The following is a 72089-nucleotide window of genomic DNA, read 5'->3' on the forward strand; positions in this document are numbered from 1 at the left end:
GATGGGTCTGTCAGGCTCTTCTCTTTCCCCATTGCAACACTAGCCTTGGAACAACAGGAAGAAGCACATTTGCTTCTTTACCTAGCTTGAATAACATCAGTACTCTTCTATTTTCATACTTTCTCTCTCTTTTTTCCATCTTATTTTTTTGAAGTATTAGACCTCTTAGGAAGAACATTTATGTTTGATTTAATTTTTACAACCCCAGGAACAAGCAAATTACACTTTTTTTTTTACCCATTCCCTACAAGAAGCTTTCTTTTTGTGTGTTTGGAAGAGGACAAAATATTGGTATTTTGGAGATCTCAGATTTCTGAAGAATAGGAAAGCCCCTACCCTTTCTGACTCTCCAATCTGGAATTTCCTTGGAAGCAAAGTGAACACAGAACGTTAGATTTAATCTCTGATGTTTCAGCTTGATTTTTCTTTATACACAAGCACACACGCATGTCTTCCTTTCCCCCTCCCCTTCAGAGCAGTTCCTGCCTTCTCTACCATGCCCAGCCCTTAGCAGCTCATGGCTGTGACCACACAAGCCAGTGGTCAGATGCAACGTCCTGCTCATAACTGTGCCCGTTGTTGCCGAAAGTGGAGTGAAACTCAGGAGCTGAAAAACAGGGTCACAGTGAGAAAATGGGGAATTCTCTACTGAGAGAACTCAAGTAAGTCTGGCTCTGGGCAAGGCTGTTTCTTGGAAGAAGAGGGAAAAGGAGACTGGGTGTATGCATTTTGAATGATGAGACAGTTTGCTTTAAGAGGTGTGTACCTGAAGACAGCATTCTTTAAGAACTCACAGTGACCTCTCACTGCCTCAGTTTACTCACTCCTTTTGCTTTACTTTGGAAAGGTTGTAAGGTTACCATATTTAGAAAATAAAAACACAGGATGCCAATTCAAGTTTGAATTCAGATAAACTATTTTTTTAGTGTATATATGCCTTATGTAATATTTGGAGCATTATTGCTTGGTCATACTTATACTAAACAAATTATTTGTTCTTTATCTGAAATTCAAATTTAACTGTGCATTTTGCATTTTATTCAGGAACCTTGGTCTGTAGTCACTTGAATCTTTCTGCACCTTTCTATTCTCATCTGGGTATGGGATTTATCTTCCCACTCTTCAACTTTATGGGGTCTCTCTGTATGAGAATAAACAGTCAAGTTCTTGAAAGTCATGGATACAAAATAATGTACACCAATCCTTTTGATCTAAGTAGTGCCTTTTTGTGGTGACTTTATCCTTCCTTATCTTCTTTGAGTGCTTTTGAAGTTGTAGAATACATATGGATAATAGGCATCACTCTGCTTAATCTTAGAGGATTGTTTTTCAGCACCTCACTCTCCCATCCACTTACCTTAACTCCTTCCACACAATCTTATTATCTTGTGTTATATAGCACGAGTAGATCTTTAAAATTAAGATATAGGGGCGCCTGGGTGGCTCAGTCGGTTGAGCGACCGACTTCAGCTCAGGTCATGATCTCACGGTTTGTGAGTTCAAGCCCCGCGTCGGGCTCTGTGCTGACAGCTCAGAGCCTGGAGCCTGCTTCCGATTCTCTGTCTCCCTCTCTCTCTCTGCCCCTCCCCCACTCATGCTCTGTCTCTCTCTGTCTCAGAAATAAATAAACATTAAAAAATTTTTTTTAAAGTAAAAATAAAATTAAGACATAATTTACATGTAACATTGTACACATTTAAAGCGCACCACTTGCTACTTTGATACATATATATGTTGTACTGTGTTACTGCCATAGTGTTAACAAACACCTCTATCACAACACATAAATTATCATTTCTTTTTTTTTGTGATTGGAACAATTAAGATCTAGTCCCTTAGCAAGTTTGAAATTTACAATATAATCTTATTGATTATAATCACTATACTGTGAGTTACATCTCCAGACATATTTATGTATTCATTGCAAGTTTGGGCCCTTAAATAATATCTCCCTAATTCCCCACCCCCGGCCCTGGTAACCACCATTCTACTCTTGGTTTCTACTAATTTAGCTTTTTAAAATTGCACAGATACGGGATATTTGTCTTTCTCTGTCTGGCTTATTTCACTTAGCATAATGCCCTCAAGGTCATGCCTTATATTATATAATACATAACATATATTATCTATCTATCTATCTATCTATCTATCTATCTATCTATCCATCCATCCATCATCTGTCACATCTTCTCTATATACTTGTCTATTGATAGTCACTTAGATTGTTTCCACATCCTGAGTAGTGTAAGTCATTTTGCAATAAACATTGCAGTGCAGATATCTCTTTGATACCCTGTTTTCATTTCCTTTGGCTATATGATACAGAAGCGGGATTGTTGAATTATATGGTAGTTCAATTTTTAATTCAAAAATTGCTTTCCATAGTGGTTAGGTCAACTTACATTTCTACCAACAGTGTAAAAGGGTTCCATTTTCTCTACATCCTTGCCAACACTTGATTTTTTCTTCTTGATGGTAGCTATTCTAACAGGTGTGAGGTGATATCTCATTGTGGTTTTGATTTGCATTCCCCCACTAATTAGTGACATGGAACATATTTTCATGGACCTATTGGCCATCTGTATGTCTTATTTGGAACAAAGTCTATTTAGATCCTCTGCCCACTTTTTTTTTAAGTTTATTTATTTTGAGGGAGAAATATTGGTTTTGGGAAAGTGGTTTTGATATGTGTTTCCCTAGTGATTAGTAATGTTGAGCACTATTTAATGTAACTTTTGGCCACTTGGTTGTGTTCTTTGACACAACTGCGTTAATCTGCCCATGGCAAAACTCTAATCATCTTACTCCTGTGTTTCAGTTGGGCACATCCATTTCCCACTACCTAACATGTAAATTATATACCACTTGTTTTGCAATTTGAGGTCTTATATATTCTGTTTTACTAAGTCCCTCCTTCTTGTTCTCTTATCACTTTGGGCATTGCCTCCATCACTTGACTTAGCAACCAAACTCTAATCAACTTTTTTCTATTTACTAGGGAATCTCTCAAGGGTAATTGTTGCCTTGTCTCTGTGTCTCTCTAGAACTTAGCACAAAGCAAGGATTTAAAGAAAGTATAATTAATTTTGTTAAATATACTTTTTTGCCCTTTCTACCATAAATATGTTTTATGGACCTTATATCCTTATCAATCTGACCACTGGTTACTCTTTTAATTTTAAGCTTGTGTGCACTGGCTATCAGAACTCTTAGTCAAAAGTACATTTTCAACCATCTTTCCTTATCAAAATATTCATTCTGCAATGCCCTGGCCAAATTCTACATCTTTCTTATCTCTGCCAGAAATTATCCTTTCACTTTTTTGTGACTTGTAAATGGTTTATGTGCATTTATGACGCTAACCACATTCTACCTAGTGTCATGATTATACATATACAAGTCTTTTAGATTATGGATCCTCTGATTACAATGACAGTGCCTTTAAAACCTGAAAAATCCCTGAAACTTGTGCTTATGTTCTATGGAAAGTAGGCTTTCTATAATTTTTTTTTCTTTTGGCTGTTATGAAGAAGCATGTATAATTCTCATTCCAGAACGATGATCTGCTTCAGAATACTGAGATTAAAAGGAGTTTTCCATTTTTAGTCGTGTCCCTTTTTGCATTGATTTTTAAATTTTATTTTTTAATGTTTATTTATTTTGAGAGAAAGAGTGGGGGAGGGAGATAAAGAGCAGTGGGGAGCAGAGAAAAAGGGAGAGAGTATTCCAAGCAGGCTCCATGCTGTCAGAACAGAGCCCAGTGTGGGGCTCAGTGTCACAAAACACGAGATCATGACCTGAACCAAAATCAAGAGTTGGACACTTAATTGACTGAGCCATGCAGGCACTCTGATAATAACACCGTTTGAAACATGGGCACTTAACTCCACACCAGTTGTCTGGTCATAATGCAACTAAATTTGAAACTAAAGGGAAAATAATTCTAAAGAACTTCTAAACTTGGGGAAGAAAACACTCATGCAGATATTTGGCTCTTAGAGAGTTTGTGACTGCATAGATAAAATAATCTGCAGTCAGTGAGTACTTTCAGGAGTCAGAGGATGAATGTTCATTGAATGATGTTCCTTGTGAACTACATAATTCCTGTGAGTGATTCACTGAGACAAAATATACACTATATAGCACAAGAACCTGAAAACAAGTAGATAAAAAACAGCTCTCACTGATTAATCACCTACCATGTTCTTTCTAGCTTATATGAATTGTTTCATTTTATCTTCACTACTAAATCTAGGATCTGGCAATATTCATACCCCTACTTTGAATATGGGGATATGGAATCAAAGAAACCAAGGAATGTATTCAGTACTATAGGAAAAGCAAGAAGGGATTTCCAAGGTGAAATTTATTGGGAACTATCTATTCCTTTTTTATCTAATTGTAGGACCTTCAAGCAATGATGCTAATGTGCTTTCCAAAGTTTACCAATAATTTACTCAAATAATACAGGAACACTAATTCAAAGGGATACATGCACCCCTTTGTTTATAGCAGCATTGTTTACAATAGCCAAGATATAGAGGCAACCCCAGTATCCATGGATTGATGAATGGATAAAGATGTGGTATGTATATACAATGGAATATTATTTAGCCACAAAAGAGAATGAAATCTTGCCATTTACAATGACATGGATGGAGCTAGAGAGTATTATCTTAAGCAAAATAAGTCAGAGAAAGACAAATACTATATGATTTCACTCATATATGGAATTTAAGAAACAAAACAAATGAGCCAATGGAAAAAAATAAAAGAGAGACAAATCAAGAAATGACCTCTTGATTATAGAGAGAAAAACTAATGGCTACCAGAGGGGAGGCGGGTGTGGGGATGGATTACATCATTGTTGGGTATTAAGGAGTACACTTGTTTTGATGAGCACCAGGTAATATATGGAAGCATTGAAATAGTATATTGAAAATTTGAAATTAATATAATACTGTATATTAGGTAACTGAAATTAAAATAAAAACTTAAAAAAATCCAAATACTACCCATATATTCCAATTAAGTAATAGCTGTCTAAAGTTCCTTTGAACTGTTAGGGTTTTTTCCACTCTTGTTTATCCCTCTTGGAATTTATCTGTTGAAGAAATGATCTGGATTTTATTGGTTACATTTGTATGCTGTTGTTTCAAATATGTCTCTTATAAGTTGTAATTATAAACTGATGTTTTATCTAGCTTCTTGATCAAATCCAAGGTTGAAGTTGGCGGAGAGGGATACTCCATAGGCAGTTTGTAGACTTTCCTTAGGAGGTACATATTTTTTCCCTAACTTTACTAAGATATAATTGACAAAATTGTTTTGTAATGTAAAAAAATATTCTGGATAAATAAAAAAAATCACCAGTGAAAGGGGTGCTCTAGACAGAAATTACCTTATTTTACTTACTGGAATAAAATATCTCCCATTACCAATTAATCAATATGTCCAACTGTGCAACCCACATTTATTTGCCTGTTTATTTATTTCATGATCATAGTATATGAGGGTAATAATAACAACCACATCATACAGTAATTATAGAAAATAATGAGATAATCTTGTGAAATTCTTAAAGACTTTTAAAAAAATGTTTATTTTTGAGAGAGAGAGAGAGAGAGAGAGAGAGAGAGAGAGAGAGAGAGACGATGAACCAGGGAGGGGCAGACAGAGGGAGACAGAGCATCCCAAGCAGGCTCTGTGCTGTCAGAGCAGAGCCTCACATTTCCCTTTATTTATATCTTGAAAATTGTCTTCTATGGCTTTCATATCATTTTAAGAGTATTTCAGGAAATTTTCTTTATTGTTTCCTTCTTTAAAATAAGGATTACTTATTACATTACAGTGCCTGACATATGTACATTTTTAGATATTTAATTTTTGATTTTCGATTGACTTCATAAAGAAATCAGGTGAAAGGGCACCTGGGTGGCTCAGTCGGTTAAGCGTCCGACTTCAACTCAGGTAACGATCTCGCAGTCCGTGAGTTCAAGCCCTGTGTCAGGCTCTGGGCTGATGGCTCAGAGCCTGGATCCTGCTTCGGATTCTGTGTCTCCCTCTCTCTCTGTCCCTCCCCTGTTCATGCTCTGTCTCTCTCTGTCTCAAAAATAAATAAACGTTAAAACAATTTAAAAAAAAAGAAATCAAGTGAAAATTGTTGATTTTTTGGTATTTAGATTTCCTTTATGAAGTTATAATGTCTGAAACTTATGCCAAATATTTGGGAAGTAAAAAAAAAATAATTGTCAAAAAACACAGAAAGTATGGCAAAATTACATTTGATCTCAACACTTTGACCAAGATACATTTTAAGGTTAATTTAATGTTTATTGTTTTAATTATTAGTTTTAATGATTCCTTAATTCAGTCAACAAATGTTTATGGCCTGACATTATCTAAATTTTGCTTGATTAAAGAAATACTTAGTGTACAGCAGAATTTAGTGTTCATTTCTGTTCAGTAATAATGACATGGAATTTCAATTAGGTTCCTGCTAATGTTAAGGATTTTATGTTTTTTTTTTTAACTTTAAAATGCAAACATGTCTTAGAAGGATAAGTCAGTGAACTATTAATAATCTCAAGGAGAATTGTTTTATAAGATTCTTCATTGGCCACTTTAGAAAAATGGAATTATGAGAAAACCAGGCTCTAGGGAAAAAGAAGAGAGCACATAGGACACTAAAATTAAATGTTGTCTGATTTGCAGTCTATGCTATTTGGTAATCATTACATCCAAATTTAACCGTTAGTGAATATTATCCAGAAATCTGTATGTCAGAACTTATCTCCACAAAGGACTCTTCTTCCAAAAATCTGATTTACTTTGTATTTAACAAATACATATGTATTCTATTCTTTGCTTACTGGTCAAATATGCCCATATATGATGATGATATTGAGCTTTTAAACATGAACACTGAGGAAATGTCTTCTGTAAATATTGATGGCAAGCAAGAGTGGGGATCTTGCTATCATAGTCTGGGATATTTTGCATACAATCTTCTATATAGAAGCAGGAGAACAGACACATGTTTGGGATGTGATAATATAGGAAAAGAAAACATTCAAAGAAATACGATTTGGACAACTGGTGTAGAAGAAAATTTGATTCACTGAATCACAAGCTTGGGTCTGTATCTCACTATTATACATCTCACTATGTATAAGCAAGAAAGCCACTGATTTCTCTCACCTCAGTTCCATCACTGATTGCTTGCTTGATTCTTATAAGGATGATGATAGTTGGTGGGAAAACATCAAGAGTAATATGCACAACCAACTTCTCTGAAGGTGGGTGAGGATCATAATGTTCTGTATGTATATGTATAGCCAAACAGCAAGGCTTGAAGAATCTTGCTCTGGATCACATGGCCAAGGTTGATAGTGCTAGTATTCCACAGGGATGGATGCACCTGAGATGCTGGTCTCCTCTGGTCATCCTAGAGAAGTCAAGCCTTTCTGTGGTTAGGATCTTTCTCTATTCTTGGCCCCTACCACCACCTTCTGACAGATCAGACTGTAGCCATTTCATCCTATTGTAGGCTTGGCCTCTTGTGGTTAATTTCTGAACTGCATTCTATATCTGTGACTCCCTGCCCTTTCTAAAGGACAAAGAAGTTTGTCAAAAAGAAAAGGGCAGACTTTGTTTTAACGGTAAGGAAAGCAAGAAAAGGGGGTGAAGACATTTGAAGGGAGATAAGAATCTCTTCTTTTCTATGTGTTTCCATCTAGTTGCCTGAGAAACAATCAAAAGAAGCACAAGAAAGTAAACCAACATGTGGAAAGAAAATGGTAAGAACACAGCATATCAGAGTATTTTTCTCTGAGATTTATCTCTGTCTCAAAAGAGACTGAGAATCTCTGTCTCACAAAAGTTAACATCTTATTTGAGACCTCTTAGAGCTGGACAGAATGATAGAATTCTTTGGTCTTTGCCTCTAAGACTTGGCAGAAGTTTATTTGGAGACCCTAAAAATAATGGGCTATTGGTGCACGTGTTTCATTTCTTCATGGTTATACAAAGTACATGTACAAACAGAACTGAAATAAAGGATGGTTATTTCAGGTTGGCTATTTACAATGGACACACTTCCAACTTATTCTTCACACTTAGAATAATTTTTGGGAAATATAAGTCTCATCATGCTTTTTCCTCGAGACCCTTCAATTGTTCTCCACTGTATTCAGAATAAAATACAAACTCTTCACCAGGGACTACAATCCTATAAGGATTGACCCCTGAATGCCTCTCTACTCTCATTCCCCACTCCCCATCCTCAGCCATTATCTTCCAGGAATTCTGCTGTCATTTAATGTTCTTTAAGCCACCAAGCTCAGCCTGAAGTCAATGCCCTACTGTGCACTAGTACTGCTCTTTTAGCACTCATGGTTTTTATTTTCTGTCCTTATGCCTGAAAGTATCTCTTCCTGGAAATTTTGACTCTCACACTGTTCTCCCAAAAATGTCCTTAAGTACATGATGTGAGAACATTGCGTCCACACCCCATGGATTTCCTGTACTGCATTAAACCTTTCTATCAACTGGTAATCTTATATTTGTTAGTTTAGCTTTTTATAGTCCATGTGCTCTTTGAATCTCTGACCACTGCTTGACTTGCCATTGTCTTTCTGTTGCCCAACCTTTACAAGATACTCAAAGTAAAAAAAAAAAAAAAAAAAAAAAAAAAAGAGTGGAAAAACAACAGCTTTCTCACACTGATAACTTGCCCCAGCTTATATAGAAAGAAACACCCTCCCTTCTTTGCTGACCATGGGATTTTCATATCTTTGTATTCAACCTCTTTCCTAATCATTGCATCTCACCATCTGGGTTTTTATCTATGAGATGGTTTCTTTTTCTCTAAGTGGGAAAGAATGAGGGATTGAGGGGAAGGCCCATATTTGTTGGTGATATGAAATGATGTTTGGAGTAATTAGCCATTCCCTAAGTATTTAATTTACGCTTTCTTTTCACAGAGGAAAAGGTAGAGACAGTAGGGTGGCTATGCCGCCATTGTAATGAACTCCCCTTTATAGTGTGTGGCTGAAGAGGTGATGTTATTGAACCAAGATCCTTTTCTCAGGCTGCCACAAATACATTCTGTACAACGCAAAGTCATTTAAACTCGGCTTTTGCTTTATCATGTCTGAAATGAGATCTATGCTACTGTTCTTTTCTAATTTTCCCTTTTAAAGGAATTGAAGTGTTGACATTTTCAAATACATGCAAGTTTTTATTATAAACAGACAATAACTAAATGAAGAAAAATGAAATGTTCTACGGTGTTCCCATCTAAACGATTTTTTTAAAGTTTTATTTTAATTCCAGTTAGTTAACATAGAGTGTTATATTAGTTTCAGGCATACAATATATTGATTCAATATTCTATAGATTACTCAGTGCTTATCACACTAAGGGGGGACTTAATCCCCTTCATCTATTTCATTCATCCCCCCACCCACCTCCCTTCTGGTAGCCATCAGTTTGCTGTCTATAGTTAATAGTTTGCTTCTTGGTTTGCCTTTCTTTATCTCTTTCTTTACCCTTTACTCATCTATTTTGTTTCTTAAATTCCACATATGAATGAGATCATGTGGCATTTGTCTGATCCACTTATTTCACTTAGCATAATACTCTCTAGCTCCATCCATGTCATTGCAGATGAAAATATTTCATTCTTTTTTTTTTTTTTTTAATTTTTTTTTCAATGTTTATTTATTTTTGGGACAGAGAGAGACAGAGCATGAACGGGGGAGGGGCAGAGAGAGAGGGAGACACAGAATGGGAAACAGGCTCCAGGCTCTGAGCCATCAGCCCAGAGCCTGACGCGGGGCTCGAACTCACGGACCGCGAGATCGTGACCTGGCTGAAGTCGGACGCTTAACCGACTGCGCCACCCAGGCGCCCCTATTTCATTCTTTTTTTATGCCTGAGTAATATTCCATGGATATTTGGGCTTCCATATCTTGGCTATTGTAGATAATGCTGCTATAAACATCAGGGTGCTATATCCATTTGAATTTGTGTTTTTGTATCCTTTGGGTAAATACCTAGCAGTGTGATTGCTGGATCATCAGTGTAGTTCTATTTTGAACTTTTAGAGGAACCTCCAAACCATTTTCCAGAGTGACTGCAAATTTTATGAATAGGATTCAGAATTTTAACCAGTCAGCTTGGTGAGGAAGATTTCAATTGTTTTGACTACCCAAGTCAATTGTAATCATATATATAATATAAAACTTAAGTGGGCTAGAATTAAATTCAGTTTCATTTTTGGTTAGTTTGATAGGATGATGTTCTTTGAATGATGTTATGTTCTGTGCATCTTCCTGAGTCAGTTTTGGTTATCTTATTTTCACTAGAATATTATCATTTAATTCATTATTTTAAACATATTTTTAAGGATAGTATGAGGTCTTTCAAGTCACTTAATTTTTTAAAATATAGTTTTATAGAGCTATAGTACCATAAAGTTCACACTGTTAGGTAAATTGTGTGATAAGTTTAGGAAAACATACATTCATGTCATCTCAATTAAGATATGGAATATTTTTATCACTTTTCCCCTCACCAGCAACCCCTGGCAACCACTGATCTGATTTCTGTTTTGCTTTTTTTCTCAAGATATCACAGTATCATTGCTTTTATCATTATGAGGTTTTTATTTTTGCTTTCCTTATTTTTTCACTGTTGCTCTTCTAATTGCTTAGAATTCAAAACTTAAATTTTGTGTTTTCTATTTTTTTTCTTATTTAAAAATTGGACATGCAGGAATATAAATTTTTCTCTAAATAATATTTTATCTGTATGTATCCCATGTGTTGCTAAAGAAAATATTATTTTCCAACATTTTGTTACTTTGCTTTTTATGTTTTCTTGAATATGAGTTGTTTTTAATTCCAAATTTGTTTTCTATTTTTGATAATAAGTTCTGATTTTAGTGCATTATAATGTTATTTCTGCTTGTGGATTTTATCAAAGTTCTTTACCATCTATTGTGCCTCAACATTGAAACAAGTTACTTATATTCTTTAAATTGTGGTTTCTTCATATGGAAAATAATTTTAAAATTAAAAATACTGTAACTTTAGATTGTAAAGGTAACATTTTAAAAATTAACATTCATACGTTAGTACAATGCCTGAGTGGAACCAGCATTTGATAAGTATTAGTTAGCATTTTGTTTATTATGCCCCATAGACTTTGAAAATTACAATGATGGGTTTTTTTAAGGGTCATACTTTTTGAAATTTATCTATTAGGAAAACTTGATGTTTAATTTTTTTTAAAGTTTATTCATTTGAGAGAGAGAGAGAGAGAGCAAGCAGGAGAGGTACAGAGAGAAAGGGGCACAGAACCTGAAGAAGGCTCCAGGCTCTGAGCTGTCAGCACAGAACCCAATGTGGGGCTTGAACTCACAGACTACGAGATCTTGACCTAAGCTGAAGGTAGCGCTTAACCAACTGAGCCACCCAGGTGCCCCAGGAAACTTGATTAGTTATGTATTTCAGATATTCTCTGTTCTTATTTTTCTTGATTTTTTCTTGCTGTCTGAGAGAAATTAATCTACTACTACTTTGTTTCAGTTCATGTTCATTTTTTTTTCTTGCCTTCATATTGATTCTATTTTGGTAAGTAATAGTTCATCACAATTGTAGGTATTTGTGGTTTTGTCTTTATCTATGTCATATCCTGTCCATCTTTGTTCTGAAATGAGAGCAGTTTATTGTCTTTATCTTGTAATATGTGTGTAGACCCATGTGGTGGAAGGGTCAAGGTAGGTTGGGGAATAGCAGGCAACTCCCCTGCAGGAAACAAAGAGGATAAGAGTGAGTATGTATTAACACTTAATATTGTTTGAACTAATTTCTACATATTAGGCTGCATTCGTTTTGCTTGGGCTACCATGATGAAGTTCCATAAACTGGGAAATTCAACAGAAATATATTTTGTCACAATTCTTGATGCCTCAAATCCAAGATCAAAGTGCTAGGGAGTGAGTCTCTTCTCAGGCCTCTCACTTTGGCTTATATCCCTGTCTTTTCCCTGTGTCTTCATATCATCTTTGCTCTATGACTATCTGTGTCCAAATTGCCTCTTCTTATAAGGAAAAAACTCAAATTAGATGAATTATGGCCAGACCTTCAACCACAGAGCTGGCTGCACAGGTTAGATTCATCATTCAACAACTTCTTTATAACATGACTTTGCATTTTATAAAATTGAAATGTGGTTTTACAGTCATCTTCTGATTTGTTCTTTTTTCCTAAAGAATTCATAGGTTTTATATCCCCTCAATACTAATATATTTGACAATACCCATTTTCATTTATTGGAGAGTCATAGGATTCTTGTAATCCTATTTTCCTCACCATTTTGTGGGCTTGCCTTCAGATGGAAGTTTGGGCTACCTTAAACTCACCTCACTGATGAAGTAGTTTCACAATGTTTTCCTCATGGATGTTTTAGAATTTACCATTATTCTTGAAGTGCATAATCTATTGCATATCTCAATGTTCCATGTGATTTGTGTTAGTTCTCCATAAAATCAATTTTCAGGCTGAAGTCTTTATTTCAGGTATCTTATTGTATCTTTGAATGGTTTTGTTTCATTTATGTGGTTCTCATCTCCAAGATTAACTATTTTGTATGTATGACATCATCTCTTTATGTTTTATTTTCCTTTCTCTAACCATACTACATTCTCATTTTCTACAAGTTAATGTTTATTTCAAGCATATGCTGCTGGCTTGTTTTCGAAATAATTGATTTTACATATTGATGCTTTTAGTGCTGTTTTAATCTCTCTAAATATTTTATTGTTTCTTTCAATTGTTTTCCTGCTTTATGCTAGCCACTTACTTTTTATCCATTTATTATTTTAATAATAATTAACATATTACATCTATCTGCCTTTAATATATTCTCTGCTTTCTTTTTATTATTATTATTATTATTATTATTTTATCTAATTCATGTTTGCAACTTTGTGCTTAGTGTTTTGAATGGAAGTAGGTGAGATAACATGGTGTGTGTTTACCTTTGTGTATTTCTTTAGGAAAGATACAAAGGAGAAATAAGCTAAGATTCACGCTTTGCTTTTGGTATGTTGTCTCGGACTGCCTCCTCACCAAAAATTCTTCCTCTGCAGTGGGCACATCTCTGTTCTGTGTATATTGCCCTGTTTGAGGCGGGCAGGTCATTACAAAATTCTTTGTCTACATTTTCCCTCAAGTTTATGAGACTGGGAGACAGAGAAATAGTAGACCATGTGTTGGTACTCAATCTCCTTTTAGCCACTCACTCCCTGTTCTGGTGTGGAATCGTGTCACTGTAGAGATAATCTCTATTTCTCTCATCACCAGTCTGCACTTATTAATTTAGGTCATTGTAAATTTGTGTTCTGAATTTTTTGGACCTTCTTATTTACCTTCTTTTGTTTTCTTCTTTTTTTTTTTTTTTTTTTTTTACCTTATTTACCTCCCTCATCAAGAACAACAGAGAAATAAATTGGCTTTCAATATTCTCCCTCAAATTGTTCCAAATTTCACTATATTGCACATATGTTCCACATACATATGATATTATACCTAGTATGATAGTCTAGTAATTCTTTAAGTTTCATAAAATATGGAGTTTTATTCTCTGCTTCTTATTCTTTTGCTAGACTTTGGGTTTTTCTTTCCTGCTTCATTGAGTTATAATTGACAAAATTTTAAAATACTTAAAGCAAATGTGATTTATGTATACTTTGTGAAAAGAACCCCCCTCATCAACTTAATTAACATAACCATCAACTCTCACAGTGTTATCAGCTCTATTTCATGGTTTTTCCGAAACAAAGTAAGCAGGATTTAATTTCAATTAACACTTGAATTCTAAATCTACCAATGACTTTATGTTAAGAGCAGTGAAACATTTCCTTCAAGTGTGTTTTCAGCTTCAGATAACTGGAGTGTATCATGTTATTATCTCTTTCCTTTGTAGGCAGGAAATGGCTACATTTGAGAGAGAAAATCCAGTTCAAGATAAGAAAAGTAAGTCATTGCTTCATGATATTTTTCATACAAGGGAAGTTGTAAATTTAAACACCTAAAGTGGTTCTGATACTATGTTAGACAGGATTGAAGGAAGCACTGCTTGATGTCACTATTATTATTATTATTATTATTTTGTCTAACAAAACTGATCTTATTACTTTTTGTATGACAGTAATGATTTATTTTTTATTTTGTTTTATTTATATTGTTTTCCTTAGATTTTTACTTTTTTTTACACTTTTGTAGTCATTTTTTTATTAGAGATATAATTTATTTACCTTGTTAAAAATCTAATAATCCAAAGACTGTTGACCAAATGACATGTAACATACAGGAAAAAAAAAAAAAAACAGATTCTTAGCTATATGCCCTATTAGAAATATTTAAGTTTTTCTTGGGTAGCCTGAATTTCTTTTTTTTTCTTGTGAATTGTACATTTTATTTATTTATTAGGTTTTTTGAAAATTCTAGTATATTTAACATACAGTGGTATATTAGTTTCAGGTGTACAATATAGTGATTCAACAATTCTATACATTACCCAGTGCTCATCATGACAAGTATACTTTTTTTTAAAAAAAATATGAAACATTGCCAAATTGGCTTCCATACAAAACCCAGTGCTCATCCCAACAGGTGACCTCTTCAATGTCCATCACCCACTTACCCCTCCCTCCCACCACCCCCCCCACCTTCAGTTTATTCTCAGTTTTTAAGAGTCTCTTATTGTTTGCCTCCTTCCCTGTCTGTAACTTTTTTTTTCCCACCATCCTTCCCCAATGGTCTTCTGTTAAGTTTCTCAGGATGCACATAAGAGTGAAAACATATGGTATCTGTCTTTCTCTGTATGACTTATTTCACTTAGCATCACACTCTCCAGTTCCATCCATGTTGCTACAAAAGGCCATATTTCTTTCATTCTCATTGCCACGTAATATTCCATTGCGTATATAAACCACAATTTCTTTATCCATTCATCAGTTGATGGACATTTAGTCTCTTTCCATAATTTGGCTATTGTTGAAAGAGCTGCTATAAACATTGGGGTACAAGAGCCCCTCTGCATCAGCACTTCTGTATCCCTTGGGTAAATTCCTAGCAGTGCTATTGCTGGGTCATAGGGTACATCTATTTTTAATTTTTGTGGAACCTCCACACTGTTTTCCAGAGTGACTGAACCAGTTTGCATTCCCACCAACAGTGCAAGAGGATTCCCATTTCTCCACATCCTCTCCAGCATCTATAGTCTCCTGATTTGTTCATTTTAGCCATTCTGACTGGCATGAGGTGATATCTCAGTGTGGCTCTGATTTTTATTTCCCTGATGAGGAGTGACGTTGAACATCTTTTCATGTGCCTGTTGGCCATTGGATGTCTTTTTTAAATTTTTTTTAATGTTTATTTTTGAAGGAGAGAGAGAGACAGAGTACGAGTGGGGGAGGGGAAGAGAGAGAGGGAGACACCAAATCCAAAGCAGGCTCCTGGTTCTGAGCTGTCAGCACAGACCTGACACGAGGGCTCAAACTCACAAACCATGAGATCATGACCTGAGCAGAAGTTGGACACCCAACCAACTGAGCTACCCAGGCACCCCTGGATGTCTTCTTTAGAGAAGAGTCTATTTATGTTTTCTGCCCATTTCTTCACTGGATTATTGTTTTTCGGGTGTGGACTTTGGTGAGTTCTTTATAGATTTTGGATACTAGCCCTTTGTCTGATATGTCATTTGCAAATATCTTTTGCCATTCCGTTCGTTGCCTTTGAGTTTTGTTGATTGTTTCCTTTGCAATGCAGAAGCTTGTTATCTGCAAGGTCCCAATTGTTCATTTTTGCTTTTAATTCCCTTATCTTTGGAGATGTGTCAAGTAAGAAACTGCTGCAGCTGAGGTCAGAGAAGTTTTCTTCCTGCTTTCTCCTCTAGGGTTTTGATGGTTTCCTGTCTCACATTCAGGACCTTCATCCATTTTGAGTTTACTTTTGTGAATGGTGTAAGAAAGTGGTCTAGTTCCATTCTTCTGCATGTTGCTGTCCAGTTCTCCCAGCACCATTTGTTAAAGAGACTTTTTTCCATTGGATATTCTTACTGCTTTGTCAAAGATTAGTTGGCTATCCTTTTGTGGGTCTAATTCTGGGGCTTCTATTCTATTCCATTGGCCTATGTGTCTGTTTTTGTGCCAATACCATGCTGTCTTGATGATTACAGCTTGGTAGGAGATGCTATACTCTGGGATTGTGATGCCTCCCGTTTTGTTCTTCTTCAAAGTTACTTTGGCTATTCGCGGTCTTTTGTGGTTCCATACAAATTTTAGGATTGCTTGTTCTAGCTTTGAGAAGAATGCTGGTGCAATTTTGATTGGGATAGTATTGAATGTGTAGACTTCTTTGGGTAGTATTGACATTTAACAGTATTTATTCTTCCAATTCATGAGCATGGAAAGTTTTTCCATTTCTTTGAATTTCTTCAATTTCATAAGCTTTCTACAATTCTCAGCATACAGATCTTTTACATCTTTGGTTAGGTTTATTCCTAGGTATTTTATGATTCTTGGTGCAATTGTGAATGGGATCAGTTTCTTTATTTCTTTTTTTGCTTCATTATTAGTGTATAAGAATGCAACTGATATCTGTACATTAATTTTATATACTGAGACTTTGCTGAATTCATGTACCAGTTCTAGAAGACTTTTGGTGCAGTCTCTCGGGTTTTCCATGTATAGTATCATGTCATCTGCAAAAAGTGAAAGCTTAACTTCATCTTTGCCAATTTTGATGCCTTTGATTTCCTTTTGTTGTCTGATTGCTGATGCTAGAACTTCCAACACTATGTTAAACAACAGTGGTGAGAGTGGACATCCTTGTCGTGTTCCTGATCTCAGGGGGAAAGCTGTCAGTTTTTCCTAATTGAGGATATTAGCTGTGGGGTTGTCATAAATGGCTTTTATGATGTTTAAGTATGTTCCCTCTATCCCGACATTTTGGAGGAGTTTTATTAAGAAAGGATGCTGAATTTTGTCAAATGATTTTTCTGCATTGATTGAATGGATCATATGGTTACTTTCTTTTCTTTTATTAATATGATGTGTCACATTGGTTGATTTGTGAGTGCCGAACCAGCCCTGCATCCCAGGAATGAATCCCAATTGATCATGGTGAATAATTCTTTCTATATGCTGTTGAATTCAATTTGCTAGTATCTTATTGAGAATTTTTGTATCCATATTCATCAGGGATATTGGCCTGTAGTTCCCTTTTTTGGCTGGGTCTCTGGTTTGGGAATCAAAGTAATGCTAGCTTCATAGAATAGGTCTGGAAGTTTTCCTTCCCGTTCTATGTTTTGGAACAGCTTGAGAAAGATAGGCAATATATCTACTTTATTTTTTTTTCCAATGTATGGAATTTGTTGTCAAATTGGATTCCATACAACACCCAGTGCTCATCCCAAAAGGTGCCCTCCTCAATACCCATCACCCACCCTCCCCTCCCTCCCACCCCCTATCAACCCTCAGTTTGTTCTCAGTTTTTAAGAGTCACTTATGCTTTGGCTCTCTCCCACTCTAACCTCTTTTTTTTTCCCTTCCCCTCCCCCATGGGTTTCTGTTAAGTTTCTCAGGATCCACATAAGAGTGATACCATATGGTATCTGTCTTTCTCTGTATGGCTTATTTCACTTAGCATCACACTCTCCAGTTCCAACCACGTTGCTACAAAGGGCCATATTTCATTCTTTCTCATTGCCACGTAGTACTCCATTGTGTATATAAACCACAATTTCTTTATCCATTCATCAGTTGATGGACATTTAAGCTCTTTCCATAATTTGGCTATTGTTGAGAGTGCTGCTATAAACATTGGGGTACAAGTGCCCCTATGCATCAGTACTCCTGTGTCCCTTGGATAAATTCCTAGCAGTGCTATTGCTGGGTCATAGGGTAGGTCTATTTTTAATTTTCTGAGGAACCTCCACACTGCTTTCCAGAGCGGCTGCACCAATTTGCATTCCCACCAACAGTGCAAGAGGGTTCCCGTTTCTCCACATCCTCTCCAGCATCTATAGTCTCCTGATTTGTTCATTTTGGCCACGCTGACTGGCGTGAGGTGATATCTGAGTGTGGTTTTGATTTGTATTTCCCTGATGAGGAGAGATGTTGAGCATCTTTTCATGTGCCTGTTGGCCATCCGGATGTCTTCTTTAGAGAAGTGTCTATTCATGTTTTCTGCCCATTTCTTCACTGGGTTATTTGTTTTTCAGGTGTGGAGTTTGGTGAGCTCTTTAAAGATTTTGGATACTAGCCCTTTGTCTGATATGTCATTTGCAAATATCTTTTCCCATTCCGTTGGCTGCCTTTTAGTTTTGTTGGTTGTTTCCTTTACTGTGCAGAAGCTTTTTATCTTCATAAGGTCCCAGTAATTCATTTTTGCTTTTAATTCCCTTGCCTTTGGGGATGGGTAGAGCAAGAGATTGCTATGGCTGAGTCAGAGAGGTCTTTTCCTGCTTTCTCTTCTAGGGTTTTGATGGTTTCCTGTCTCACATTCAGGTTCTTCATCCATTTTGAATCTATTTTTGTGAATGGTGTGAGAAAGTGGTCTAGTTTCAATCTTCTGCATGTTGCTGTCCAGTTCTCCCAGCCCCATTTGTTAAAGAGACTGTCTTTTTTCCATTGGATGTTCTTTCCTGCTTTGTCAAAGATGAGTTGGCCATACTTGTGTGGGTCTATTTCTGGGGTTTCTATTCTATTCCATTGGTCTATGTGTCTGTTTTTGTGCCAATACCATGCTGTCTTGATGATGACAGCTTTGTAGTAGAGGCTAAAGTCTGGGATTGTGATGCCTCCTGCTTTGGTCTTCTTCTTCAAAATTACTTTGGCTATTCGGGGGCTTTTGTGGTTCCATATGAATTTTAGGATTGCTTGTTTTAGCTTCGAGAAGAATGCTGGTGCAATTTTGATTGCGATTGCATTGAACGTGTAGATAGCTTTGGGTAGTATTGACATTTTGACAATATTTATTCTTCCAATCCATGAGCATGGAATGTCTTTCCATTTCTTTATATCTTCTTCAATTTCCTTCATAAACTTTCTATAGTTTTCAGCATACAGATCTTTACATCTTTGGTTAGATTTATTCCTAGGTATTTTATGCTTCTTGGTGCAATTGTGAATGGGATCAGTTTCTTTATTTGTCTTTCTGTTGCTTCATTGTTAGTGTATAAGAATGCAACTCATTTCTGAACATTGATTTTGTATCCTGCAACTTTGCTGAATTCATGTAAAGTTCTCGCAGACATTTGGCGGAGTCTATCGGAGTTTCCACGTATAGTATCATGCCATCTGCAAAAAGTGAAAGCTTGTCTTCATCCTTGCCAATTTTGATGTCTTTGATTTCCTTTTGTTGTCTGATTGCTGATGCTAGAACTTCCAACACTATGTTAAACAACTGCGGTGAGAGTGTGCATCCCTGTCGTGTTCCTGATCTCAGGGAAAAAGCTCTCAGTTTCTCCCTATTGAGGATGATATCAGCTGTGGGCTTTTCATAAATGGCTGTTATGATGTTTGAGTATGTTCCTTCTATCCCGACTTTCTCAAGGGTTTTTATTAAGAAAGGGTGCTGAATTTTTTCAAATGCCTTTTCTGCATCGATTGACAGGATCATATGGTTCTTATCTTTTCTTTTATTAACGTGATGTATCACGTTGATTGATTTGTGAATGTTGAACCAGACCTGCATCCCAGGAATGAATCCCACTTGATCATGGTGAATAATTCTTTGTATATGCTGTTGAATTCGATTTGCTAGTATCTTATTGAGAATTTTTGCATCCATATTCATCAGGGATATTGGCCTGTAGTTCCCTTTTTTGGCTGGGTCTCTAGTTTGGGAATCAATGTAATGCTAGCTTCATAGAACAATTCTGGAAAATTTCCTTCCCTTTCTATGTTTTGGAACAGCTTGAGAAAGATTGGAAATATATCTACTTTAAATGTCTGGTACAATTCCCCAGGGAAGCCGTCTGGTCCTGGAGTCTTATTGGGAGATTTTTGATAACTGATCCAATTTGTTCGCTGGTTATGGCTCTAGTCAAGTTTTATTTATTCCTGTTTGAGTTTTGGAAGTGTGTGGGTGCTTAGGAATTTGTTCATTTCTTCTAGGTTGTCCAGTTTGTTGCCATATAATTTTTCATAGTATTCCCTGATAATTGCTTTTATTTCTGAGGGATTCGTTGTAATAATTCTATTTTCATTCATGATTTTATCTATTTGGGTCATCTCCCTTTTCTTTTTGAGAAGCCTGGCTAGAGGTTTGTCAATTTTGTTTATCTTTTCAAAAAAAGTAACTCTTGGTTTCGTTGATCTGCTCTACAGTTTTTTTAGATTCTATATTGTTTATTTCTGCTCTGATCTTTCTTATTTCTCTTCTTCTGCTGGGTTTAGGCTGTCTTTGCTGTTCTGCTTCTATTTCCTTTAGGTGTGCTGTTAGATTTTGTATTTGGGATTTTCTTGTTTCTTGAGATAGGCCTGGATTGCGATATATTTTCCTCTCAGGACTGCCTTCGCTGCATCCCAAAGCGTTTGGATTGTTGTATTTTCATTTTCGTTTGCTTCCATATATTTTTTAATTTCTTCTCTAATTGCCCGGTTGACCCACTCATTCTTTAGTAGGGTGTTCTTTAACTTCCATGCTTTTGGAGGTTTTCCAGACGTTTTCCTGTGGTTGATTTCAAGCTTCATAGCATTGTGTTCTGAAAGTATGCACGGTATGATTTCAATTCTTGTATACTTATGAAGGGCTGTTTTGTGACCCAGTATATGATCTATCTTGGAGAATGTTCCATGTGCACTCGAGAAAAAAAGTATATTCTGTTGCTTTGGGATGCAGAGTTCTAAATATATCTGTCAAGTCCATCTGATCCAATGTCTCATTCAGGGCCCTTCTTTCTTTATTGACCGTGTGTCTAGATGATCTATCCATTTCTGTAAGTGGAGTGTTCAAGTCCCCTGCAATTACCACATTCTTATCAATAAGGTCGGTTATGTTTGCGAGTAATATTTTATATATTTGGGGGCTCCTGTATTCGGGGTGTAGACATTTATAATTGTTAGCTCTTCCTGATGGATAGACCATGTTATTATTATATAATGCCCTTCTTCATCTCTTGTTACAACCTTTAATTTAAAGTCTAGTTTGTCTGATATAAGTATGGCTACTCCAGCTTTCTTTTGACTTCCAGTAGCATGACAAATAGTTCTCCATCCCCTCACTCTCAATCTGAAGGTGTCCTCAGGTCTAAAATGAGTCTCTTGTAGACAGCAAATAGATGGGTCTTCTTTTTTTATCCATTCTGATAACCTATGTGTTTTGGGTGGTGCATTTAGTCCATTTACATTCAGTGTTATTATAGAAAGATATGGGTTTAGAGTCATTGTCATGTCCGTAGGTTGCATGCTTGTAGTCATGTCTCTGGTACTTTGTCTCACAGAATCCCCCTTAGGATCTCTTGTTGGGCTGGTTTAGTGGTGACGAATTCCTTCAGTTTTTGTTTGTTTGGGAAACCTTTATCTCTCCTTCTATTCTAAATGACAGACTTGCTGGATAACAGATTCTCGGCTGCATATTTTTTCTCTTCATCACATTGAAGATCTCCTGCCATTCCTTTCTGGCCTGCCAAGTTTCAGTAGAGATGGGTCAGGAGTCTTATAGGTCTCCCTTTATATGTTACAGCACATTCATCTGTAGCTACTTTCAGAATTCTTTCTTTATCCTTGTATTTTGCCAGTTTCACTATGATATGTCGTGGAGAAGATCTATTCAAGTTATGTCTGAAGGCAGTTTTCTGTGCCTCTTGGATTTCAATGCCTTTTTCCTTCCCCAGATCAGGGAAATTCTCAGCTATGATTTCTTCAAGTACACCTTCAGCACCTTTCCCTCTCTCTTCCTCCTCTGGAATACCAATTATGCATAGATTATTTCTCTTTAGTGCATCATTTAGTTCTCTAATTTTCCCCTCATACTCCTGGATTTTTTTTATCTTTTTCTCAGCTTCTTCTTTTTCCATAATTTTATCTTCTAGTTCACCTATTCTCTCCTTTGCCTCTTCAATCCGAGCCTTGGTTGTCTCCATTTTATTTTATTTTATTTTATTTTTTTTTAAATTTTTTTTTTCAACGTTTATTTATTTTTGGGACAGAGAGAGACAGAGCATGAACGGGGGAGGGGCAGAGAGAGAGGAAGACACAGACTCGGAAACAGGCTCCAGGCTCCGAGCCATCAGCCCAGAGCCTGACGCGGGGCTCGAACTCACGGACCGCGAGATCGTGACCTGGCTGAAGTCGGACGCTTAACCGACTGCGCCACCCAGGCGCCCCGGTTGTCTCCATTTTATTTTGCAGCTCATTGATAGCATTTTTTAGCTCCTTCTTGCTGTTCCTTATTCCCTGGATCTCTGTAGCAATAGATTCTCTGCTGTCCTTTATACTGCTTTCAAGCCCAGCGATTAATTTTATGACTATTATTCTAAATTCACTTTCTGTTATATTGTTTAAATCGTTTTTGATCAGTTCATTACCTGTTGTTTTTTCCAGGACGTTTTTATGAGGGGAATTCTTCCATTTCTTCATTTTGGATAGTCCCTGGTGTGGTGCGGAACTGAAGGGCACTTCCCCTGTGCTGTCTTGAATAACTTGAGTTGGTGGGCGGGGCCACAGTCAGGTTGATACCTGCCCCCAGCCCACCGCTGGGGCCACAGTCAGACTGGTGTGTGCCTTCTCTTCCCCTCTCCTAGGGGCGGGATTCACTGTGGGGTGGCGTGGCCCATCTGGGCCACTTGCACACTGCCAGGCTTGTGGTGGTGGGGATCTGGCGTATTAGCTGGGGTGGATCGCAAAGTGCACAGAGGCGGGAGGGGCTGGCTCAGCTCGCTTTTCCTTAGGAGATCCGCTTAGGGAAGGGCCCCTCTTCTGTGGGCCTCTCGTCTGCGCTTGGCCTTGTGGACTCCGTTCTGCTAGTCTTCTGTTGGTTTTCTGGGTTATTTAGGCAGGTGTAAGTGGAATCTAAGTGATCAGCAGGACATGCAGTGGGCCCAGCACCCTCCTACGCCACCATCTTCCCAGCTGCCTCTGTAATTTTGTCCCCCCGAGTCTAAAGAGGACTCTTTAAGTGGAAAGGAGAGATCTCAAGTGACAGTGTAAACACATGAAACAGAAAAGTAGTAAAAATGAATATATCTGTAAAATTTGGTCAAGGAACTCACACTAGAAAAAAAGGTTATAAAATATGATAACATAAAACAGGGGAGGGAAGGGGAAAAATGGGTTGAAACTTGAATGACTATCAACTTAATATAGATTTCAATTTGAAGAAGAGTTTGTATACAAATGTAATAGTAACCATATAGTAAGAACCAGTAGTAAACATGCAAACAATAAAGAGAAAGAATCCAAATATACCATTAAAGAAAATCAGGAAAGCATAGAAAGACAAGCAAGGATCAGAGAAAATCTCCAGAAACAACCACAAAATAAGTAATAAAATGGCAATAAATACATATATATCAATAATTATTTTGAATGTAAATGGACTAAATACTTCACTCAAAACACATAAAGTGTCAGAATGGATTGAAAAAATAAAGACCCATCCTTTTCCATGCTACCCAGGGAGGGATTCATATCATATTGCATTCTAGTCATAACTTAAAGGGAAAAATACAGAGACTTGATGTCCTGCAAATGAATGAGGAGGATGTCCTCAAATTCCTTGTGGCAGGAACCCATATAGGTGGCACCAACCTTGACTTCCAAATGGAACAGTATATCTACAAAAGAAAAATTATGGCACCTACATCATAGATCTGAAGAGAACCTGAGAGAAGCTTCTGCTGGCAGCTTGTGCCTGTGTTGCCATTGAAAACCTGGCTGATGTCAGTGTTATCCCATCCAGGAGTACTGGCCAGCGAGCTGGGCTGCAGTGTGTTGATGCTACTGGAGCCACACTTATTGCTGGCCATTTCATTTTTGGAAACTTCACTAACTAGATCCAGGAGGTCTTCTGGGAACCAAGACCTCTGATGGCTACTGATCCCAGGGCTGACAACCAGCTCTCACAGAGGCATCTTATGTTAACCTGCCAACATCGCTCTGTGTAACACAGACTCTCCTCTGCACTATGTGGACATTGCCATCTTGTGCAATAATAGGGAGCTCACTAAATGGGTCTGATCTGGTGGATGCTTGCCCAGGAAGTTGTTTGAATGAATGATATCATAGCCTGTGAACACTTAGGGATATCATACCTGATCTCTACTTCTACAGAGATCCTGAAAAGAAAGAGCACACCTCTGCTGAAAAGACTGTGATCAAGGAGCAATTTCCAGGTGAATGTACTTTTTCACCTCCTGAGTTCACTCATCCTGAAGTCGCAGACTGCCCTGAAGGCATGCAGGTGCCCTCTGCACCTATTCAGCAGTTCCCTACTGAAGACTGGAGTACTCAGCTTGCCACTGAAAACTAGTCTGCAGCTCCCACTGTTCAGGCTGCTGAATGGGTAGGAACAGCCATTGAGTGATCTTAAGTTGCTCTTCCAAAAGACTGAAAGTGAAGGGCTAGAGAAACATTTATCATGCAAATGTATGTCAAAAGAAATCCAGAGTAGCAATACTTATATTGAACAATTTATACTTTAAAACAAACACTATAACTTTTTAGAGAACCTCCGTACTGTTTTCTACAGTTGCTGCACCAGTTTGCATCCCCACCAACAGTGCAAGAAGGTTCCCCTTTTTCCACATCCTCACCAACACCTGTTGTTTGTGTGTTGTTAATTTTAGCCATTCCGACAGGTGTGAGGTGGTATCAACATGGCTGTAATTTGTATTAACCTGATAATGAGTGATGTTAAGCATATTTTCATGTGTCTGTTGGTCATCTGGATGTCTTCTTTGGAAAAATGTCTATTTAAGTCTTCTGCCCATTTTGTAATTGGATTATGTTTTTTGGGTATTGAGTTTTATAAGTTCTTAATATGTTTTAGATACTAAACCTTTATCAAATATGTCATTTGTAAATATCTTCTATCATTTTGTAGGTTACTTTTTTAGTTTTGTAACCTCTCTGGCATTGTCTGTAGCAAGTTCTTTCTAGATATGTCTCCTGAGGCAAGGAAATGAAAAACCAAAATAAACTCTTAAAAATTGACATGAACAAGTGAATATATAAGTATCTAAAAAATGGTACTTGTGAATCTAATCTTAACAACAAAAATACAAACTACTTCAGCATTGACAGATATAATTAGCCTGAATATATTTGTATTTAATTTGAAATAGTTAATCTTGTTATTTGAGTATCTATCTCTATGATTGCTTATCTTTAAAAATTATATGGGGTGTCTGGGTGGCTCAGTCGGTTAAGCATCCGACTTTGGCTCAGGTAATGATCTCGCAGTTTGCAAGTTCAAGCCCTACATCAGACCCTGTGCTGACATCTCAGAGCCTGGAGTCTGCTTCAGATTCTTTGTCTCCTGCTCTCTCTTTGCTCCTACCCCGCTTGCACTCTGTCTCTCCCTTTCTCAAAAGTTAGTAAACTTTAAAAAATTAAAAAAATACATATGATTTCCTTATGATACTTTAATCAAATTTATATCCTAAATTTCATATATAATTGTGTTTTTTTTCTTTGAACTTTCCATACTTTATTTTTATGGCATGTTTGTGGAGAAAATTTTATTACCCAATTCCAAAATCCACATTTATTCAGCAAATATGGTGCATGTCACTTACACAGAAACATAGTATTAATGCTTCCTGAACATATATTCTTTCTTGATCTTGTCATTCAGGTCTGAGAACCTCCATAACAACATGAGATAATGTCACATGCTTAGATGATGGGCTTCTTTGCAGTTAGATCACTGTATTGAAAACCTTTTCCCCCTAACTTGTGATAGTCCAAAAATGTCAATTTTTGTTTTTATCCTTTAGGCAAAGAAGTTTTATCTGCCTCTAATCAGGTAATAAAAATATTAACTTGTGTGATAAATGTCAAAATACAGATGACTTTATTTAAGGGTAGCTATAGGTCCTTCTGATAATTTCTGAATGAACTTGTAAAGCACTTTATGTTTTAAATAATTTTCCTTATATTTTTAATGCAAAAATTGTAAAATTAAAAAATATATATTTTAACTGATTTAAATGATTGGCAAGTTTGTTGTTGTCCTTATTGTTGTCCTAATTCTACTGAAGCTTATCATTTTAATTTTCAAAACTACTGTAACAAAAATAAAATTAAGTCAATTTACACTTATAATTTGACCACCAAAAACATTAATTCTTTTCAGCTTTCCATATTGCTTTCTAATGTTTAAACCCAGGAATTAGCATTTATATTTACAAACATGGTGGAACACATGGTGGTTAATAGACACATAAAGAATGTTTATTCCTTTTAATACTATATCACAAGCATTTTATTGATTTAATTATAATGCAGTATTTTAATGTTTTCCATTTTTTTCATGGTCTATGCAACAAAAATGTATTTAAGGTCAAAATTTTAATCGTATTTTATCTTATGACACTTTATTTTTTATGTAGTTTGACTAACTACTTATTGACATATAATTATTGCATATATTATGTCTGAATACCTGTGACTTAATGTATATCATTACTTTTTTAAAAAAATATTCAGAAGGATAATAGTATCCTTCTTTTCCCTTTTAATATTTGAAGTGAAATGAAAGTATAATGAGTAGTAGTTTGGATACCTAATGTAAGATCACCATCAGACAAGAAGAAACAAAGGGCAGATGTTGAGCTCAAATTTGATAGATGATCCTGGATCCTTTATTTATTATTATTTTTATTTTTCTGTGCTTGGCAGGAACATGAGAATGGCAGTGGTTCTGAGGAAGTGTGCTACACTGTCATTAGTCACAGTTCCTATCGGAGGCCCTCCCTGAGCTCCAACGATGATGGTTATGAGAATATCGACTCCACCACAAAGACAGTGAAGCCATTTAGAAATGGGCCCGAAACAGAATATGCCCTTCTCAGGATGACTTGTGCTACTAGGCCTTCTTCCTGTACCGCTGACCATGATTATGAACTTGTGCTTCCCCACTAGAAATCTCATGCTTCCACTAAAAAAGATGATACAAACTAGTAGCCTCCAAAGGAGTGTTTCTGCATCTCTGAAACATGACATCTTTGTGGTTTGGGTTAAGCCATATAAATTGACATAAGGTTATAGAGTATTCGACATTTCTTTGTAAAGTTTGAGGACATGGAAATGCTGGAATCTTCCTAGGGCATTGAACATCCATCAATATATGACCTAACATCCAATTCCAACACTGCTCTACAAATTTCAAATGACAAAATTTCCACTCATAATCTATTTCATTTTTGAGGTATAATCTACTCAATAAACTTTTAAAATATAAGATCAATGACCAGACCATTTGTTAACCTGATTTTTACTTAAATTTTGACTGTTTTCACATATTGGAAGTTTTTGCTTGTTAACTTGAGGTCACAGTTCAAAAATCCATAGGTTTTGATATTGACCTTTCTGAGAGGAGAAGCTGGGAGTCATTATAAAAGAAGAAATGTATCAAATTTAATTGCTTATTGTATTTTCCTCCAATGGTAAATCAAGATTCAAAGATTAGTAAAAAACAAATATAAGGTTTGTGCATATAGCTTTGCTCACAGCATACTAATTAATTTAATCTATGACTAGCTACTTCTGCTGAAGGAAGGTGAAGAGTTTTGAGTCTTAAAATTCAGTATATTGGATTTCTGGGAAGATGGCAGGCATAGGAAGATCCTGAGATCACTTCGCCCCACAGAGACATTGAGATAACAGATACATCAATGCAACTAACTCTGAAAAGGTCCTGAAGACTGGGAGAACAGATCTTCCATAGTTAATCATAAAGAGGAGGCCATATTGAAAAAGGTAGAAAAGGAAGATACATAGTTGGGAAACAAATACTTGTCAAGACTAATCACAAATGAGAAAGCCACCATAAGCATAGTAAAACAAGAAGATAAGACATCTACACTAGATACCCCAGGCATGGGGGACCTGAACTAAGACAAGTGCCCATAACATTTGGCTTTGGAAACAAGAGGGTTTCTATATTCAGTGGGCCTTAACTCCAGGTACTTTAAAAATCAGTGGGTTTATCTCTAGGACAGCTGGAGGGCAATAGGAAACTGAGTGCCCACCCTTAAGGAGACAACATAAGAGTGAACCCTGCTGAGATGCAGCATAGAAGCAGCAGTTTGAAAAGTGCCTAGAGTGTACAAGAGATTTATTTACTAATCTCAGAACATGTATTGGAGGGGCAGGTATCATTAAAAGGCTTCACCAAGAATAAAAATACTGGTGGTCACCATTTTCTAAATAACCAGACAATATATGCAGGAATGTCTTCCACATTGCTAATTCCATGCACTTCACCCACACATTTCCCTGCAGATCTACACCCTCTAACCCACCCCACTCTGTAGGCCTCCCTCCAAAGTGCCTCAAGCCCCAACACACCCTGGAAGCAAGCCCAACAGGGACTAGTACCACTTGGAAGTGACTCCTGCCCTGGGGAGAAGAGAAGATAATCAGACCAGTGTACCAGCAGTCCCAGCAACTGAATATTATAGCTGGCAGCACAGAGAGAGTGCTTGACTGATCAGTGCAATTTCAACCCAAGTGGATGAACTGGGGGCAGGCATCTAGTCTAACTGATCTCACCCACCAGTGAAAGCTTTTCAGGGGACAATACAGGGAGAGCACCTTTCAAGTTGGTGTGACTGAAGTCTCAATAGATGGATTTAGAGTAGTCATCTGGTCTGATGGCCAGATCATCCCAACAACAAAAGTTTCTCTGGAGGCAGCATAGTGAAAGTGCCCTGCATTCACTGTGACAGCAGTCCCAGCAAATAGGCTGAGGGAGGCATCAGCTCTGACTACTGACACTGCCAACTACAAGCCCATGGCAGCTGGAGACAAGCCCATTAACAGAACTAGAACCAAACCCAGCTTAGTGTGCATATAACAGGCAAAATGGGTCACTGCAGACAACTGGACTGAAAACAAACATGGCTCAGCTGCAAGAGTTGGGAACATACAACTGACATGGAAGATGCACCTGAAGTGCTTGGTTCTGGTGAACAGGAGATATTGTGCTACAAGGTACCATAGGACTCTTCTTCATAAAGCACTACTTTCAAGATCAGGAAAATAGATGACTTTCTTAATACATAGAAACAAATACAGACAGTCAGACACAATGAGGAGACAGAGGGATATGTCTCAAATAAAAGAATAGCACAATGCTACAGCAAAAGAGCAAAATGAAACAAATAGGCAATATGCCTCTTAGAAAATTCAAAGTAATGGTCATAAAGATACTCACTGGACTTGAGGAAAGAGGAGAAAATCTCAGTGAGACCTTCAACAAAGAGAGAGAAAATATAAAAAAGAACCAGAGATAAAGATCTCAATAACTCAAACAAAATGTACAGTAAAGGGAATCAATAGCATATTAGAGGGAGCAGAAGAGCAGATCAATGATCTGGAATACAGGGTAATGGAAAGTAATGAAGCTAAACAGCAAAGAGAAAAAAATTATAAAAAATATAAGAATAGGTTAAGGGAATTAGGTGACATTATCAAACCTAATACCATTTGCATTATAAAGATACCAGAAAGAGAAGACAGAGAGATGGGGGCAAAACATTTGTTTAAAGAAATAATAGCTGAAAATTTCCCTAATCTGGGGAAGAAAACAGATAGCCACATCCAGGAGGCACAGAGAACCCCCGAAAAATCAACCCCAGGATATGTACACCAAGCCACATAACAAATAAAATGGTAAAAAGTAGTGATAAAAGAACTTTAAAAGCAGTAGAGAAGAGACAAGTTATATACAAGGAAAATCCCATAAAGCTATCAGCTGATCTTTTAAAAAAATTTCTTTCAGTTTAATTAATTAATTAATTAATTTATTTATTTATTCTGAGAGAGAGAGAGACAGAAAGTAAGCAAGGGAGGGGCAGAGAGAGAAGGAGAGAGAGAATGTGAAACAGGCTCCACACTGTCAGCACAGAGTCCAATGCAGGGGCTTGACCTCACAAATCATGACATCATGACCTGAGTCAAAACCAAGACTTGGACAGTTAACCGACTCAGCCATCAGGTGACCTATATCAACTGATCTTTTAACAAAAACTTTACAAGCCAAAAGAAGGAAGCATGATATATTCAAAGCCCTCAAAAGATTAAAAAAAAATCCTGAAGCCAAGAAAATCCAGCAAAATTACTATTCAGAATAGAAGGGGTTATAAAATTTCCCAGATAAACAAGAGTTAAAGGAGTTTATTATCATTTAACCAGCCTTACAAAAAATATGATAGGGAATTATTTGAGTGGAAAGAAAATACCATAATCAGGAGAAAGAACATTATAAAAGGAAAACCTTTAAAAGGTAATGCAAACATATAAAAAGGTAGTAGATTAATCATTATAAAATCAGCATGGTGGTTAAAACACAAAAGCAGTAAAATAAATTATAAATTCAAAAATCAGCCAAGGGATGCACAAAATAAAGAATGTAAACTGTGACATAATATACATAAGATATGCAGAGTGGAGTAAAAATCTAGTGCTTTTAAAATGGGTTCAAACTTTAGTGATAATGTAGACTACTATATTAATAAGATGTTATATGTGAACCTAATGGTAAACACAATTAAAAAACCTATAACAGATAAACAAAAATTTTAAAGGATTTTAAAGCATTCCACTAAAGAAATAGTGAAAATAGTAAGACAAAATGAAAGGAACACACAAGAATTACAAAAACAACCACAAAGTGAGAAATAAAATGACAATAAGTACATACCAATCAATAATTACTTTAAATCTAAATAAACTAAATGCTCCAATCAAAAGACATAGGGTGTTTGGCAGAGACATGCACAAACATTTCTCCAGAGAAGACATCCAGATTTCCAACAGACACATAAAAAGATGCTCAACATCATTCATCTATGGGAAATTGAAATTAAAACCATGATAAGATATTTCCTCACACCTGTTGAAATGGCTAAAAGAAACATACACACACACACACGCGCGCGCACATACACATGCACAAGAAACACATATTGGCAAGGATGTGGAGAAAAAGGAACTCTTGTGCATTGTTGATGAGAATGCAAATTGGTGCAGCCACTGAAAAACAGTATAGACATTCTTCAGATAATTAAAAATAGAAATACCATATAATCCAGTAACTCCACTACTGGATATTTACCTAAAGAATCCAAAGACTCTAATTTGAATATATATAGATATAGATATAGATATAGATATAGATATAGATATAGTAACACTATAGATATAGTAATATATATAGAAATACTATATATATAGTGTATTTTATATATGTATAATATATATGGTAATACTATATATAGTAACATATATAGTGATACTAGATATATGGTGTATTATGTATATATATGTTATATATAACATATATATATAAAACTAATACAAGAAAATAATGAAATCTTGCAATTTGCAACAACATTGATAGATCTAGAAAGTGTAATGCTTAGTGAATAGGTCAATCAGAAAAAGACAAATACCATATGATTTCATTCATATGCGGAATTTAAGAAACAAAATAAACAAAGAAAAAAGAGACAAACAAAAAACAGTCTCCTACGTAGAGAGAACAAACTGATGGTTACTAGAGGCGAAGTGGGTGGGGGATGGGTGAAATAAGTGAAGGGGATTAAGAGTATACTTATCATGATGAGCACTGAGTAATGTATAGAATTACTGAATCTCTATATTATACACCTGAAACTAATATAACACTGTATGGCAGAGAGAGAGGCTGAATGGATAAAAAAGCAAGACTCATCTATATGCTGCCTACAAGAGGAGTCACTTCAGACCTAAAGATACCTGCAGATTGAAAGTGAGGGGATAGAGAAATATTTACTAATGTAAATGGAAGCAAAAGGAAACCTGGGGTAGCAATACTTATATTGGACAAAATATACTTTAAAACAGAATGGAATAAGAGACTCAGAATAACTCTATATAATGATAAAGGAAGTAACCTAAGGATATAAAAATTATAAATATATACGCACCAAACATGGAAAACACCTAAATATGTAAAACAGAAATAAAGGGCAAAATGACAGAAATACAATAATAGCAAAGGACTTTTAAAAAACACACTTACATCAATGGATAGATTATCCAGACAGAAAAACAATGAAACTGGCTTTGAATGACACATTGGACCAGATGGATCTAACATATATTCAAAACACTGCATTTAGAACAGTGGGTTACACATTACTTTCAAGTACACATAGAACATTCTTCAGAATAGATCACATCTTAGGCCACAAAACAAGTCTTAATACATTAAAAAAGATAGAAATTATATCATACACCTTTTCTGACTAGAATGATATGGAACTAGAAATCAATCCCAGAAATATATCTGGGAAAATTACAAAATACCTTTAGGCTAAATTACATGCTACTAAACAATAAATGAGTCAACCAAAAAATCAAAAGGGAATGAAAAAAAAATGCCATGGAGACAAATGAAATTGAAAATACAATGGTTCAAAATCTTTAGGATGTAGCAACAGCTGTTCTAAAAGGGATATTTTTTAGGGGCGCCTGGGTGGCGCAGTCGGTTAAGCGTCCGACTTCAGCCAGGTCACGATCTCATGGTCCGTGAGTTCGAGCCCCGCGTCAGGCTCTGGGCTGATGGCTCGGAGCCTGGAGCCTGTTTCCGATTCTGTGTCTCCCTCTCTCTCTGCCCCTCCCCCATTCATGCTCTGTCTCTCTCTGTCCCAAAAATAAATAAACGTTGAAAAAAAAAATTTTTTTAAAAAATAAAAAAAAAATAAAAGGGATATTTTTCAGCAATATAGACCTACCTCAAGAAGCAAGAAAAACATGAACTAAACAACTTAATCTGACAGATAAGGGACCTAGAAAAAGAAGAACAAAATCCAAAGCCAGCAGAAAAAAAAATTAAATAATAAAAATTAAATCAGAAATGTATAAAATAGAGAAAAAAAATAGAACACAAGAATGAAACCAGGAGCTGGTTCTTTGAAAAGATCAACAACAACAAAAAAAAAACAAAATTGATAAACTTTTAATCACATTCATCAACAAAAAAAGAGAAGTGAGTCAAATAAGTAAAATCAGAAATAAAAGAGCAGAAATAAAAACCAACACAAACTGAAACTAATATCACACTGTATGTTAACTAACTGAAATTTGAATAAACATTATAAAAACAAAAAAAATAACAGAAATACAAAGGATTATAAGAGAATATTATGAAAAAGTGTTTGCCAACAAGTTGGACAACCTAAAGAAATAGATAAATTCCAAGAAATATATCACCTTTCAAAACTGATTCAGGAATAAATAGAATATTTGAACAGACTGGTTACTAGAAATAAAGTTGAGTCAGTAATAATAATAATAAAAACTCCCAAAAAACAGGGATCCCTGGGCGGCTCAGTCGGTTAAGTGTCTGACTTCGGCTTAGGTCATGATCTTGTGGTTCATGAGTTCAAGCCCTGTGTCGGGTTCTGTGCTGACAGAAACACAGAGACTGGAGCCTGTTTCAGATTCTGTGTCTCCCTCTCTCTCTGCCCTCCCCCCCTCACATTCTGTCTCTGTCTCTCTCTCTCAAAAACAAATAAACATTAAAAAAAAAAAAACAAAACTCCCAACAAAGAGAAGTTCAAGAATAGTTGACTTCCCAAGTTAATTCTACCAAACTTTTAAAGAAGAATGAATAAATATGCTTCTCAAACTATTTAAAAAAATAGAAGGAGAGATTCCAAATTCATTCTATGAAGCTAGCATCACCCTGATATCAAAACCAGATGAAGACACTGCAAACAAAGAAAACATCAGGCCAAATTTCAGGCCAAAATCCCTGATGAACATAGATGCAAAACTGCCCAAAATATTACCAAAAAGAATCCAACAATGCATTAAAAAATCATTCACCATGATCAAGTGGAATTTTTTTAGGGATGAAACTGGTTCAATATTTGGTGGTTCAATATTTGCAAATCAATCAATGTGACACGTAACATTAACAAGAGAAAAGATAAAACCAATATGATCATTTCAATAGACACAGGAAAAGCATTTGACAAAATTGAGCCTCCATTCATGATTAAAAAAACTCTCAAAAGGGTAGGTTTAGAGGGAACATAACTCAATGTGATAAAGGCCATATGTGAAAAACCCATAGCTAACATTATATTCAGTGGTGGAAAACTGAGAGCTAAGATACTTTAGGATCAGAGACAAGAAAAGAATGTCCACTCTCCCCATTTTTATTTAACATATTATTGGAAGTCCTAGCCCCAGTTATCAGACAAGACAAAAAAATAAAACCCATTTAAATTGATAAGGAATAAGTAAAACTGTCACTTTTTGTAGATGACATGCTACTATACATAGAAAATCCTAAAGACTCCACCAAAAAATATTAGAACTGATAAATGAATTCAGCAAATCCACAAGATAAAAATTAACATAAAGAAATAGGTTGCATTTCTATATACTAATAGTGAAATAGCAGAGAAATTAAGAAAACACTCTCATTTACAATTGCATCAAAAAGAATAAAACACCTAGGAATAAACTTACCCAGCAGGTGAAAGACTTATGCTCTCAAAACTATAAAACACTGCTGAAAGAAATTGAAGACAACACAAGCAAATGGAAAGATACACCATGCTTATGGATTGGAAGAACCAATATTGTTAGAATGTGTATACTACCCAAAGCAGTCTACAGATGTAAGGGAATCTCTATCCAAATACCAATAGCATTTTTCACCGAGCTAGGACAAATATCTAAAATTTGTATGGGACCACAAAAGAACCTGAATAGCCAAAGCATTCTTGAGAAAGAAGAATAGAGCTGGAGGCAATCCCAGATTTCAAAATATACTTCAAAGCAGTAGTAATAAAAACAGTAGAGTACTGGCACAAAAATAGACACATGGATCCATGGTGCAGAATACAGAGTCCAGACATAAACCCACATACATATGGTCAATTAATCTAGGGCAAAGGAGGCAACAATTTGTAATGCAGATAATATAGTCTTCAATAAGTGGTGTGGGAAAACTTAAAAGCTACATTTTTATACCATACATAAAAAATAAACCTCAGATGGATTAAAGACCTACATACATACATTCAGAGACCTGAAAACCATAAGAATCCTAGAAGAAATTGTTGGCAGTAATTTCTTTGACATAAGCTGTAGAACTATTTATCTAGATATGCCTCTTTAGACAAGGGAAATAAAAGCTGAGTTAAACTTTGGGACTCTATCAAAATAAATATCTTATGCACAGTAAAGGAAACCATCAACAAAACAAAAAGGCAGCATACAGAATAAGAGAAACATTTTTGCAAATGATATTTTCAATAAGGGGTTAATATCACAAATATATAAAGAACTTATACAACTTAAAACCTAAAACCCCAAATAATCCAATTAAAATAGGCAGATGACTTGAAAAGATATTTTTCCAAAGAAGACATAAATATGGTCAACAGATACATAAAAAGATGCCTGACATCCCTAATCATCCAGGGAATGAAAATCAAAACCACAATGAGATACTACCTCACACTTGTAAAAATGACTAAATCAAAAAGACAATAAGTAGTGCTGGCAAGAATATGGAGAAAGAAGAACTTTCATGGACTGTTGATTTAAGTGCAAACTGCTGCAGCCACCTTGGAAAAACACTATGGAGTTTCCTGAAAACATTCAAAATAAGATTATGATATGATCCAGTGATTCCATGACTGGGTATTTATCCAAAGGATAAAAAAAAACACTAATTCACAGAGATATATACATCTGTGTATTTACTGTAGCATTATATATGATTATATATATGTATGTATGATTATATACATCTGTATATTTACTGTAGCATATATATGATATATGATCAAGATATGGAAGCAACCTAACTGTCCACGCATAGATACTGGAGAGTAGATAATGGATAGAAAAGTCATGTTAAATATAAACAATGGGAGATTACTCAGCCATAATAATGAATGAGATCTTGCCATTTTCAACAACAGAAAAGAGGATATAATGCTAAGTGAAATAAGTTAGAGAGGGAAAGACAAGTACCATGTAGTCTCACTCATTCAGAATTTAAGAAATAAATCAAATGAGCAAACCAAGAAAAAAGAAGCAAAGGAAAATGGACTCTTAAATGCAGAGAACAAACTGGTGGTTACTAGAGAGGAGGTGGGTGGGGTGGATGGGTGAAAATGATAAAGGGAATTATGAGTACACTTACCTTGATGAATACTGAGAAATATATAGAATTGTTGAATTATTATACTGTGCACCTGAAACTAATAAAACACTGTATATTAATTTACTTCAATAATAAAAATAAATAAAATTCATGCAAATTGGTAAATAATCCCTCTATTTTTACCTTTATTACTAAGGCTACTTTTGTATGTAAGTAATGAATCATGGGAATCTACTCCCGATGCCAAGATTACACTGTATACACTGAATGTTAGGTAATGTGACAATAAATTATTAAAAATAAATAAATAAATATAAACAAATAAAATGTCAACTTTTTAAAACTGACAAAACATTTAGGATTCGTTTTTCTATACAATTATGACAGAATTGACCTTTTGGTCATTGACAAACATCAATTGATAGACATCACTAACTTAGATGTTTTATACAAATTTTTACTCTTTGAGACTGTATCCAAATAAATATGTTATGCACAGAAAAGGAAACCATCAATAAAACAAAAAGGTGTGGTATTACAGAAGGGTCAGGTAATCGATTAATGAATAGTCTTGTTTAGTAGAAAGAACATTAAAATTGAAATGCTTAAATATGACCTGTTCCTTAATCATAAGTCATGGATAAACCAATTAATCTTTCTGAGATTCAGTTTCTCATCAAAGCAGAATTTAAAAAAAATTCCTATTTTATGCAGCTGCAAAAGCAAAGAACTATTGTTGTAAAAGTGTTTCTTAATCCATAAGCTGTTTTCTCATCATTAATTTTTTATGCATCTAAATATTTGGAACTTTATAATTTATATTTTAAGTAAAATTTCCTGAACTATAATTGTATACAACAAAATGTAACCACCCTAAGGACAGAGTTATAAGAGTTTTTCCAAATGTATTCACCCAGTAATCACTTTCCTATCAGGAGATAGAGCATTTGTACCCTATCGTGCTCTTTTTTCAGTCAATTTTTCCAGTCCTGGCAACCTATGATTTGCATAGTATAACTATACATTATATTTGTTTGTGCTGGAGATTCATAGAAATTGTCCTTTTCAGTATTTTTTTTTTATTTCGTAAGGTATCTTGCATTCATCATGCTTTTGAGATTCATCCATTTTTTTATCTTACATTAGTAGTCAATATATTTTTTCAGTAGTATATTACTTGATGATTATACCATGATTTATTAATATAATCACTTGCTGATGGATATTTGACAGTATGAATGAAGCTATTATAAATATACTTGGATAATCAGGTGTATTTGTTTGCTAGTTCCACAGACTAGATGACCTAAACAACAGAAATTAATTTTCTCACAATTCTAAAGGCTGGAAAGTCTGAGATTAAAGTGTGAGATCAAAGTGTCAGAGAGTTGGATTTTTCTTGGGTTGATAAGGGGAAGTCTGTTTCATGCCTCTCCTCTGGGTTCTGATGATTTTACAGACTTATTGTTATTTTTAGACTTATTGTTAAGTCATTTATGTGCTGAGCAGTAGGGTGAGAATAAATCCAACTAAAATTCAGAGATCATTTACCCCAGTGAAATTTCTAGGGGTCCAGTAGTGTGGGGCATGTTGAGATATCCCTTGTAAGGTAAAGGATAAATAACTGCATGTGACCCTCTTTTAAGCAAAAAAAAAAAAAAATGATTCACAATACTTGGGGGCCTTTTTGGATTTTTCAGACAACATATTATTTATTTGCGTGTGATGCTCTGACCCATAGAAAGAGTAACCTGACAACTGATGAATGGATAAAGAAGAGTGGCCACACACACACACACACACACACACACACACACACACACTGGAATATTACTCTGCTATCAAAAAGAATGAAACCTTACCATTTGCACCAATGTGGATGGAAATGAGTGTATAAGTGAAATAAGTCATTCAGAGAAAGACACATATATGATTTCACTCATACATGGAATTTAAGAAACAGAAAAAAATGAGCAAAAGGAAAAAAAAGAGAGAGAGGGAAACCAAGAAACAGACTCTTAACTATAGAGGACAAACTGATGGTTCCTAGAGGGGAGGTGGGTGGAATGGGCTAAATGGATGATGGGGATTAAGGAGTGCACTTGTGATGTGCACAGGGTGATGTATGTAAGTGTTGAATCACTATATTGTACACCTGAAACTAATATTACATTGTATGCTACTTAACTGGAATTTAAATAAAAACTTAAAAAAGTAAAGAGTAACCTAAAAACCTGCTGATTTTGAGTGGGACCCAGAATAAAAGAAGTATGTGAAATAGGTCCAGGCTACTGCACAAACTTCTTTGCCACTTGGACAATATGATTCAGCAGACCCAGTGGTAAATCATAGTGCAAACCTGTAGAATTTTGGAACAAATCCCATTCTTTGTGGATAGCTATTCTTTTTTTCAGAAACAGCCCTCTTTGACTGTTATGAGCCTTGGTAGAGACTGAAGACTTAACCATGGGTCACCAAGTTCTCTTGCAAACTGAGCTGTGCATTATGAACTGGGTGTAATCTGACCCACCAAGCCATTAATTTACTCATACGTAACAGCACTCAATCATCAAATGGAAGTGGTATATATGAGTTTGAGTCAAGCATGCCCTGAAGGCCAAAGTAGATTACATGAAGTAGCTCACATGCCCATGGTCCCCACTCGTGCCATAGGCTCTTCTCTCTCTCAACCTGTACCTATTGCAGCATGGGGACTTCATTATAACCAGGTGACAGAGAAGGAAAGAACTTAGACTAGTTTACAGATAGTTATGCATAATATGCGGGTATTACCCCAAAGTGGACAGCTCCAGGACTATAGCCCCTGTCTGGAATATCCCTGAAGGACAACGGTGAAGAGAAATCCTTCCTGTGGGCAGAACTTTGAGTAGTGCACTTTGCTTGGAAAGACAAATGTTCAGATGTGCTATTGTATTACAATTTATGGGTTGTGGCCAATGGTTTGCCTGCATTGTTTGGGACTTTGAAAGGACATGATTGGAAAATTGGTGACAAAGAGGTCAGGGAAAAGGTATATGGATAGACCTATGTGAAAAGCCTAAAAATGTGAAGATATTTATGTTCCAAATGAGTGCTCAGCAAAGTGTGACCTCAGCAAAGGAGGATTTTAATTACCAAGTGGATAAGATAACCTGTTCTGTGAATACCATTCAGCCTATTTTCCTGACCACCCTGCCATTGCCCTAGGGGCTCATGCAAAGTGGCCATGATGGAAAGGATGGAGGTTATGCATGTACTCAGCAACACAGACTTCCAGTTATGAAGGTCTACCGCTTTATGGTCACTGCTGAGTGCAGTCTGCCAGCAACAGACCAACCATGAGAGTCTAATATGGTATAATTTCAAAGGTAATCATCCAGCTATCTGGTGGCAGGTTGATTACATTGGACCATTTCCATCATGGAAGGGAAAGTGTTTTGTCATTACTGGAATTCACACTTTGGATATCAATTTTTCTTGCATGCGATTCTTCTGCCCAATATACATCTGTGGACTTATAGTATGCCTTATCCACCATCATGATATTCTACACAGCATTGCCTCTAATCAAGAAACTTACTGCATAGAGAAAGAAGTGTAGTGGTGGGCCCATGATAATGGAATTCACTAGCCATGTTCCCTACTTTCCTGAAGTAGTTGGATTGATAAAAAATTGAGAAGGTCTTTTGAAGACTCGATTACAGTGCCAGTTATGTGGCAGTACCTTTTAGTTTTGAGGAAAGGTTCTCCAGGAGATTGTACATGCTTTAAATCAGTGTCTAGTATATGGTATTGTTTCTTGCATAACCAGGATTCACAGCCCCAGATCCCACAGTTCCATACACAAAAGTGTAAATGGAGGTGACACCACTCACTATTACCCCCAGTGACCCACTGGCAACATTTTTGCGTCCTATCCTCAAAAACTTATGCTCTGCTGGGTTAGAGATTCCAAAAGAAGGAATGCTTTGACCAGGAGAAACAATATTTTCAATGAACTGGTAGGTAAGATTACCATCTAACCACTTTAGTCTCATATCTCTGGATCAACAGGCAGAGAAAGGAATTACTGGTGCTGGCTGGGGTAGTTACCCTGACTACCAATGGGAAATTGGTCTGCTACTCCAGAGTGGAGGTAAGGAAAAATATGTCTAGAATCCAGGAGATTCCTTAGGTGTCTCCTTAATACTAACATGCCATACGATTGAAGTCAATGGAAAACTACAACAACCCGATTTAGGTAGAACTACAAATGGCCCACAAATTTCAGGAATGAAAGTAAAGAACCTCAACCAGCTGAGGTACTTGCTGAAGGCAAAGGGAATATGTAATGCGTAGTAAAATAAGGTAATTCTAAATATCAGCTGCAGCCATGTGAACTGAGAGTGAATTTCAGGAAAAAAAATAGTGCAGTTTTGGTTGTACACAGAATAAGCAAAAGTATAATTTTGTTTAATTGTTCTTTTACTAATTTCCTAATATTCATTATTCATAAATTATTTTTTTCTTCTTTTATAATTCTAATATTTAAAGTTAAAAATTTTAAAGTGAGGTTTAACCTGTTTTCCATGCATTTTAAGATACAGAATGTCTATTATTGTTCAGTTTTCAATATTTTCTATTTTTCATTACAATCTCTTTTTGACTGAGTTCTCTAATAGCACATTTTCAATTTCTAACAAAAACTTTTCTTTTATATTTTTTACTATTTTAATTTTTTATTATTAATTTCTAATTAATCATTGTTGGATAAAGATGTCTAGTTCTTTGAAATTTGTTGGGATTTGTTTTATGGTGTAATAGTGGACAATTTTAAAAATTATTCCATATTGAACTAAAAAATAAAGTGCTTTAGTTTTGTTCTCTATATTTCCATTAAGTAAATATGGTTAGCTATGCTGTTCAAATCTTCTATACATTTATTGTTTTTTCTTTATATTTGCCAATTACCGAGAAATGTGTTCATAATCTCTCATTATGACGATAAGCTTGTCAATTTCCACTTGTACTATACCAAATTTAGTTATATATTTTGAAAGATGTTATTTAGCTGGATGAAAATTTTAGAGTTAATGTATATCATTGTAACCCTCTTTAATTGAGGAATCCCTTAACGTCTATTTTTATACCATTAATAAAGTCACATCAGTTTGATTTTGGTTAATATTTGCCATATTTGTCTTTTTCTTTAAAAAAAAATTAATGTTTATTTATTTTTGAGAGAGACAGAGAAAGAGAGAGAGAGAGACAGAGACAGAGTGCAAGCAGGGGAGGGTCAGAGAGAGAAGGAGATAGAACCCGAAGCAGGCCCCAGGCTCTGAGCTGTCAGCACAGAGCTGGATGTGGGGCTCGAACCCACAAACTGTGGGATCAGGACCTGAGCCAATGTCGGACGCTTAACCGACTGAGCCACGCAGGTGCCCCTATCTCTTTCTAATATTTTCCTCTCAATTAAAAAAAAATGTTTATTTTTCAAAGAGAAAGTGAGAGACAGAGAGAGACAGCAGGGGAGGGGCAGAGAGAGAGAGGGAGACACAGAATCTGAAGCAGTCTCCAGGCTGAACTGTCAGCACATATCCCAACATGGGGCTCGAACGCACGGACCGTGATATCATGACCTGAGCTGAAGTCAGATGTTTACCTGACTGAGCCACCTGGGTGCCCCTTCCTCTCAATTTTTATGTGTCCTTATGTTTTAGACATCTCTTTCAAAAAACATATAGTTAGATTATCGTTTTCATTTTTCATTTTTCTTAATTTTTAAAAAATATTTAGTTTTGAGATGGGGAGAGAGAGACAGACTGAGAGTAGGGGAGGGGAAGAGAGAGAGAGAGACACACACACACAGAATCCAAAGCAGGCTCCAGGATCTGAGCTGTCAGCACACAGCCTAACCTGGGGCACAAACTCATAGACTGTGAGATCATGACTAGAGTTGAAGTCAGATGCTTAACCCACTGAGCCACCCAGGCACCCCAGATTCTTTTTTTTCTAATTCAGTCTGATAATCTCTGAGAGTTTTTTACTCTTTAGTTTTTAAGTTTTTTTTTTTAAATTTGAGATATAGTTTACATATTGCATTGTATTAGCTTTAGATGTACAACATAATTTGATATATGTATATACTGAAAAACAATTATCACAGTAAATATAGTTAACATCCACCACAGTTAAATTACCAAGGATAGTTAATTTTTTTTTTTTTTTTTTGTCTTGTGATGAAAACTTTTAAGATTTACTTTGTTAAAGGCACCTGGATGAGTGAATCGGTTAAACATGCAACTCTTGATTTTGGCTCGGGTCAGGATCTCATTGTTCATGAGTTCAGGCCCCACATCAGGCCCTACACTGACAGAGTGGAGGAGCCTTATTGGGATTCTCTGTCTCCCTCTCTCTCTGATCCCCGCCCCCCACACTCTATTTTTTAAACAAACATTAAAAACAAAGATTTACTCTCTTAGTAACTTTCAAATATGCAATAAAGTCTCACTAACCAAAGTCATGCTTAATATTACATCCCTAAGATATTTTTTAAATCTCATAACTGGATTTTTTTTTCTTTTCAAGTTTTTATTTAAATTCCAGTTAGTGAATATGCAGCATAACATCAATTTCAGGTCTACAATTTAGTGAGTCAACACTTGCATACAACACTGTGTGGTTGTCACAAAGATTTTCCTCCTTAATCCCCATCATCTAATTAACTCATTCTCCCATTCACCTGTCTTCTGGTAACCATCAGTTTGTTTTCTATAGTTGAGTCTGTTTCTTGGTTTCCTTCTCTTCCCCTTCCCCTCCCCTGTGTTCCTTTGTTGTTGTTGTTGTTGTTGTTGTTGTTGTTGTTTGTTTCTTAAATTCCACACATGAGTGAAATCATCTGGTATTTGTCTTTCTCTGACTTATTTCGCTTAACATAATACTCTTTAGCTCCATCCATGTCATTGCAAATGGCACTTATGACTAATATTCCATTGTAGGTATATAACCACATCTTCTTTATCCATGCATCAGTGGATGGACATGTGGACTCTTTCCATAATTTGGCTATTTTTGATAATGCTGCTATAAACATTGGAGTGTATGTATCTCTTTGAATTATATTTTTGCATCATTTGGGTAAATGCCTACTATACAAGTGGAAATTTTTAGCTTTTGACCACCCTCACCCATTTTGCCTATTAGTTTCTTTATTTAGATATTTAGTTTGGTTAGGGAGATGTGTATGAATTCCACATAGACAGGAGGTGGGTTGTGATGGTTGATTTTATGTGTTTATTTCTCTAGGCTATGGTGCCTAGATGTTTGGCAAAACAGCAGTATGGATCTTGCTACTAAATAATTTTATATCTGATTAACATTTAAATAAGTAGACTTTGAGTAAAGCAGATAATGGTTTATAATGAAGGTGGGGCTCACCCATTCAGTTAAAAGTCTTAACACAATAAAAAGTGATATCACCCAAGAAAGAAGGAATTTTCTCTAAAACTGCAACATGGAAACCCCACCAAACTCTCAGACTGCTATCTTGTAGAATTTAGGGTCAAGACTTCACCTTTAGCTTTTACCTGAATCTCCAGCCTGCAGACCTATCTTAGGGATTTCAGACACACCAGTTCCTACAATTGTGTGAGCCAATTCCTTAATCTGTCTCTATAGATAGATAAATGGAGAATAGATTATCGATGATAGATAAATATGATAGATGATAGATAGATAGATAGATAGATAGATAGATAAAGATCTGTTGATCTTATTGGCTCTGGTTCTTTGGAGACTGAAAAGTTATTCATCAATTAACTTTAGTTTTTTGAAGCATTTAAAATTAAGTCACAGACATTAGGATATTCCAATATCAATTACTTCTCCATGCATACCATGACTATAGTTAAATATTTTCTTATAATTTTTCTTTTGATGTGAAATGTAGCTCAATGAAATTGTCAAAAGTTCAGGAATAGCTGAAGTAAAACCAATGAATAAAAAAAATAGTAATTGTAAAATTTTATTGTGAACACATCAAAAATTTCACATGCCAGTGTGGGAAACAGAACATCACAATGACCATAGGCGCATATTCATTCAGCCTCTGAGATCTCTGAGAAAACTCGAGATCATAAGGTTAAAAATAACCTGAAAGGACTTGAGTGAATTGCCCTTGGAAAATGCAGTCTGTTCTTTAGTAGACAGATAGGGATGTTCTGCTCAAAGGAAGCCAACTGTATATAGTACAGAACATTCACTCCCTTCTTTGTCTTTGCTTCTATCATAAAGATTCTTATCGGATCATATGTATCTGCAAGACTGCTCTGGTACTCAAGATAAGTAGGATAGCTGAATCAGATGTACATTGTTGACATGCTTTCCTAAGCTTCTGTTGTTAATCATTGCTGATCTGTTTTTCCTGAAAACGTATATAAGAAGATGTACAATAAACTTCAGTACCTCGGGCTGTTAGCTCGGGGTCCCCTGTGCCTCGCTATACTGTCCTCTCTTTTTCTCAGTTCCTTCGCCGCCCCAGGTCCATGGCCCTTTGAGGTCGGCAAGCCAGGATCACTCAAATTAAAACATAGAATGAAGGTCAGTAATATATTGTTATAAAGCAGCTTATATAATGGGATTGTAACAGAAAAAAAAAAAAACCAGCATGTCTGACACCATGTTGCTTCTATTTCCCTTACAGTTGTGAGCTATAGCTTAGAAACTTCTGCTTAGCCCTGCATGTTGGCATGTTAATAATTAAAGAAATTTTGCTTACAGCTAAGATTTGCAAAAACTGCTTTTACCTGAAAACTACTTCACCTGAGGAAAAAAGAAAGTATGTACAGAAATGAGTATATTATGTTTAAGATTTGCAGAAATGACATGACAAGATTTCTGTATGCAAAGGTCAACTGACCATGGACTGAGAAGTTACATATCTTTCCTTGGATGTTTGCAAATGTCAGTCATCTTTTGATTCGAGCCCCCTCCTGCATACCCCTTTTGCTAACACAAAAGCTCAAATATCATGCCACAGGAAAATGGTTCTTTAGGAAAATAGTATGCCATCTTCCTAGTTTGCTGGACTTCCTAATAAAGTCATTTTCTCACCCCAACATTGTGCCTCTTGACTTATTGGCCTGTCCTATGGTGTACAGAATAAGCTTGACTTCAGTTGCAGGAAGACAGTGACTGTTGATTCTTCATGATTTGTTATAACATTAGAATTTTCCATATGATCTCAAACATATTTGGAACTTAAACAAACAAATGAACAAATAAAAATGAAACAAACAAACAAATAAACCAGACTCTTACATATAGAGAACAAACTGGCAGTTGCCAGTGGGGAAGAGGGGGCGGGAAATGTGTGAAATAGGTGAAGGGGATTAAGAGTGCACTTACCTTGAGGATCCCTCAGTAATGTGTAGAATTGTCGAATCATTGTATTGTACTCCTGGAACTAACATAACCTTGGGCTTTGTGTGTTATTCTTTTTCTAGTTCCTTTAGGTGTGAAGTTAAATGCTTGAGAGTGTTTTGTTTGTTAATGTGTGCCTGTGTAGCTATGTATTTTTATCTTAGAATTGCTTTTATTGCCTCTCCCAAATTTTGGATTTTGTGTTTTCATTTTCATTTGTCTTTATGTATATTTTAAAGTTTATTTATTTATTTTGAGATAGAACACAAGCACATGTGCACACAAGCTGGGGAGGGGCAGAGAGAGAGGGGGAGAGAGAATCCCAAGCAGGCTCCACACTGTCAGCACAGAGCCAGCCAGCTGGATGGGCTCCATCCCACAAATCATGAGATCGTGACCTGAGCTGCAATCAAGATTCAGACAGATGCTCAACCCACTGAGGTACCCACCCAGGCACCCCTCCATGTATTTTTTTAGTACCCTTTGTGATTTGTCTATTGATCCATTGATTGTATTCTTTCACAGTATCATTTTTAATAATTGCATAGTAGTCCATTATATGGATGTTATCAGTGTATTTAAACAATTGAATATTTTTCTTAATTTTGCTATGATAACCAATGCTTCTGTGTAATCCTTTAATTTACTACTCCTCTTCTTGATTGTCAGAAACTTAAGGATTAACACACAAAAAGGAATAGCTAGATCAAAGTGGAGGCACTTTTAAGAAAGCCTTTTGATTCCTTGTTCCAAAAGGCTCCCAGGGAGAGCATCTCATTTTTAAGCTCCCGTCCCGTAGTTTATGACAAGTGTTACCTATTTTTATAGGGTTTCCCAGTGTGGTAGGAGAAACCATGTTCCATTGCTCTAATTTGTTCCCCAGCTACTCTGTTTGTTCCCCAGCTTCGCTGTTTCTGTGATTAACCTCTTTCTTAACAGCGTGCACCAACTTGTGAGGTTTTCTCAACATGTTGGAAGCCCGCACAGTGCCCTCTAGGGGGCGCGGCTGCCCTGTCAATGTCCTGTGGTTATGCGCTCTCCAGCCGCCTTTCTGAGAAGGATGGCGGAGTCCAGGCAGAGATCGCAGTAAGTAAACAGTGTGAATATCCAGACGCGGAGCCTCTGGTCTCTTAAGTCGTTTCTCTCGCCTCCAACTCGTTCTAGACACTGGTCAGTTACAGCTCAGGCGGGGGCCCCGAGCTGCAGAGGGGACACGTCTGCTCCTCCTGCTCACCGTCCCTAGGGTGCCTAGGGCAAGTCACAGGGGAGAACCCCAGTACCCCACCGCCAGATTCGGAGGCGCCCCCAGGGATCCTGTGCAGGGCCGCGCTCCAGGAGCTGCTGTCTCCAGGGCCTCAGTGAAGGGTGCAGATGAGGCTGTGCTATCAGGAGGTTCCCAGGGGCAGCCACGGAGCTGGGGTCTGCACGCGGACTTGGGTTAACATGGATGGGGGCAGGGCAGCCCGGCCGGGTTTTTATAAATAAAAATGTAGAATTTAACAACATATTTATAAACATGAAAAGGGGAGTAAAAGAGAAGTTATTTTAGAATGTGTTCAAATTTAAATGACCATGAATAATGTAAACTGTTATATACTTAGGATCCTGCGTATGGAATTCATAGTAACCACAGACTCAAACCCTATAATAGATATACAAAAAATAAGAAGAAATAAACCCAAGCACAACAGCTGAAAAACTCACTAATCACCAAAAAAAAGAGAGCAAGGGAAGAAAGGAGCAGGAAAGAACTACAAAGACAATCAGAAAACAATTAATAAAATGGCAATACATACAAAACTATCAATAATTATTTTAAATGTAAATGATCTAAATTCTCCAATCAAAAGATATAGTGGGGTGTCTGGGTGGCTCAGTTAGTTAAGCGTCCGACTTCGCCTCAGGTCATGATCTCAGGGCTTGTGAGTTCAGCCTGGCGTTGAGCCCTGTGCTGACAGCTCAGAGCCTGGAGCCTCTTCAGATTCTGTGTCTTTCTCTCTCTCTCTGACCCTTCCCCACTGGCACTCTGTCTCTGTCTCTCAAAAATAAATAAACATTAAAAAAAAGTTAAAAAAAAAAGATATAAGGTGGTGGAACTCAACTATATGCCACCTATAATAGACAAACCAGACTAAGATAGCCTGAAAGTGAAAGGAGAAAAAATACATATGCCTCATAAATAGAAGTGATTAAAAAAAAAAAAAAAAAAAGAAAGAAAAAGAAAAAAAGAAAAAAGAAAAAAAAAAAAACCTGGGGTGGGAATACTTAGACAAAATAGACCTGAAAACAAAGACTGTGACAAGACACAAAGAAGGACATTATATAATGATAAAGGGATCAATCCCAAAAAAGGGTATAAAAATTGTAAATATCTATGCACCCAACATTGAGGTACCTAAATATATAAAGCAAGTATTAATGTAAATAGAGAAATTAATGGTAAACAATACTAGTAGGGATATTAACACACCCCTTACATCAATGGACAGATCTTCTAAGCAGAAAATCATGCTCAGGTCATGATATCATGGTTTGTGAGATTGAGTCTTACATTGGGCTCTGCTCTGATGGCACAGAACCTTCTCACAGTTCTTTCTTTCCCTCTTTCTCTGCCCCTCCCCAGCTCACGATCTTTCTCTCTCTCTCTCAAGATAAATAAATATCAGAATAATAATCTACAGGGTAAAGTATTAGTTGTAGGTTTTTCCTTACAGAATTTTGAATATATTATGGCCATTCCCTCCCTTCTGGTCTATAAACTTTCTGATGAAAATGAACTGATAGTCTTATGGTGTTTCCTTGATACCAGTTGCTTCTCTCATCCTGCTTTTAAAATTCTCTCTTCACCTTTAATTTTTGACTATTATTATGTGCTATGGTGAGAACCTTCTGGGTTCATCTTGGTTTGAATTCTGTGATTCCTGGACCTGGATTTCTGTTCCCTTGCCCCATTTAGTTGTTTTCAGCTATTATTTCTTTAAATAAATTTTCTGCCTCTTTCTCTCTCTCTTATTTTTGTGGAGCACTTACAATGTGACTGCTTCTTTGCTTGATGTTGTCCAAAAGATACCTTAACCTATTCTCATTTTTAAAAATTCTTTGTTCAGCTTTTCGTTCTGCTTAGGTGTTTTCCATTATCCTATCTTCCAGATCACTGATCTGTTTTTATGTATTCACTAATCTACTGTTGACTCCTTCTAGTATATTTTTTTATTTGTTACTATATTCTTCAACTTTGATTTAAATTTTTTTTCTATCTTTTTGAAGTTCTCACTGAGTTGTCCCACTTTTCTCTCTAGTCCAGTGAGCATTTTTAGGATCATTACTTTAAACTCTATCAGGCATATTGCTTTTCTCTGTTTCATTCAATTATTTTTCTGGGTTTTGTTTTATTCTTTTGTTTGGAGCTTATACTCCCATATCCTTATTTTGCTTAACTTTTGGGTTTGTTTCTATGAATTATATGGAACAGCTATTTCTCCTACAGTGGAAAAAAAATAGTCTTTTGTAGGATTTTATCTGTATATACAGTGCGAGTCCAGCGACTAGCTGATTATCTGGATCTGTGTCTGGCATGGGCAGGGATCCTGGGGCACTCTGTGCTGGGGTGGCCATGGTGGAATAGCCAAACCTGCAGTGAGCACGGGCTGGGGTAGATCCTGGGGCTCTCCTTGCAGATGACACCCTTGCAGGACAGCTGAAACTGGTGTGGGGATAAGCCAGGGCATCTTGAGGCTTTCTGTGCACAGTACGCACTGGTAGGATGTAGTCTGAGTGGGTGCAGGCTGGGGCAGCCCTTGTATTCTCTGCACAGAAGTCACCTGGAGAGACTGCTGAAGCCAATGTGGGGGTAAACTAGGGTGACCTGGGGCTCTCTGTGCAGATGGCCCCCTGGTTGTGGGGCTGTAGCTGAGATAGGGCTCAGGCCAGTGATTCCACCCTATCACTCTGCATAGGGTGCACACTGGCAGGACAGCTATAGCTGAAGTGAGCATGGGTTGGGGTGGTCCTGGCCCTCTCTGTGCAGAGGGTGCTATGGGAGTACAGCTATAGCTGAAGTGGTTGCAAGCTGGGGTCTCCTGAGGTGCTCAGTGCAGGGTGTGTCCTGGTGGGATTATTGGGGCTGAGGATGGATGGGCTCCTCAGTGTCCTAGGGCACTCCATATAAAGGGTGCCCTCCTGGGGTGGCTGGGGCTGAAGCAGGGTGTGGGCAGATGGTCTAGGGTGCTTAGAGCAGGGAGTGGCCTGGTGGGGAGGCTGGAACTAAGGCAAGTATGAACTGAGGGCTCATAGATCACTCCACCTATGGGTTGCCTTGTTGGGCCAGTGAGATCTGAAGCACTCTGCTTCAGGAAATGCCCTAGCAAACTGTCTGGAGCCAAAATGGTGTGGGCCTGGAGTGTTCCAGGGTGCTTTGCCCCAGGGCCACATCATCGCCTTGGCTGAAGCTGTAGTGAGTGCTGGCCAGAGGCAACCCAGTGTGCACAGTGCTAGGGACACCTTGGTAGGATGGGTAGTGTTGGCGTGGGCTACGGGTAGGAGCTTACTGGGCAGCGGGCCAGCTGTGGCATCCAAACTTGCTTTATCCATCCTCTGAAGTTGGAGGGGGAAGGTAAACCATATTACTCACCAAACCTTCAACACAGAGGGTGTCCCAGTAGTTCCTCCACTGTTTGGAGGAATTCTAGGGCTGGCTCTTTTATAGTCTAGTTGTTCTTGTACAACTGTTCTTTTACAGTTTTTTCTGTGTGCCCCATGGTGTCTGGGGTTCATCTTGGGTGAGGTGCCCAGGGCGTGTTGAGGCAGCCGGCTGGATCTGGTGCCTGGAACCCAGTATCCATCTGCACTATCAAGGTGGATGAGGAATGGAAACCGTGGTGCTTTCAGGCCCTCTGACCAACAGAAGAGTTCCAGCAGCAACTTCACCACTTAGTAAAGTTCTAGGGCTGATTTATTTTTATTCTAGTTGCACTTTAAAGTACAGCTTTTTTTTAATGTGCCTCAGAGCATCTGGGACTAGTATGGGCCAGGGGCATGGACCTTGCTGAGGTGACAGATGAGTCATAACACCTAGAACCCTGTCTTTTCTCCAGTATCAAGGTGAATGAGGAAAACAAACCATGATGCTCATTAGCCCTTCAATATGGAGAGTTCCAGCAGCTCCTTTGCTATTTGGTGGAGTCCTAAGGCTAGATCTTTTATATACTAGTTGCTGTTTTAAACTGTGGCACTTTTTTATGTACCCCAGAGAAGATGAATTGGCTCATAGTCCCTCAGTACCATCCTTCCCTATAAAATTTGCAGCATCAGGGGCACCTGGGTGGCTCAGACAGTTAAACGTATGACCTCAGGTCATGACCTCGTGGTTTATGAGTTTGAGCCCCGAATTGGGCTCTGTGCAGACAGCCCAGAGCCTGTAACCTGCTTCAGATCCTGTGTCTACCTCTCTCTGCCCCTCCCTTGCTCACACTCTCTCACTCTCTCTCAAAAATAAAGAAACATTAAAAAAAAGATTTAAAGTTTGCAGCATCAGGAGTGAGGGTTCCTTGTATTATTGTGTCTTGATCTTTCTTGTTATTCTCTGTGTGGTCTCTTTTTCTTTTGTTGTACAGAAGCTGTTCAGTTAGTCCTCAGTTTTTCTTCAAGAGGAATTGCTTTCCATATAGGTGTAGGTTTGGTGTGTGTGGAGGAATTCAATTCAGTGTCTTCCAACATAACCTTCTTGGACGGGACACAATTATCTGTTTTTTAGGTTTAAGTAAACTGGCATTAGCCTTATATATAATAATGTTGATAAAAATAAATACTAAAATAATAATGATGGTAATAATTGATAATAAAACTTTTATAAAATGATTAATTATTTTGAGAGAGAGAAAGAGCACAAGCAGGGGAGGAGCAGAGAGAGAAAGAAACTCCCTAGTAGGCTCTGTGCTGTCAGAGCATAGCCCAATCCTAGGCTCAAATCACAAATCGTGAGGTCATGACCAAAGCCGAAACCAAGAGTCAGATGCTTAACTGACTGAACTACCCAGGCGTCCTGATAATAACACCTTTTAAAACACAAGCACTTACCCCACAACCGTTGTCTTGTCACAATGCAACAAAATTTAAAACGAAAAGGAAAATAATTCTAAACAAGTTCTAAACTTGGGAAAGAAAAAACACATGCCGATCCTTGGCTCTGAGAGAATTTGTGACTACATAGATAAAATAATCTGCAGTCAGTGAGTACTTCCAGGAGTCTGAGCATGAAAAGTTTTAGAAAACAGGGACTCTCAAGGTGGTATGTCTTTGAACAAGTGGAAAATGTCTGTGAAGATCTTGTCAGAAAGTGACATGGAGCCCAGCCTCATGTATACATATGTATGTGCATGCACATGTGCATTCCTAGAATTGCTCATATGTTTTTCTTCTAAATTGATGCCTTTTTCACAGACAGGGGAATCATGTGTGACACTCTCATCATCTTCCAACTTGGTTTTTGCCCCAAAGTTATATACTCATGTTGTTTGGGATTATTTATGCTTGTTAGTCTGAGTGTTGTGATTAAGCTTGCATAATAGTTCATACCGAACTTAAATACTTTTGTAAGCCTATTTCAATGATGTTACCTACACCAGACATTCCAGTAAGACATTTTACATTTCTCATTTTATTTAGAGGGATGGTGTTATTATAGCAGTTAAAACTGTGTCTGTAGAAGATGCATTTTGAACAGAGGTTTGGAAAATGTTAGAGATTCCAAATGTAGGTAATGCCTCATACCATTTAGTCCTCTTATTTGGATTCTGAAAACTGCACATAATTCCTTGCTAAGTAGCAAGATTTGACTGACAGAAATATCTGCCTTAATAGCCATCCTTTTCCCTAAGTGATTCCTGACTAACTATACACTAGTGAGCACAAGTCTTAATTGCTTCCTTAGGGTTCTTTGCCCCAGTGACCTTGGCCAAGTAAACATACTCCATATTCCTCTTTGTTACTTCCTTATACTCTCATTTTAGAGACAAAGGAGAGTATAAACCTTTCAGGAGTAGATTTATTTTGTCTTTCCTGATGTCTGCCTTTTCACCTCAGTAAAAAAATGTCAGTATTAATCGCTCTTTTTTCTCTTCATGTGTATGTGTCCATAGATCTTCGATAAGAAGCTCTATGGAAAGTAAAGCAACTGGATTTTTTTTAATAACAAATACATAATTGAATAAAGTTTTCTGTTATTAATTTGATTTAAGGGAAGTTAATAAGATTGTTTTTCAGTATTTTACCAGACAGATATATGTTTCTTTGGTGTGAATCGACTGAATGAATTATTTGCACATAGATCCAAAACTGCCAATCTATTCACTCTGTCATGGAGGAAGTGCTAACTTGAAAACAATATTTGGATTTGGCATGAATAAAGAATTCTGTCCTTTTCCATTACATGAATGTTATTATATAGATAAAAAGTATCATAGAACACTCTATAATTTGATTGAATTTTTCAGAAAGTATAAACCAAAGTTTAAAAAATATTAAGAAAGTAAAATAGGGATGGTGTATACAAACATAATCCATCTTAAAGTGGCCAAATGTATTTTTATTTTCCTGACATTTCTATTTTAAGACCCTTTTTAAAGAATTTCTTTGGCAATAGGAACTGGCATATGTAAACTTCTGATAAAGCTCCAAGTAAGCTGCAACATATCTGAGGTCCTTAGCTAGGTTCAGAATGAAAATCTCTGTTTTCAATTTTCAAACTAGGGGAGATATGTGCATATTTGAAGGCAAAGTAAAGAAATGGAGAAGACAAGTTTCCAGATAGTGTAGATACATAAAATGAGCAAATGAAAAAAAAATTCTAAGGAAGGCAGGAAGAAGATATTAACGTAAGCATAAGAGAGAGTTAAGAGTTTAAATTTTCAGTGATCATTTATGGTTCAGAGAGGGATGTGTTCTCTTTGCGTCTTTTAGGTTGGAACCTAGGAAAGATGATGAGAGTATATATAGATTTCTATTCTGTCTAAATGCAATGAAAAGTAATGGTTATTCCTAATGTCAGCTCCTTTGATGGATTTTTCCTGTTGGGCTTCTCTGAGCAACCTCTGTTAAAGACCCTTTTTGTTATCAACCTATTTTTCTACTTGTTGACTCTGCTTGGCAATATTGCCATCATTATATTGGCTCATCTGGATCCCCGGCTCCACACCCCAGTGTATTTTTTCTTCACTCACTTGTCTTTAATGGACCTCTGCTACACCACCAGCACAGTTTCCCAGCTGCTGTTTAACCTGCAGGGTCCAGAAAAGACAATAACCTATGGAGGCTGTGTTGGTCTGCTGTATGTGTCCTTGGCAATGGGTTCCACAGAATGCATTCTCCTTGCAGTCATGGCTGTTGGCCGCTATGTGGCAGTATGCTGTCCTTTGCACTACACCGTTCCCATGCATCCATGCATCAGTTGGCAAATGGTGGCCATAACCTGGCTGACCGGCTTGGTTAGCTCACTGGTGCAGACTGTGCTCATCGCACAGGTTCCTCTTTGTGGAAGGAATGTTATAGACCATATCTTCTGTGAAGTACCAGTTGTCCTCAAACTTGCTTGCGTGGATACCACATTTAATCAGATGGAACTCTTCCTGGTTAGCGCATTTTTACTGCTGGTGCCTCTCTCATTCTTATTTCCTACATCTGCATTGCTCAGGCTATGTGGAAGATCCAGTCGCATGAAGGCCGCCAAAAGGCCCTTGGGACTTGCTCTTCACATTTGGTGGTGGTGTTTCTCTTGTATGGCACTGCTATGGCCACTTATCTGCAGCCCACTGCAGCCACCTCCCAGGACCAGGACAAGTTCATGGCCTTGCTCTATTGAATTGTCACTCCAACTCTAAATCCTTTCATCTACACATTACATAATAAAGACTTGAAAGGGGCACTGAGGAAGATGATAGGGAAAGATTAAAGAAAAAGGAATTTGAAGAGATGATGGAAACTGGAGAATTGCTTAATGGAAGCAAACCATGATATGCTTTTAATTCTGAAGAAATGGTAAAGTTTATTTTATTTCTGAGTAGCCAAACTCCTGTGTCAGTATGTATTTTATCATGTTATTATATTTTTATAGCTTACTTACAAGGATTAGGTAAATGAGAAGTTTAGCTACTGATCATCTGTCTTCACTCTACCAATGACTAGCTACATGACAATGGTTAACTCATGTAGTTTCTCTTACTGTCATTATTATTTTCAGTGGGTATGAAAATACCCATCCTATAGAGTTGAGAGGCTATTGTGAAAATGGAGTTAGATAAAGTAATGTTTTATAGCCTGAAAATGTGAAAAAAGAATTTCTGAATATAATTTGGGGATTACTCTTAGTTTCAGACTGTTTATTTAGAATGTACAAAATCCAAGTTCATAGGTATCTTACAGGGCATCTGGCCTCATTTATCTAGTATACAAATCCCTATCAAGTACTTTTGAGTAGTGGTCATTCAAAATTGTTTCAATATTCCCACAAAATGTGTTTTATCCCAAGGTAATACTCCACATTTTGAAATATATACTCATTATATTGTTGTTTAAATTAGATTAAGCTAGAAATTTGCCTTTCTACTAATTCAACCTTATTGATTTGGGATTTGGCCTATAGACCCAGAAAAAAAAATCCTTTGACAATATAATCTTCCCTTCACCTAAATATTTTCAACATGTGGAATAGACCACAAGTTTTCCTCAGTTTACAGTGGGATTATACCATAATAAATCCACCATAAATTTAAAATATTTTAAGTAAAAAATATATTTTATACGTCTAATTTATCAGACATCATAGCTTAGAACAAAGCCCATTTTATAATAAAGTATTAATTATTTTATGCAGTTTATTGAATAATACACTGAATGTGAAAAACAGAATGGTTGCATGGGTACAGAATGGTTGTAAGTGTATCAGTTATTTACCTTTGTGATCACATGGCTGACTGGGAGCTGCACCTTGGCTTGTTCTTGCTGCCCAGCATCATGAGAGTATTGCACCACATATTGCTATCCTGACAAAAGATCAAAACTTAAAAGTATGATTTCTACTGAATGCATATCATTTTTGCACCATTGTAATGTCAAACAATTGTAAATCAAATCATTGTAAGTCAAAGACTGCCTTTGTGTGGTGTACAGCTTCTTTGAATGAATGCATAATTATTTCAACTATTTCTTTGGTACCATGATGCCAGCTCTCTTCACAATAGTGGTACTTATTTTTTAAATAAAAAAAATTTAATTAAAGATTTTTAAAAATCTGCTTCAACAAATCAACTTTGTTGATCAAGTTGATTTATATGGATATAGTAAGGTGGGCTGAATTTGTATTTCACATTCCATAAATATATTTTGCTAAAAGCCAACCTGATTTAAAAATTGGGAGGTTACCTTCTAGTTAATTCCTGTAGGGATTCCTCTCACTCTTTGTAAAAAGGAAAATGGCTATAATATCACTGAAGGCAATAGGCTGCCACATCTACTAAGACATAAGTAGTGGGAATTATGAATTACATCCTTACTCCACAGGTGTAGTACTTTCAGGACTATTTATAGCTCAGAAGCCTACACATCTTACTGAAGTCCTTTTCTCACTTTTCCATCAAGTATTTTTTCTCACTATAGGAATCATTATATTATGTCCCTGTAAAATACAATAAAACAAGAAAAAATATGTTTCTGCTTGACTGCCTCGACCAGAAACAAAAGAGACATCTGTGAATCCTCTCCTCTCTCACTTTCTATATCAAATTAGTCATTATATCCATGGATATGTCTCCTTAATGTCCCTCAAATTAGTTTTCCATCATTTCTATTCTAACTTAAAAGAGAATGTCATTTGCTTACAATAGGCTGCATAAATACTTGTTGGATAATTGAATCAATCAAATAAATAATGATTAGGTTAGGTTCAGTAAATTGGTTAGGTAACAATCCCATATTAAGCATAAATATTTATATAACAGTGCTACATTAAGCAGATTCCTTATATACCAGCAATAACAAGTAAGGTGTAAAATTCAGTTAAATATTTCATAATTTTGAATTGTTCATTAACTGTGTTTTCTCCTAGCTTATATTGACCAGGGCCATTCAGAGTCTTTAGTAGAATCAGTAATGGCAGGCAGTCTTTTTTTTTTTCTTTTCTTTTTTTTTTTTTTTTTGTAGTCTTAAAAGGAATGTCTTCCAGTTTTTTTCACTAAATATATTATTAAAATTGGTTTTGGTATATAATTCTTAATAGATACAAGGATATCCATTTCATTTCTGATTTTCTTTTTTTTAAATTTTTTTTTTTCAACATTTATTTATTTTTGGGACAGAGAGAGACAGAGCATGAACGGGGGAGGAGCAGAGAGAGAGGGAGACACAGAATCGGAAACAGGCTCCAGGCTCTGAGCCATCAGCCCAGAGCCTGACGCGGGGCTCGAACTCACGGACCGCGAGATCGTGACCTGGCTGAAGTCGGACGCTTAACCGACTGCGCCACCCAGGCGCCCCAGCTGATTTTCTGAGATTTAAAAAAAATCACAAATTCCTGGTGAATTGTACCAAATGTTTTTTCTGCATTTACTTTAAAAATTATATGAAAAATTTTAATTAAGGCTATTATTCTAATGAATAGTATTATTATATTTACAGAAATTGACTTATCTTTGCAAAACTGGTATAAAGTCTTAATAATTTTAAAATGTTTACTTGGATTTCATAATTGTTTCATTTATGTATTTTCAGTCAATGTTAATAAGTGCTTATAATTCTTTTGAACTAGTGCTTTTCTAAAATTACAATTCTTTTTTTTCCCCATGGATAGAGCTAGAATGTGTTATGCTAAGCGAAATAAGTCAGTCAGAAAAAGACAATTACCATATGATTTCACTCATATGTGGAATTTAAGAAACAAAACAGATGAATATATGGGAAGGGGGGGATAGGAGAGAGGGAAACAAACAAGGGACTCTTAATGATAGAGAACAAACTGAGGGTTTATGGAGGGAAGAGGTGAGAGATGAGCTAGATGGGTGATGGGTACTAAGGAGGGCACTTGTAATGAACCCTGAGTGTTGTATATAAGTGATAAATCACTGAATTCTACTCCTGAAATCAATATTGCACTGTCTGTTAACAACTAAAGTTTAAATTAAAAAAAAAAAGATTAAAGTTCATGTTTATCAAACAAAACAAAATAGAAATACAATTCTGATGATCAATGAAGAATACCATAGAACAGTACTTCTGAACTGAACAGAACTTCTGAAGATAATTAAAAAGTAGAAAATAGCAAGAGAGATAGAGAGAGATAGTGAATGCAATGGGGGTTTACAGGCAATGCAAAACTGACAGTACTGAGAGGGACTTACTCCCAGAGGAAGTTGCATTTAATATGAAATCTATAGGGGCACCTTGCTGGCTCAGTCGGTTAAGCATCTGACTTCAGCTCAGGTCATGATCACGCAGTCCATGAGTTCAAGCCCTGCATCAGGCTCTGTGCTGACAGCTCAGATCCTGGAGCCTACTTCAGATTATGTGTATCCCTCTTTCTATCTGCCCCTCCCCCACTCATGCTCTGTCTCTCTCACTCTCCAAAATGAATAAATGTTAAAACACTAAAAATATATAAAGCCTATATAGGAGAGTGGAATGAGTTTTGGTGCAAAGAACAGGAAACCTGTGCAATAATTGTTTAAATATAGTTGGGTTATGTTTTTTAGACAAAAAGTAGTCTGGCAGCTTGGTGGTTCAATGATACCATTAGAAACCATTTAAGTATGGAGTGAGGAGGGACTTTACATGTAAGAGAAATCATCCTAGATGGTTTAGATAAAGTGAGTCTAATGAAGATGCTTAACCGACTGAGCCAGCCAGGTGCCCCTATAGATTTCATATACCTACCATTTTGAATGGGAATCTAGAAATACAGAAGGGATAGTGAAGCATCCAGAAGTTAGCCTCATGGGGGAGCATGTTCCTCACTGCCTCAAAGACAAATGGAAGGAGAAAGTGTCATCCATGTACAGGAAGACTGACAGTTGTAGATGGAGATGCTTTTCACATGCTGTAAGGAAGTAGCTACTCTCAGAGATATAATTAAACAGGGACAAAGTAGGGAGAAATTATCCTGATGGCTTTCATTCCAATTTTTTTCCATGTCTTTCTGGTGTCTTGAATTGCCTAGACTCAGGAACTCCAATTAGAATTCAGCAAACAAATAATCTGAGCTACATTCCATAAGGATCAGCTTTCCCTGGCAGAGAGCAGAGATCAGAGAAGGGTAGGTAATTGATATGAGGCCAAATGGAAAAAAAATTTCCACAGTGGCTGCACGATTTGACATTCCCACCAACAATGCATGAAGATTCCTTTTTCTCCACATTCTCATAAATACTTGTTATTTCCTGTCTTTTTTATTCTAGCAATTCTGACAGTTGTAAAGTGATATCTAACGGTGGTTTCATTTGCATTTCCCAGAGAGGAAGTGGTGGTGAACATCGTTTCATGTGTCTGTATGTCTTTGGAGAAATGTTTCTTCATATTTCTGTTCATTTTTAAATTTGATTATTTGCTTTTTTGGGTGTTGAGTTGTATAAGCTCTTTATGTTTTGGATACTCACCCTTTCCTATATGTCATATGCAGATGCAGATATCTTCTCCCAATCCATATCTTGCCTTTTAATTTTGTAATTTTCTTCACTCTGCAGAAGCTTATTATTTTGATGAAGTACTAATAGTTCATTTTTGCTTTTGTTTCCCTTGCCTCAGGAGACATATCTAGAGAGAAGTCGCTATCAACAGTATCAAAGAAGTTACTTCCTCTATTCTCTTCAAGGTTTTCATGGTTTCAGGTCTCACATTTAGGTCTTTCATACACTTTGAATTTAAAAATTTTTAATGTTTATTTATTTATTTTTGAGAGAGAAGGAGAGCACAAGTGGGGGAGGGGCAGAGAGAGAGAGGATAATACAGAATGTGAAACAGGCTTTAGAGCCTGATGCGGGGCTTGAACCCACGAGCTGTGAGATCATGACCTGAGCTGAAGTCAGATGCTCAACTGACTGAGCCATCTAGGTGCCCCTCATCCATTTTGAATTTATTTTTGTGTATGGTGAAAGAAAGTGGTCCAGTTGTCTTCTTTTGCATGTTGCTGTCTAGTTTTCCCAGCACCATTTGTTGAAGAGAGTATCTTTTTCCCATTGGATATTAAATTGCCCATATAATTGTGGGTCTATTTCTGGGTTTTCTATTCTGTTCTGTTGATCTATGTGTCTATTTTTGTGCCAGTACCATACCGTTTGGATTATACAGCTATAGAATATACCTTCAAGTCTGGAATTGTCATGTCACCAGCTTTTCTATTGGTTATTGAGGGTCTTTTGTGTCTCCATGCAAATTTGAGAATTGTTTATTCTAGTTCTGTGAAAAATTCTGGTGGTATTTTGATAGGGATTGCATTAAATGTGTAGACTGTTTTGGGTATTATAGACATTTTATGAATATTTGTTCTTCCAATCTGTAAGCATAGGAATCTTTCCATTTCTTTATGTCATCTTCAGTTTCTTTCTTCAGCATTTCATACTTTTCCGAGTACAGGTGTTTCACCTCTTTGGTTATGTTTATTCTTAGGTATCTTGTTATTTTGCATGTCATTCTAAATGGGATTGTTTTCTTAATTTCTCTTTCTGCTGCTTCATTATTGATGTATAGAAATGCAATAGATTTCTGTACATCGATTTTGAATCCTGCAACTGTACTGAATTTGTTTATCTGTTCTAGTAGTTTTATTTTTGGTGGAGTCTTTCAGGTTTTCTATATAGAGTATGTCATATGAAAATAGTGAAAGTTCTACTTCTTTACCAGTTTAGAGGGCATTTATTTATTTATTTATTTGATTACTGCAGTTAAGACTTCCACTACTATGTTAAATAAAAGTAGTGTGAGTGGACATCCTTTTCTTGTTTTTTTTTTTTTTTTTTTTTTTTTTTTTTGTTGTTGTTGTTTTCTGTATCATTTATTTCTGCTCTAGTCTTTATTATTTCCCTTTTTATGCTGGTTTGAGGTTTTGTTTGTTCTTTTTCTAGCTGCTATAGGTGCAAGGGTGGATTATTTTTTTTAAGTTTATTTATTTATTCTAAGAGAGAGAGGGGGAGAGGGAGGAATAACAGAGAGAGAGAGAGAGAGAGAGAGAGAGAGAGAACACCAAATAGGCTCCACACTGTCAGCATGGAGTCTGATGCAGGGATCAAACTCACAAACTCATGAGATCATGACCTGAGCTGAAACCAAGAGTCAGATGCTTAACGAATTGAGCCACCCAGGCATTCCAAGGGTAGGTTATTTATTTGTGATTTTTCTTTCTTCTTGAGGTAGACCTGTAGTGCTATATGCTTCCCTCTTAGAACAGCTTTTGCTGCATTCCAAAGGTTTGGGACCATTTTATTTTCATTTCTTTCCATGTACTTTTAATTTTTTTTTCTTTATATCCTGATCGACTCAGTAATTGTTCAGTAGCATGCTATTTAACCTTCATTTATTTGTTGTCCTTCCAGATTTTTTCTTGTGGTTATTTTCTAGCTTGATAGCATTGTGATCATAAAAGATGCATGGTATGACTTCAATCTTCTGGTATTAGTTGAGGCGGGGTTTTTGGGTTAATATGTGATCTATTCTGGAGGATGTTCTGTGTACACTTGAAAAAAATGTGTATTCTGCTGCTTTGGGATGGAATTTTCTGAATATATCTGTTACGTCCTCTAGTCCAGTTTGTCATTCAAACCCATTGTTTCCTTGTTAACTTTATGTATAGATGATCTATCCATTGATGTAAGTGGGGTGTTAAAGTCCCTTACTGTTATTGCTTTATTACTGATTCATTCCTTTAAGTTTGTTATTAACTGTCTTATGTATTTGGGTGCTTCTATGTTAGTTCTATGTTGTAGTATTTACAATAATCTTCTTGTTGGATTACCTTTTTTTTTTTTTTAAATTTTATACTCCCCTTCTTTGTATCTTGTTACAATCCTTGTTTTAAAGTCTAATTTTGCCCAATATAAGTATTGCTACTCTGACTTACTTTTTACATGTATTTTTATGATAAGTGTTTCCCCATTCCATCATTTCCAATCTGCATGTGTGTTTAGGTCTAAAATGAGTCTCTTGTGGGCAGCATGCAGATGGGTCTTGCTTTCTTTTTAAAATTCATTTTATCACCTTATGTCTTTTGTTTGGAGTGTTTAGTCCTTTTACCTTCAAAGTAATTATTGACAGATATGTAATTATTGTCATTTTATTATTTGTTTTGTGTTTTTTTCTGAAGATTTTCCCAGATCCTTTCTTGTTTTTCTCTCTTTCATATTTTGCTGATTGTCTTTGGTGATATATTTTGACTTGTTTCTCTTTATTCTTTGCATATTCTTTGGTGTTTTTCAATATATGGTTATCATTAGGTTTGTATATAAACTCTTCTGCCTATATCAGTCTACGTTAAATTGATGGTAATTTAAGTGGAACCCATTCTTTACTCTTCCTCTTCCCACATTTTATGTATTATTATATTTTATATCCTTGTATTTTTATTTTTATTTATTTTATATCATTTTATTTTGTCAGTTTTTCACTTATTTTTTACAGAAGTATTTAAAATTTTTTTTAACATTTGTTTGTTATTGAGAGACAGAGAGAGACAGCATGAGCAGAGGGGGCGCTGAGAGATGGGGAGACACAGAATCCAAAGCAGGCTCCAGGCTCTGAGCTGTCAGCACAGAGCCCAACGTGGGGCTCGAACTCACAAAACCTGAGATCATGACCTGAGCCAAAGTCGGATGCTTAACCGACAGAACCACCCAGGTACCCCACAGAAGTATTTATTTTGACTGTTTTTTTGTTTTCTAACTTTATACTGTCACTTTCATCCTCTCTTTTCCACTCAGAGTGGCCTTTAATATTTCTTGCAAGGCTGGTTTAGTGGTCATGAACTTCTTTAGTTTTTCTTTGTCTGGGAAACTCTTTATCTCTCCTATTCTGAATAATAGGCTTACTGGATAGAGTTTTCTTGAATGCAAATTTTTTCGCATTCAGCACTTTGAATACATCATGTCATTCCCTTCTGACTTACAAATCTTGTGTTGAGAAATCTCCAGCTAGCCGTAATGGTTTTCTCTTATAAGCTCCTATTTTCTTTTGTCTTGCTTCTTTTAAATTTTGATTTATCTCTATATTTTGGCAATTTAATATATCTTGGTATAGGTATGCTTTTGTTGATTTTGATGGGAGTTCTCTGTGCCCCTTGGATCTGGATATATGTTTCCTTCCTCAGGTTATGGAAGTTTTCACCTTTATTTACTCAAATAAATTTTCTTCCTCCTTTTCTCGCTCTTCTTCTGGGACTCCTATAATATGAATGTTATTACATTTGGTGGAGTCACTTAATTCCCTAAGTTTTGAATAGTTCTTTTCTCTCTCTTTTTTTCAGCTTGATTACTATCCAGTACTCTATCTTCTAGGCCACTAAATTATTTCAACCTAGTGTTCATTCCATCAAGCATGTCTTTCATTTTGTTTTGTGAGCCCTCTATCTCTGTGTTAAGTATCTCACTCATGTCTTCTACTCTTCTCAAGTCCATTGAGTATCCTGATGATCATTGCTTTAAATTCTCTGTCAAGCTTGTTACTTATATCTGTTTTGCTTAGATCTCTGACCAGGGCCTTGTCCTGTTCTTTAATTTAGGATAATTTTCTCTCTCTACTCATTTTGTCTATCTCTCTGTATCTGTTTGTGTTAATAAAGTCAGCTATGTCTTCTGCTCTTGAAAATAGTGATTTTAGGAAGAAGGGGTCCTGGAATGCCCTCCATTACCATGTGTCCTGTCACCAGAAATTGGAAATTCAGGAGGTATCCTACATGTGTTCCTTATGCCCTACAATTGTCTCTGAGTCACTTTTCCTTTCAGCGCAGTCATCTGCACTTACTTTTCCCCTGTTTCAGGTTCTGTTTTCTCTTTGTGATATTAGTGGGACCCAGGCATGCCAACTCTTAGGGTGTGCCTAAAGGTGTGCCTGCTGGGGAACTTTGGAGCAAGTCATCAGTGTTAACAAAGCTTGCATTGGGCCACTAGTCCTCTACTGGGTCTCCTGCTGTGCTGCAGTGGCTGGAGGCTGAACACTAGATTACCTGGTGCATGAGTCTGGGAGTGGCATGTGTTGATGTCTGTGCACCTGGAAGCTGGGTTATGTGCATGGATTTAACAAAATTTGTCCTTAACCCAGTGCCCAAAGTATCTGGCTTGGAGTGGTTGAGTCCTTAGGATAACTTGTGGGTGTGACACAGTGCTAGAAGAATAGGTAGCAAATGCTTAAGATATTCTCTCTCTCCCTGTCCCTCTGCCCCTCACCTGCTTGCTGTCTCTCAAAAACAGAACACTACATAACAATAGGGAATAAATCCAAGAAGAGGATATAATAATTGTAAATATCTATGTACCCAACAATGGCACACATAAATACATTTAAAAAATACTCACAGGCATAAAAGGAAAATTTGGCAGTAACATAGTAAAGTAAGGGGCTTCAGTACCCCACTTATAGTAATGGATATATCACCTTGGCAGAATATCAATAAACTGCCTTTGAATGACACATTAGACCAGATGGACATGACAGATATATACAGAATATTCCATCCAAAAACAATAAAATACACATTCTTTTTTAGAGCATATTGAATATTCTCATAGATCACATGTTAGGCCACAAAACAAGTCTCAGTAAGTTCAAGAAGACTGAAATCATTTTGTGTATCTTTTCCAATCACAACACTATAAAACTAATCAATCAAAAGAAAAAAAATGGAAAAGAAACTCCAAATATGTGAAGAGGAAACATCATGCAAATAAACAACAAGTGAGTTAATAAAGAAACCAAAGAGAAAATTTTAAAAAATACATGCAAAAAATGACCATGAGAAGACAAGGGTCCTAAATTTTGGGGACTCAACAAAAGCAGTCCTATGAGGGAAATTTATAACAATGCAGGCTTACCTCAATAAACAAGAAAAATATTACACCTTACACCTAAGAGACTAAAAAAAGAACAAACAAAGCCAAGGTTTGTAGAAGGATGTAATAAAGATGAAAGAAGAAATAAATGAAATAGAGACTAAAAAACAATAGAAGGGGCACCTGGGTGGCTCAGTAGGCTAAGTGTTCTACTTTGGCTCAGATCATGATCTCACAGTTCATGGTTTGAGTCCTGTGCCAGGCTCTGTGCTGACAGCTCAGAGCCTGGATCCTGCTTTGAATTCTGTGTCTTCCTCTCTCTGTGTCCCTACCCCACTCATGCGCTGTCTCTCTGTCTCTCTTTCTAAAAAATAATAATTTTTTAATGGAAAAGATCACTGAAATCAAGAGCTTTTTCTTTGAAAAGATAAACGAAGTTGATAAACCTTTAGCCAGAGTCATGAAGGAAAAACAAAACAAAACAAAACATAGAGGACTCAATAAGTAAAATCAGAAACAAAACAATTGACACCAATGAAATACAGATTACAAGACTAGTATGGAAAATTATATGCAAAAAAATTAGACAACTCAGGAGAATAAGTTTCTAGAAATGTATAATTTTCCAAAACTTAATCAAAGAGAATTAGACATTCTGAACAGACCAATTATAGTAATGAATTGAATCAGTAATAGTAATAATAATAATAATAATAATACCCAACAAAAAAGTCTAGGACCAGATGCTTTCACTGGTGAATTTTATCAAACATTTACAGAAGAGTTAATATGTATTCTCTTTAAACTATAAAAAAATCTAGAAGACTTATAAAAGCTTCCAAGTATATTCTACAAGTCCAGTAATTAGCCTCATATCAAAACCACAGAGACACTAGAGAAAAAGAAAGCTATAGGCCAATATCCCTGTATATACAGGCCATATTGGTCCCAGTATGGCCATAGATGCAAAAATACTGAGCAAAATATTAGTAAATAGAATTCAACCATACATTAAAATTATTATTCACCATGATCAAGTAACTAGGTTGCAAGGGTGGCTCAATAATTGCAGATGAATCAACATGATACACTACATTGAAAAAATAAGGGAAAAAGTAATACAATCACTTCAATTGATGAAGGGAAAGCATGTGGCAAAATTCAACATACTTTTATAATAAAAACTCTCAAGAAAGTGGGTTTAGAGAGAACATACCTCAACATAATAAAGGCCATATATGAAAAATCCACAGCTAACATCATTCTCAAAGGTAAAAACTGAGTTTTTCTTTAGGATCAGGAACAAGACAAGGATATCCACTCTCACCAACTTATTCAACAAAGTACTAGAAGTCCTTTCTGCAGCAATCAGACAAGAAAAAAATAAATAAAAGGCATCCAAACCATAAGAAGAATTTAAACTTTCAGTATTGGTAGATGACATGATACTATACATATCAAATTCTAAAGAATCCCACCAAAAATGATTAGAATTAACAAATGAATTCAGTAAAGTCTCAGGATACAAAAGCAATACACAGAAATTGACTGTGTTTCTATGCACTAATAATGAAGTAGCAAAAAGAGAAATTGAGAAAACAATTTCATTCACTATTGCACCAAAAGTAACAAAATATCTAGGAATAAACTTAACAAGGAGATGAAAGATTTGTACTATGAAAACCTTACGACATTGATAAAAGAAATTGAAGATAACAGAAGTGAATGAAAAGACATACCATACTCATGGATTGGATGAATTAATATTGTCAAAATGTCCACGCTACCAAATTGCCAGATTCAATGCAACACTTCTCAAAATGCCAATAGCATTTTTTACAGAACTAAAAAAAAAATAATACTAAAATTTGTAAATAACTAAAAAGTTCCCAAATAACCAGAACAGTCTTAATAAAGAACATAGCTGGAGGTATCACAATCATGGGTTTTGAGATATACTACGAAACTGTGGTAATCAAAATAGTATCATAGTGCAAAGAAATAGACGCATGGATCAAAGGAACAGAATAGAGAGTCCAGAAATAAACCCACACTTATATATTCAATTAATATATGACAAATGAAAAAAGGATATACAATGGATTAGGACTTTCTCTTCAATAAATGGTGCTAGAAAAACTGGGTAGTTACACATAAAAGAATGAAACTGGATCAATTTTTACACCACACACAAAAATAAGTGCAAAATGGATTAAAGACAAATGGGAGACCTGACACTATAAAAAAATCCTATAGGAAAGCATAGTAATTTCCTTGACATCAGCCATGGAAACATTTTTTGAGTTATGTCTCTTCAGGTAAGAGGAATAAAAGCAAAAATTAACAATTGGGACAACGCCAAAATAAAAAAATTTTTGTACAGTGAAGAAAATAATCAACATAATGACAAGGCAGCTTACTAAATAGGAAAAGATATTTGTAAATGATATATCTGATAAGGGGTTAATATCCAAAATATATAAAGAGCTTATACAACTCAACACACACACCTAAATAAATAATCCAATTAAAAACTGGACAGAGTACCTAAATAGCCATTTTTCTAATACAGATATGCAGATGGTCAAGAGACACATGAAATGATGCTCAACATTACTAATCATTATGGAAATGTGAATCAAACCACAATGAGATATCACCTTACACTAGTCAGACTGGCTAGAGCAAGAAGACGATAAGAAGTTTTGATAAGGATATGGAGAAAAAAGTAGCCCTTATGCATTGTTGATTGGAATGTTAATTGGTATAGTCATAGTGGAAAACAATATGGAGGTTTCTCAAAGAATTAAAAGATCATTGTTGTGTATGTTGTAAGAAACTGGCCTGATTTCTTTCTTTGCATGTAGTTGACCTCTGGGTAATGTATGAAATTGTTGTTTGTTGTTTTGCTTTATTTGAAATTGTTGAATGACTATATTGTGTACCTGAAACTAATAAAACATTGTATGCAAACTAAAAAAAAAAAAAAAAAGCAAACACCAAGAAAAAAATTAGTGACCAGTTTTCTTCTTTTTGTTAAGGCCATTTATTTATTTTTAGAGAGATATTCAGAGAGAGAGAGAGATGAGAGAGAGAGAGAGAGAGAGAGAGTGTCCCAAGCAGACTCCACACTGTCATCACAGAGCTGATACAGGCTCAAACTCACAAACCATGAGATCATGACCTGAGCTGAAATCAAGAGTCAGATGCTTACCTGACTGAGGCACTCAGGTGCCCCTACTTTTAACTTTTTGAAGAATGTTCATACTGTTTTCCAGAGTGTCTGCACAAATTTGCATTCCCACCAACAGTTCAAGAGGATTCCCTTTTTCCACAACATCACCAAAACTTGTTGTTTCTTGTGTTGTTGATTTTAGCCAATCTGACAGGTGTTAGATGATATCTCATTGTAGTTTGATTTGTATTTCCCTGATGATGATTGATATTGACCATCTTTTCATGTGTCTCATTTGATGTTTTCTTTGGGAAAATGTCCATTCAGCTCTTCTGCCAATTTTACTAATTGCATTATAAATTTGGGGGATTTTGAGTTATATAAATTCTTTTTTTATTTTGGATACTAACCTTTTATGAAATATGTCATTTTCAAATATTTTCTCCCATTCTATAGGTTGCCTTTTCATTTTCTTGATTATTTCCTTCATTGTGCAGAAGATTTTTATTTATTTTTTTATTTTTTTAAGTTTATTTATTTATTTTGAGAAAGAGAGAGCACAAGTGGGGCAGAGACAGAGAGACAAAGAATCCCAGGCAGGCTCTTGGTGTCAGCTCAGAGCATATATCACATTTATTATATATATATATAGTATATATATGTATATATACTATATATATATATATATATCTGCTATAATCTTTATGATTTTCTGCCTTCTGCTGGCTTTAAGCATTGTTTTCTGTTCTTTCTAGCTCTTTTAGGTGTAATGTTAGATTATTTCTTTGAGGTTTTTCTTGCTTCTTAAGGTAGGCTTGTATTACAATGTACTTCCTCTTAGGATGCTATTACTATGTCCCCAAAGTATTGGACTATTGTGTTTTCATTTTCATTTATTTCCATGTATTTTTTAAAAATTTATTCATTGATTTCCTAAAAAAAGAATGTGTATTCTGCTGCTTTAGAATGAAATGTTCTGACTATATCTGTGAGGTCCATCTGGTCCAATGAGTAATTCAGTCACCGTTTCCTTGTTGGTTTTCTATTAAGATGATCTGTTCATTGATGTAAGTGAGGTGGTAAAGTCCCCTACTATTATTGTGTTATTATCAATGAGTTTATTTATGTTTGTCTTTAATTGATTTAATATTTAGGTTTATCAAGTATGGAGCATAAATATTTACAATTGTTAGATCTTCTTTTTGGGCAGACCCCTTAATTATGATATAGTGCCCTTCATCATCTCTTGTTACACTTTGTTTTAAAATCTAGTTTGTCTCATATAAGTATGGCTACTCCAGCTTTCTTTTGACGTACATTAGCAAAGTAGATTGTTCTGCATCCCTTTGCTTTCAATCTTCAGGTATCTTAAGGTGTAAAGTGAGTCTCTTGTAGGCAGTATATAGATGCATCTTTTTTTTGTTGTTGTTAATCCATGCTGATACCCTATGTCTTTTGATTAGAGAATTTAGTCTGTTTACATTCAGAGTGATTATTTTTTTAAATTGTTCATTGATTTATTTTGAGACAGAGGGGGGCGAGAGGAGTGGGGAAGAGAGAGAGAGAGACAGACAGACTCTCAAGCAGGCTCCATGCTGCCAGCACAGAGCCTGATGTGGGGCTTGAACTCACAAACTGAGATTATTACCTGAGCTGAAACCAAGAGTTGTACACTTAACCAACTGAGCCACCCAGGTGCTCCCACAGTGATTAATAATATATATGAATAATATATTGTGCATCTCAGGGGATCCTCACACCTTGCTAGCTGCTGTATGCTCCCAGACTTCCTCTCATTTCCAGGAGCACTGCCACCCACCCAGGTAAATAAGTAATCAATAGCTTTGAATGACACACCTGATGAGATGGACTTAACAGATATTCAGAGCATTTCACCTTAAAGCATCAGAATACACATTCTTCTTGAGTACACATGGAACATTCTCCACAATAGATTACATACTGCATCACAAAGGATATTTCATTCTTTTTGATGGCTGAGCAATACCCCATTGTGCCTATATATATATATATATATATATATATATACCACATCTTTATCAATTCATCAGCCCATGGACATTCAGGCTCTCTCCATAGTTTAGCTATTGTTTATAATGCTGCTAATAGACATCAGGGAACATGTACTATTTCAAATCTATTTCTGTATACTATGGGTATATATGTGGTAGTGGAATTGCCAGATTGTAAGGTAGTTCTATGTTTAACTTTTTGAGGAATCTCCATACTGTTCTCAAGAAAGGCTACATCAGTTTGCATTCCCACCAAAAGTGAAAGGAGTTCCCCTTTTTCCACATACTCACCAAAACCTGTTTCTTATGTTGTTAATTTTAGCCAATCTGACAGGTATGCAGTGGTATCTCAATGAGGTTTTCATTTGTATTTCTCTGATGATGAGTGATGTTGAGCATCTTTTATGTATCTGTTAGCCATCTGGATGTCTTCTTTGGAAAAGTGTCTATTTATGTCTTCTTCCCATCTCTTAACTGGGTTATTTGCTTTTTGGTTGTTGAGTCTGATAAGTTCTTTATGGATTTTGGATACTAACCCTTTATCTGATATGTCATTTACAAGTATCTTATCCCATTCTGTTGGTTGCCTTTTAGTTTTGTTGATTGTTTCCTTCTTTGGGCAGAAGATTTTCTCTTGATGAGGTCCCAATATTTCATTTTTGCTTTCATTTCCCATGCTTCCAGAGATATGTCTAGTAAAAAGTTGCTGCAGCCAAACTCAAAGAGATTGCTGCCTAATTTCTCTTGTAGGATTTTGATGGTTTTCTGTCTTACATTTAGTTCTTTCGTCTTTAAATGTATTTTTGTGTATGGTGTAAGAAAGCAGTCCATTTTTATTCTTCTACATGTCACTGTCCAGTTTTCCCAACACCATTTGCTGAGAAGACTGTTTTTTTTTTCCATTGGATACTCTCTCCTGCTTTGTCAAAGATTAGTTGGCCATACATTTGTGGGTCCATTTCTGGGTTGTCTATTCTGTTCCATTGATCTATATGTCTGTTTTTTTTGTGCCAGTATCATACTGTCTTCATGATTACAGCTTTGTAATACAACTTGAAGTCTGGAATTATGATGGCTCCAGCTTTGGTTTTCTTTTTCAAAAATTATTTTGGCTATTCAGGTACTTTTCTGGTTCCATACAAATTTTATTAGTATTTGTTCTAGCTCTGTGAAGAATGCTGGTGTTATTTTGATAAGGATTGTTTGAATGTGTATATTTCTTTGGGTAGTATCAACATTGTAACAATATTTGTTCTTCCACTCCTTGAGCATGGAATGTTTTTCCATTTCTTTGTGTCTTCCTTGATTTCCTTCATTAGCTTTCCATAGTTTTCAGCGTACTTTGGTTACATTTATTCCTAGGTATATTCTTATTTCTAGTGCAATTGTAAACAGAATTGATTCCTTGATTTCTATATCTGCTGCTTCAGTATTGATGTATAGAAATACAACTGACTTCTGTACCAATGTATATCCAGTAACTTTACTGGATTTACAATTTTATTTCCAGTAACTTTACTGAATTCACATATCAGTTCTAGCAGTTTTTTGGTGAAGTCTTTGAGGGTTGCCATGTAGACTATTATGTCATCTATGAAGACTGAAAGTTTGACTTCTTAGCCAATTTTTATGCCTTTTATTTCTTTTGTTCTCTGATTGCTCAGTCTAGGACTTCCAACACTATGTTGAACAACAGTGGTGACCGTGGACATACCTGTCATGTCCATCCCCTGATGGACATGGACATCCCCTGATATTAGGGGGACATGGACATGGACATCCCCTGATATTAGGGGGAAAGCTCTAACTTTTTCCTCATTGAGAATGATATTTTCTCTAGGTCTTTCTTATATGGCCTTTATGATATTGAGGCATCTTCTTTCTATCCCTACTTGCTTAAGAGTTTTTATCAAGAAAAGATGTACTTTGTGAAATGCTTTTTCTGCATCTATTGAGAGAATCTTATGGTTGTTATCCTTTCTTGTATTAATGTGGTGTATAACAATTGATTTGCAAATATTAAAATATCCCTGCAGCCCAGGTTGCC

General features: G+C 36.2%; 1 protein-coding gene and 1 pseudogene across 2 annotated transcripts; both read left to right on the forward strand.

Moving 5' to 3' along the window:
• The first annotated feature begins 472 nt into the window (after nucleotides 1-472).
• Nucleotides 473-27201, forward strand: GCSAML (germinal center associated signaling and motility like). Of its 2 annotated transcripts, XM_025920206.2 has the most exons (5): nucleotides 473-662; nucleotides 7740-7799; nucleotides 13996-14045; nucleotides 26020-26048; nucleotides 26924-27201. In XM_025920206.2, the coding sequence occupies exons 1-5, from the start codon at nucleotides 634-636 to the stop codon at nucleotides 27164-27166; spliced, it is 411 nt and encodes a 136-aa protein (XP_025775991.1). In that variant the 5' UTR covers nucleotides 473-633; the 3' UTR covers nucleotides 27167-27201. The 2 variants fall into 2 exon arrangements, with proteins under 2 accessions (XP_025775991.1, XP_086563652.1); XM_086707526.1 differs by lacking the exon at nucleotides 7740-7799.
• Nucleotides 27202-53848: 26647 nt separating this feature from the next.
• Nucleotides 53849-54768, forward strand: LOC112856940 (olfactory receptor 2B8-like; annotated as a pseudogene).
• The last annotated feature ends 17321 nt before the right edge of the window (nucleotides 54769-72089 follow it).

Source organism: Puma concolor, chromosome A1 (genome assembly GCF_028749965.1).
Source record: "Puma concolor isolate L17-30 chromosome A1, mPumCon1.1.hap2, whole genome shotgun sequence".
In the NCBI taxonomy this organism is placed as follows: domain Eukaryota; kingdom Metazoa; phylum Chordata; class Mammalia; order Carnivora; family Felidae; genus Puma; species Puma concolor.

Excerpts from the sequence above, each read along its gene's own strand:
- GCSAML (XM_025920206.2), top strand. The coding sequence starts at position 634 with ATGGGGAATTCTCTACTGAGAGAACTCAA. Across the intron at positions 663-7,739 it reads TCTCTACTGAGAGAACTCAA|TTGCCTGAGAAACAATCAAA; the intron begins GTAAGTCTGGCT and ends GTTTCCATCTAG. Across the intron at positions 26,049-26,923 it reads TTTTATCTGCCTCTAATCAG|GAACATGAGAATGGCAGTGG; the intron begins GTAATAAAAATA and ends TGTGCTTGGCAG.